General features: G+C 39.4%; 1 long non-coding RNA gene and 2 gene segments (V, D, J or C); all 3 read right to left on the reverse strand.

Annotated features, from left to right (window-relative positions):
- Positions 1-22,150: 22,150 nt before the first annotated feature.
- On the reverse strand, positions 22,151-22,576 carry LOC109684469 (uncharacterized). Its single transcript, XR_012443516.1, has 2 exons — positions 22,365-22,576; positions 22,151-22,250 (listed from the first exon to the last, which is right to left on the reverse strand). It is a non-coding gene; the product is annotated as an uncharacterized lncRNA (long non-coding RNA).
- Positions 22,577-55,924: 33,348 nt separating this feature from the next.
- LOC141418854 (immunoglobulin lambda variable 3-21-like) lies at positions 55,925-56,648 on the reverse strand. The segment is given in 2 exon segments: positions 55,925-56,328; positions 56,562-56,648. Coding segments are annotated over 2 exon segments (378 nt in total).
- Positions 56,649-71,302: 14,654 nt separating this feature from the next.
- LOC109679304 (immunoglobulin lambda variable 3-9-like) lies at positions 71,303-71,790 on the reverse strand. The segment is given in 2 exon segments: positions 71,303-71,688; positions 71,736-71,790. Coding segments are annotated over 2 exon segments (441 nt in total).
- Positions 71,791-72,089: the final 299 nt, after the last annotated feature.

The following is a 72,089-nucleotide window of genomic DNA, read 5'->3' on the forward strand; positions in this document are numbered from 1 at the left end:
AGGAATAACGTATACAAAACACCTTGTAGAGATGGGAAATTAAAGACAATTCAGTTATGGAAAATATTTCTGTGTTTTACCATGTATCTCGGTACATTTGGTAAATAAAACCATTTTGAAATATTACTTAAATTTTGTACTTTTATAACACATATTCAACATAATTTGGAAACTCTTATATAAATACATTATTTTCTTTTAACATTTAGTGTTTGATTATTTCTTTTTATTATTTCTTTTGTTCACATTTCCCTCTAATAATGTTTTAAGTTTTCACTGATGTAGGGATGTATGATGAGAAAAAGATAGGTCCCTAACCAAGTGTCCATTAAAACTTTAAAGATTTTGTGAGGAGTTGCAACGCTGTGTCCTTGGTGTGAGCTCATATTACAAACCACAGTTTATGTGCCTTTTTTGCTTAGCTAGTCTGTGAAGGTCCCATAGGACAACATCACACACTTACACATCACAGGGAGTGATCTCAATGGAAAAGAAGCCCCTGGACATCTTCCAGTTTAACAGGGAAAACATAAAAAGCCCAGACCTAAGACACACAGACACAGAAGAATATGTATAACAATGTCAATGACAACACAGTGGGAAAATGCCAGCTGTTCCTCCAGGTCTCAGGTGGTGGTCACAAGCCCTTACTGTATAGTATTTTCTCCCTGATATCAAGGACTACCATATCCCATGATGACTTTATCAGGGTACTTTCCTGAACGCTGGTGGCCACTCCCTTCTGACTACTGGAGCCTTCACGTCTTTCTTAATCTGGGAGCAGATTTAAAACCTCTATTAAGTCTGATATTTCTTGCCTTGTACATGGGAGTATTGCTCTTCTCTGTGTGTTCCCTGTCTGTATGCAGGACAAGCAAGAAGAGATCAAGGCACAGAAAAAGAAAAATACCTAGAGAAGAAGGTCTAGGGGGAAACCTAACATCCTTGCAGCTTTCTCTGGGGTATTCTTCTGTCATAAACATGGTCTCAGAATCAGCACTGGGAGACCCAAAACTCTGAGCCTGGCTCTCACTAGTGTCAGCTGCTGGGCAAAGTGGCTATATAACCAATGCCACAGACAGGCCATCCACACCAACAGCTAATCAAATATGTTCTGGTCTGTACCGAGGATTTCAGGATGTATAAGCAGTCCATGCCCCCAGGAATGTCCCCCTTTTTGGGTTGGGGCATGAACTTAGACTCACTTTTCAGCCTCAGAAGACAGGCTCAAAAGTGGCCCTGATCATTAACCTGTCTCGTTCTTGAAAATCAAGGCAGTTTTCCTAGGTACCAAGAGTCCAGGATTGACGATGAAGTCCAGCCCCGTTTCATGGGGTGAAGTTCTCAGTATATTACAGTTCTTCTCAGGGCACTTCTTCATTTGAGAAGGAACAAGCGTAATAGTTTTGATAGCATTTTCTATCTTAAATGTGGGTGTGATGATTGGAACTGCAGCAGACATCATGAAATCTTATGACAGCTGGAAAGAAAGTAGAACTCAGATAGTAAGGATGGTGTAAAGAAATAAAAATTTCTCTTTTTCACTACAGAAAAACTTTCTATACATGCTCAGTTTATTTTTCATATGTCATGAAGATATTTGTGTGCATGAAATGCTACACAAAGTATGATCTCAGATAGAAAGTATTCTGGTGAATCGATGGGTGAAGCACTGTGTGGGTATCAATCATCATCCTTCATAATTCCTAACTCCATCCCACATCCACTTCATGCAGTGCCTACTCAGAAGACAGGGAGGAAATGGCAGCCTAGGGTTTTAATGTGAGCAAGCAGGGCCACATTTGCTCATAAATTTGTCTCCACTTCACCTGGGATGGGGAAAGCATTTGAAAGGTATTGAAAGATTTTTGCTCTTGCTTCAACACTTTATGTAAATATGAGATTTATTACTGCAGTCTGTCACCTGACAGTAAAACCACAGTCTTAGACACATTCCCACTGATTTCCAAGGTGGTCATGTTCCCTGATTTAGACCCAGAGAACTGGTCAGGGATGCCAGAGGACAAGATGTTATCACTGTATGTGACCAGCACAGGGTTCTGACCCAGCTTCCGCTGATACCAAAGCACAGCATTTTTCACTACCAAGGTTCTCGCCAGAGCATGTGTTCATGGCCTTTTGTCTCAGGGCCACTGCCACTGAGGGTGTCTGTGTCAGTTCATAGGAGTCCACAGTGGCTGCATTAAAGGAGAAGAAAGGCAGCTTGTGGATAATGGATCTATTCGCATGGGTCACCTTAAGACTGTGCTCAGGACGAACTCACAGTCTGAGGCAGGCCCAGCTCCAAGTCCTGTCAACAGGGCTGGAATGATCACTTGTGCAAAGATAGAGGAGGAGGAGCAGCAGGAGAGGGGATGAGGCAATAGGAGAGGTGCTCAAGAACATCCACAGCACAGCTGGGATTGCAGGCTGCTCTGTTTCCCTCCCAGTTCCTAAAGGGCAGTATGGTCTAGATGTTTATGCAAATTTATACCTTCCCTAGATGTCCTCATTATGGACAAGTGGGGAAAATTCTTTTCTTTCAATTGAATTTCATATTTGAAATTGTATACATTAATAATGTTATAGATTAATTGTTACAATTGTATATATGGCAGTAGAATACTTTGAACAAATTCATACCTTTCACTATTTTCCCATTCTACCCCTCCTTTTTCAAACAGTGTTTGCTAATTACATTATGTATTGATGCCCTGTTCAATCTTCTACCATCCTTTTCACCCCTGAGTAATATTTCCTTTTCCCCTCTCTATCTCCCACTTATCCCCTGCAGACACTCCCCCTTTTACATTCATGTACATTGTTATCACCATTGTGATCATTATCATACTAAGTCTGTGTTCCATAAAGTAGTGAGAACAGTTTTGACCTTTTAGATTGGCTTATATCACTCAAGTTGATGATTTCCAGTTCCATGCATTGTCTTGTAAATGACATAATTTCATTTTGCTTTATGGCTGAGTCACATTTCATGATGTATTTCATGCTTTCTATAAGCATTCACAGCTATCGGTAACCCTTTTCTGCTTCAACAGTTTAATGACTGGTGGTGGTGGTGGCAGTGGCAAAGTAGAGAATATGGGCTTCTCTGGAAGTGCCCCAAGTGAGAGGGTTGCCCAGAACCACGATTTACAGTTAATGACCGTGGGCTAAAGGCCCAGGAAGCTGTCCTGAGTGAAGAACACAGGCTCTGGGAGCTCTGACCTCTCACAATGAGCTCCCTCCTAAAGCACATAGACCTCAATGTCATCTCCAACAATGACTTACAACACTATGGGAGTTACCCAGGTTGACATCTGTGACCAGGCTCCTCCAGGGCATTTCTCTAGGGAGAACTTCATTCTACCCAGGGTCTTGCTAGGTTCCTGTAGAAATATTCAACAAGCTTGACCCTCATAGTTAAGTGACTAAATCCAAAATACATAGGATTAATTTTTTTATCTTCCTGCTTGTATACTAAGCTTGGAAATCTGTTGATGCCAAGGGCTGGCCTCCATCTTGGGATGTCCCTGGGCAGCACCAGACACTCTCCTGGGTGCTTCTGGCTGCAGCTCTTCTCTCCATGCTAGTGGATGGGACTCAAAGTAGGATCTCCTTTCCTCCAGACAATCCCAAAGTCCATGTCACCGTGAAGATATTGGTAGAATCCCAGTCAAACTCCTGGCCTCTTTGAGGCAATGCTCCCACTGGGTGTATGGTTCAAAGAACCAGTTGACCCCACACCACATCTCCTTTGAGTGTGTTGACAGCCTTGGAGGAGGGGTTGTACCCATAGCCTCACTGGTGGCAATGGTAGATTTTGTTGAGGCACTGCCTACTAAAATACATCAACATGTAGAATCTGTCTTAGCATGGACAAAAAAGATGAGGTGATGAAGGAAAGAGGATCTCTTTTGTTCTTCAGCAGGTGCCCAAACATGGGACAAAGAGTGGTTTTAGTGCAAAATGTATGATGCAAACACAGAGCAGGGCAGTGGGCCCTGAGTATAGGTGCACTGGTGGGGACTGGTCCTGGCAGGATGCTTCTGCAATGTGCTGCATTGCAGCCTGGGGAAAGGAGAAAGCTCATAATGGAGCCTGCAGGAGGTATGCAAATGACAGTACAGAAGCTGTTTTGGTGTCCATATCAATGACCTCAGGATCTCACAATGGCTTCAGGACAGGTGTGCAGACTGGGGTGCCAGAAAATAAGGTAGAGTTGGTAAAAGAGAAGTCAGGGTTCAGAAGTTGACATTGGGTCCCTGTGCATCAACAGGACACAAAACTCTGAGTAGGAAAACAAGTGCTAATAAGCCTATTCAGAAAGGCATAGAAGGAAGCTACAGCCCAATAATTAAAAAAAACTCATGCATCCTGTGTTTGGAAGAAGCTGGTTTACTGGAGACCAGTGCTCAATGATAAAAGGACTTTTGTGGAACCATGAACACCTGATGAGTTAGTCAGGACATCCACTTGCTAGTTGACACATTGTTATTTGAAGTTCAATGAGGGAGGTGAGTGGGGCTGAATTTTAAGCAAGAAATGAATTTTGAGGACATGTGGCATGAAAACCCCTCTGCACAGGGATGAGAAAGCAAATTCAGAACAAGTAGTCAGCTGTGAGCTCAGGGCAGGTTTTGGTTGAACTTCCCCATGAACTCTCACTACTGTGTAAAGTGCTACTTCCTGCATATGATGCACAGTAATAATCAGCCTCAGCCTCAGGCTGGAGCCCTGAGATGGTCAGGGAGGCTGTGTTGCCAGACTTGGAGCCAGAGAAACGATCAGAAATGCCTGAGGGACAACTATTCACATAATAAATCAGGAGTTTATGGTTTGTTCCTGGTTGCTTTTGGTACCAAGATACAATATTATACTTCCCAATATCATTGCTGGTTCCAGTACAGGAAATAGTAACTGTCTGGCCAAGAGATCCAGAAGCTGAGGGAGGCTGAGTGAGGGCTGACTGAGCCCATGAACCTGAAAAGAGGGAGAAACACCATAGTGAGTCAGTACTGGGACCATGTGCTCTGGAGGAGAGAAAGCATCAGCCCAGATTTCCCAATGGTCCCTTCCCTGAGGTCTCACTATACCTTGACAGAGGAGCGTGAGGAAGATAAGAGGCCAAGCCATGTTGGAGACACCAAGGAGAACTGACTCTTAAGACCCATGCACTGAGTCTGGTTCCCCCAGACCTCTCTTATCCCTTTTCCTGCCTGAAAGGAAGGAGGGGCCTCCATGCAAATCTCTTCTGCACCTGTCTCTCCTCACCCCCCTGTGACGTGCCATGGACTATAGACATTAATGTGTCTTTGCACAGCAGGGCTCTTAGGAAGGTTTCAAAAAGAACAGTTCTTGGACACACTACAGTTCCTGGAAACCACAGCAATGACTCTCTCCAAGTCCAGCTGCTGCCCCCTGGTGGCCTTGCTTAGAGGCCTCCAAGCCCCAGGAAGTGCAATAAAGTGAGAGCTGGACCTCTCTGCTCTGCTCCTGCTCCCTGCACAGCTTCTTTCTCAGAGCAGACCAGTTGTTCCTTCTCATTCCCTGCAGATTGCTCCCCCCTTGTCCTCTGACTTCTTCCAGGATGCAATGTGTGTGTCTCTTACCACACCAGATGCCCAGAGCCACCCTCTCAGGACTTTTTGTTGTCACAGAGCAGCCTCTCACAGGGTGAATGTATGAACATAAGTCATCTCTTATCTGGAGACTGAAATACTGTTACAGCTTAAGTAAACCTACCCCAGGGGGAAAGTGGATGAGAAAAATGTGTCTAGGGGAAGATTTTAAGTTTTTTTAAAATGGCTTAACGAATAATATTGCATTAAGAACAGAAGACTCAATAAGGATTTGAAAAGCCCTACAGGAAACCAAGATGGTAAATGCAGTCTTTGAGGATATGGGAGAAGAGTCTGGGGTGAGGATGGCTCTAAGGCATCAAGCTCAAGAGACCTCTCAACCGTCTGTCTGAGTGTCTCCAGGGAAAGAGGTGCTTCTTTCATTTACCCCTTTCCACTCTTGGAGACACTTCCAGACAGTACCAAGCATGTTCCTGAGTATTACAGTCCTGTATCGTCTCCTCCATCTACAAAATGTCACTTGATCTAATAGATTTTCTAATGTCACTAGTAGTTCTCCATATATATTTGTAAATAATTCACAATTAATCCATACAACTCACAATGGAAATTACAACTGCCATTTTAAATTATGATATTTTCTTACTATGTCAGAAACCATCAATTTGTTAACATTCATATTGCACTAGTACTTCATATAGATTGTCACTTACTTTAACAGAACTGTTTAGAATATGTAATATAGGTCAAGAATGATGGATTCACTGCCTGTGGCCTAAAGAGTCACATTGTACCAAGGAGAGAGTATTCAGTATAACCCTGGAGAGTTTCTTTAATTTGCTTTCACTGCCAATTTATGACTACCCAGAAAAAATCTCTTATTGCTATCCTTCTTTATCATACATTAAAAGGTAAAATGGAAGGTGTGATGAAACTCATTAGACCACAATCACCAAGCTCCTTCTTAAGCAATGAGTGCCACCCCAAATAAATTATAAATTTCTTAAAGACAGTAGTATATTTTTAGATCTTTTTCTCTCCCATACCTAACAATATTGATTGATCCTTTGAGCATTTATTTATTTATTCTAAATATCCTAAGCATGTGCCTACTCCCATTTCTCTTTGGGAATTGAAGCTAAATTTCAGTCTCGTGAAAATCAATACCCTTGTATTTAATTGAACCAGAGGGTCCCCAAATAATTGGCATTTCTCTCTACGTATTGTACCACACTCTAAGATGGTCTTACCAACTATGGTCAGTAACAATCTCGAAATAGAAAAACATAATAAGCCACAGCAGGAAACTGCTTATCAAAAGAATGTTTTCCATTAAAGAATTTTTTTCATCAGACTTTAGATCAAAACATCAAATTTATATTCACTTAAAATAGCAAAGTATTGCTTGCTTTTATTATCTTTCCACTTACAGTTTCAGTTGTCCATCTTGTTTTTCTGGGATTTCACTGAACTTATCAGCATTTTTATAATAGTCCAATCATAATAAGAACTGTCTTCCAATTCAATCAAAAGACAAATGAGTCAGACCATAAAAAGTGTTTTAGACAAGCTGACAATGTGTATTTTGTTCATTTTTCTTTTTGAACAAAGTTTCACTGCATTCACCCTGATTTGTGTAACAGACTGAAAACATACAACAATCAACCTATAGGGATGAAAAAGAAAAGACAAGTTGGTTCTAGAAAACTCTTCTGTCTTATACCAAGTATCTCAGGGCATCTGACAAAAAAAATATTAAACATTTCTAAAAATTTTATTTTTTATAGTTATGTGATCAAAATAATTTCAAAGCTGTTATAGAAATACACTATTTTAACACATCATTCTCAAGTGTTTGCATTTAATTTTTTTTTCTTCCCATTACCCTCAAATAATGTTTTACATACTTCCTCCTGCCTACCTTCAGATTCCCTACACTCATGCCCTAACACAGGATTTGGGACAGAGTGCCAGAATTTGTTTGGGTTTTTTTGGCTATATAATGCACTTTTTAAATCTCAGTATTTGAAAGTGTGTTTTAAAAGTAATCCTGGTTTGAATGCATGCAGCATTGATTTATAAAATGCAATTCAGATAGGTCAAAATAGATGTCCTAAAACGATGAGGCCACAATGGTGAATCTAGTTTACATGAACAACTGAAAAGCAGTCAGGTAGGGAATTTATCATAATCAAAAATCAGACATGGAGATCCAAGATGGCGAGTGGGACACAGCCACAGACCTTCTGACCTCCGTGATCCAGGGACCTTGATAAGAAGCTGGAGACCTGCTTGATCGAGGTAAAATGCCAGGGAGAGCTGAAACATCAGTACTCTAAACCCCTATCTCGTGGAAGGCCTCTCCACGCCAAAATATACTAAAAGAATAGCAGGTGCCGCAAGCTTAGCCCAGGCCCATAGGCTCGCAGAAACACTGCTCCATACACTGTGGGATCTCCTGTCCTCCGGCCATTCTCCTTGTCCCGCCAGTGCTGTGCTACGCCAAACTCCCACCCCTCAGAATAGCAAGATCTCCGTGGGACAAGTCCTTAAGCCAGGGATACACAGATACCTATGATCTCTGCAGGCCATGTCCCCCAAGGCCTATACAACCCTGCATGATCTCTGCTAGGCCATGCACCCAAGACCTGCACAGCCCCTCAGGAGCTCCCTTTCACTGGTCTGTGCCCCCGCCACTCCCCACCCCACCCCACCCCCGCCATGCAAATCTCTGGCCTCAAAGCCTGCACAGGCCTGCAAGATCTCTGCTCTGTTGGGCCACACCCCAAGGCCAGCCATGCCTGAGATACAAACACACATGATTTCCATTTGGATGGGCCATGTCCACAAGGCCTACAATTGGGGAGACCTCCTCTTCTGTCACTCTTCCTAGTAGACAAGATTCACTATCTCAACTAAAAACTCAAATTCTTCTCCCCCAGGCAGCTATTTCTGCTGCCCCCTCCATCAGGAACAAATAGATTCCACAATGTGGACAGATGAGATGAGTGTAGGGTGGGCCAGGATGGCCCTCCCTTTTCAAATAAAACTCAAAAACCCTTCACAGTTTCCACACTCAAAACAATATGCCCTCAAGCCTGAGGGATGATGAGGCCTTAAGCCTATCATAAATTCCTTAAAACAACAAGGACTATTAATTAGTTGCTCCAGTCCCTATAATAAATTTAAAATTCTTATAAAAGTTAATTTTAAAATACAAGTTACAATGTAAACAACTGGAAAGGATATAGATAGGTAGTGAATGTATTTTTTGAGAAGATAAAGGAAAAAGGAATGTTTTTGGATGAGAAAGGATTTTGTAAAGAAGGGTTTCCCTAAAGATTGTTTCAAACAGCAGGGATAAAGAGACGCCATCAATGGGTTTAGTATGTTACATAAAGGTCTGAGTAAGTTTTAAAAGTGTACAATACAAAGCTTCAATATGTAATAAAGTTAAAGTTGAGTATAATCTAAGAGTTGCCTAAAGATTTTTAGGGTTATATAAAACTAAAATCCAATTCTCTATGTCTACAAAATAACAAGGTTATCTTAATATTGTTCTGCTCTGAGTAACATCTACAAAAAACAGTTACAGGGAAAGATTTAACCAAAGAAATTATTTGTGTTTTCTGCTGATCTTGTCAAGCTTTAAGTACTACTAAATCAGAGTTCATTTACATATTTGCTTATGTGTCTTAAATGACCATCTCGTAACAGGATAGTGTCTATACTTTTTCTAAATACAAAATATTTAAATACTGGTACAAACATTTGCAAAGTTATGTACAAAATGAGCTAGAGATCTCTTGTATCCAAAAGTGTTACATTTAACCTAAATCCTGACAGCCCCTGCCTTCCACAGGTTACCTACTTAGGTGTGGCCTTAAAGGGACAGACTCACTCCATGAGTCATGAGTGCATCAACCATTCTTCCCTTTCCCTCACCCATACCTTAAGGTAGCTTAGTGCATTCTTGGGAGTTATAGGAATTTGCAGAATTTAGATCCCTAGGTATACAGTCCCTTTGCAGACACCTTTTTATTCTCCTCCTAATATTCCTATTTGTGTCTTTTATAAATACGGCCACCCATTTCTCTTAGAAAACTTGCCTCCAACAGACTCTTCTCCTCTGGCTGACTACCTGCCTTATCTTAACCATCTCAGGGTACTTCTCAGAGAGCATGCAGACCAGATCCTGACCCACCCTATAACAATATCTGTTAAACCAGGGGATCTTGTTCTCTTAAAGGATCTTCTACTCTCTCCATTGGGACTTTGGTGGACCAGCCATCATTTGGTCATACTCAGGACACCCACTGCTGTGAAGTGCAAAAGGATCCCCCAGTGAGAACACCTCTCAAGGAACAGTTTAAAAAAATGGAGAAGGGAACTGGAGGACCCTTGAAATTGTCTATAGAACAACATTTCACAGTGGATCTCCTGGCTAACGTCCATCCTAATGCCTATGTTTCCTGCTGTCCTATTCTTAAGCTTCGTCCCTTGTATCATACTCCATGTCTGCTATTGCTAATCAAAAGTTTAACCAAGTTTACCTGCAGGGATACCAACCTCTCCAAAATCTTCCAGGGACTGCTATGAGGGCCCCCACCGGGACACAGTAGTCTGAGAATCTTGCTCCATCCAGCACCCTTTGCCAGCAGGAAGTAGCTAAGAGACCAACATTTCAACCAAATTCCCTATTCTCAGCCCCTACACTCACCATTATTAAAGAAAAAATGGGGGAATGATAGAACAATAAGGTCACTTGAGAAACTTCCAGGACAGCCACAACCTAAACAGAAATTCCTATGCTCTAAGACAGCCGCACCCCTACCAAAGACTACTGTGCATTTGCTAACTTCCTTAACCTGCCCCTTCAATAAAAGCTACACCTGGCACAGAATTGCTGCTGTGCCATCTTTCCTCCAGCCATTCTGGCTGTTTGGGACTGCCATTAAACTTTGCTTTATGGATGTGAGACTTTTCTCATGAGTTTTCTTTGTGAGTGGTGTTTTTCCTAATGGCTGAGAAGGAAGAAGTACAGGTCATGGTGGATTCAAGCCAAAGCTAAGACTGATTGACTCAGGCTGGACTGTCTTCCTGGCCTCTCATGTCCACTTACCATAGAGAACACTCCCTTACCCAAATCAGCCTCAGCCAAGTGATGCTGCTAGAATTGCTTTGTAGTGTCCAGAGCAGGGGCTAATCCAGAAGAAGACATAAGAAGCCATCCCTGCAGACGCAATATGCTGATCCACTAGTGTGGGTCCATAGTCATCTCTGTCCCAGACTGTCCTTGTCTAGCTCCTGTGCTCACCAGCCATGCAGAACTCAGCATGGGTTCTTCTACATCATCTGTACTCAGAGTACAGAAGAAAGTGTCCATGCAAGATATGTGATGCTGACCCATATCACTGCTTTTGGAATGTATGGTGAAAATAAAATAAGTCCCTGGCCAGGTGTCCATAAGCATTTCAAAGCTTTTGTGAGGAATTGTTAGTCTGTGTCCTTGGTGTGAGTTCATTTTACAAATCATGTTTATGTACCTCTTATGTTCAGCTAATCCTGGAAAGGTCACATACTACAGGCTACACAACATCAGAAACTTATCCATCACAATGGGTGGTCTAGATAGGAAAATAACTCCTGGACCTCTGCCAGTTTAACAGGGAAAATCTACAAAGGCCAGACCTAAGACACACAGACACCGAAGAATATGTGTATCAATGTCAATGGCAACACAGTGAGAAAATGCCAGCTTTTCCTTCAGGTCTCAGGTGGTGGTCACAAAACCTTCCTGTGTGTCATTATCTCTCTGATATCCAGTCCCATCCTATCCCATAGTGACTTTATCACCTGGATTGTGCCCACCTCTGGTGGCCACTCCATACTGGCTACTGGAGGCTCTGAGTTAACGTTCTTTTTCCAGGTACAGATTGGTAACTTGCTAGTCAGGTCTGAGTTTTCTTTCCTTGAAATGAGAGGATTGTTCTTCTCTGTGCAGCCTCTGTCTGTGCAGGACAGTCAAGAGGGGCTCAAGGCACAGAAATGGAAAAATACCACTATTTACAGAAAGGTCTACGGGAAAACCTGACATCCTTGCCCTTCTCTGCGTGGTTGTTTTGTCTTAATCATAATTTGAATTTAGCACCAGCACTGGGACACCCAATGCTAAACTCTAGCTGTCATTGGTGTTGGATGTTGGGGCAATGGTGGCTGTATATCCAAAGTCACAGACAGGAGGCCATCCACACCAACATTTATTCGGGTTCACTCTGGTCTGTACTTGGGATTTCAGGAAGTATATGCAGTGCATGCTCTCAGGAATGCCTCCCCTCTGGGTTGGGCCATGGATTAGACTCTAATCTGTCCAAGAACAATGTCCCACCAAGTGTACCTCCTCATTATCCTCTCTAGTTCTTGAAAATCAAGAAAGTTTTCCTAGGTACCAAGAATTCAGGATTGACTATGAAGTTCAGCCCAATTTCATGGGATGAATTTCTCCATGTATTGGTGTTCTTCTCAGGGCACTTTTGAGAAGGAAAGATCTATACCTGTTTTTGTATCAATGTGAGTGTGATGGTTGTAACTGCAGAAGATATCCTGAAGTGTTAAGTCAACAGGGAAGAAAGTAGAGATCAGTAAGGATAGGGGAGAGAAGATGAAAATGACCCCAAGGCTCAAGTTTAATTGGAAAGAGCTGAAAAGAAGCAATTTGGCCTCATTACTAAAAAAGAAAAGAAGGCTCTGTCTGCTCCTTACTCTGCTTTTCATGCATGTGTCCTTGCATTAAGGAAAGATTCTATCCAGCTGGGCACCTGAGGCTCCTGGCTAAATTTTTAGCTACTTGGGACTCTTAGATAAGATGTATCACAGCTCAAGGCCAGAATGGGCAAAGAGTTCACAAGTGCCCATTACCAAAATAACTACAGGAAAATGGACTGAGGATGTCGCTCAAGGGATAGAGTGCCTGAGGCAAGAACAAAGCCCAGAGTTCAAACTGCTGTCACATCAAAAAAAAAATCCTGACCCATTGGGAAAATAAAAAACAAAAATAATTGTATTATAAAAATAATGTTAGTTTAAGAACCATGTAGGGAAAGTGTTATATCAGTAATTAATAGTGTGTTTAGACAAATATCCACAGACAGTTTTGATGAAAACATCAGAACTGGACTTTCATGGAGTAGCTTTAAAAACTGCAGTAAATACATGGCACAAAACTGTTCATATCATTTATCTGGGTTGAGCTTAATAGGTTTCTGGTGGGAGAGTTCGGGTATGTGAATATATGATAGTACTGTGAGAAATTGGGAGAAACAGCAAAGGTGGTATTTTTCTCCTAAGTGAAGAATTTCCATGGGAGGAAACATGTGTAGTCTGACCAAATAATGGGGAATTTCTAGGTAATAAACTTGGTTCTCTGGTAGCTGCTTTACACATCTAGGATCCTCCAGGTATTGCTAGGCAAGTACAGATGAAGTAGACATGGGATCAGACCAACCTCTTGCCTCTCCCCTGTTTAACTGGCATGAATAAATTCAGCTGGTATTTACTAGTTCCTTCCCTCTACCTTGTACAAATCATGCACTGGATGGGAGACCAAGGCTGTGTTTTGCACATCCTCTCCTGGGTCAGGTATCTAGTGTTTTTTGTGGTGATCAATGACTTCTTTCCATGAAGTAACATACATTCTCTGACATTGGAGCAAAGAATTTGAGGATTGTACTTCACAGGTAAGGGAAGGGGCATGGAGAAGGAGCAAAACTAACAAGCACTCAGGGAGGAAGGGAGAAATGTAGGATCAGGGAGATCCAAATCCAGTAATAATAGGCTCCTCTTAGTGTGCTGCAAACAGAGTGGGCTGAGGTGTGGTGTGGTGTGTGAGAAAATCCTAGTATATATGGTTATATATACTAGGATGTTAGGACTTCCAGGGCACTGTGTTGGTTGTTGTGCACTTTTTCAGGCTCTTAAGTTGAAGACAACCTCCCTGAACAATTTGCAGCTGATAAGAATCACAAAGAACAAAATAACCCAGATTACAAAAACCTAAAGTAGTTATTTAAACACTTTCACGGTAGAAAATTTCTTGAATTGTGCATAAAATATCATCTATTGACAGCTTAGTGGCCAGTAGTATGAAATGAAATTTCCCCATCTAGCATGCAATCATAGTTGTCAAAGTTGGTTTTTGTAATAAACTGTTCGTATTTTATTTTTCACATCCTCACAAAGGAGATGCCATGTGTCATGCATGTCTTTAGAGTTTATGGTGAGGTTTCTAGCATTTCTGTTTAAAAAATTCTTCACATGACATCTTTATATGATTTCAGTTTCTAAAAAGTTTCTAAAACAATATGTCCCTAGCTCTAGGAAAAATGCTATCTGGAATATAACACTAGTTAGCCTTTGGGAATATAGCTCCTTATGAAAGAAAAATTACCTTACAAAGCCCATGACCAACATACTGGTTTTGTGGTTTCCGTCATGAACATGGGTTATGGATTGGATATGAAGTGTCCCCCAAAATCTCTTTGATGCCTCAGTCCCCAGCTCGTGGTTTGATTGGGAGGAATTAGATTGGATGACATGGAACATGTAAGGACAGAATCAAACGGGTGTGCATGAACATGAAAGACACCTCCTAGGAAATTCTGCCCTCCCTAGTTTGGAAGAACCATAGGGACGAACAAACCTGATGCCTCTCCTTGCAGGTGTAGTCCTCCAGTGTCTCACAAGTCAGTGAACACAACAAACCCACCCCGCAGAATGTTTCCGGATGTTCTCTTCACACATGCAGGGCCGTGCTGAGCTCAAAGTCAGAGCCAGGCTGGTGATGGACAGGTGGGTGTAGACTTGTGAAACACCTGTGCAGTGAGCAAAAATGCTTAGGAGGTGGGTGGTACAGGCCATGGTGGTGTCAGCCCAGATGCAACTTCCTAAGTCCCAGTCTGGATTGGCTTCTTCCCAAACTTCTCTTATTCCTTTGCCTGAGAGACCTGCCTCTTATGCAAATCAGCTTGAACCTAGAGTTGCCACTGGAAGAAGTTTGTGGTGTAAAGGCCAAAGCCCAGCACTGAAGACATAGAAAGAAGATGGATGGTCTTAAAAACCTGTCCTCAGACCGCTGGGCTGCTCCTTCTCTTGTAGTCTCATACCCTGTGCCAACTTCTGCATACCACTCTGAGTACTCATGAATAACTGTCGTGAGGGCAACAGAAAAAGGGGATGAGGAACAAGTGTAAAGATCAGTTAGAGATGACTCAACCTAGGTTTTAGCACTTTTGTACATGAAAGCAATGCTAGGAATCCCTCTGTATAGCTGTCCTTATCTCAACTAGTAAAAATGCCATGTCTTTCTTATTATGCTTATTTCTAATCTCCAGTGGAACTGGAAAAAAGCACAGGACAGGTTTTGCCTAGAAGTGAGAGGTGTGGGGGAGAGAGGGTGGAGGAGGGAAGCAAGGGAGAGAAATGACCCAAACAATGTATATGCATGCAAATGAATGAATAAAAAAATAACCCTGTCCTCAGAAAGATCTGGAGTATATTTTGTTCAGCAAATGATTAGAAAATCTGTACCTATGTGGACACCTGACTCATTTAGTGGATCTGAAGCCTGGTGTGAATAGGAAGAGGATCTTATAGAAATGGACTCTTGATAGTAATAGAGAAGACATTGTTACAAATAATGGGGCGTGCATTTTGCATAAACATTAGAATACAGGTTAATACATTTAAAGGACAATTCTAAGTGACAGTAAGGAGTTGACCTATGCAAAGAAATAGAGATGTGTCCACATCCTTGAATCAGTGGTTAGGCAGCCATAGAAGGTCATGATGGTGCTAAACCAGCAGAAGTGAAGAAGGATCCTTGAGTGATGTTGCCCAATACAAAACTCAACTTCGCTTTCTACAATGGAGTCAAATTCTTCACCTAGAGGCCACCACGTGATGACATCCCAAGGAATGTTCCTGGCTCAATAGGGCACTGCACAAGTCAGAGTCAGCAGACTGTGGCTGTTGCCTTTGTTTTAAATTTAATTGTGTTCAACCAGGCCCGTTCTTTATGTCGTCAGTGGTGCTTTCAGGCTGCAAGGGCACAGTCCAGTGTTTGTACCACAGCATGTAGAACTTTGAAACAATAAACAATTCCCTACCTGACCTACAGCAGATGACAAATTTTCCTCTTCCATAATCTCTGCTCCATCAATGTAAGTAAGTCAAAAGTACTACACTTTGGAATGGGGAATTGTGTATACTACTGCCACATTTAAATTTCTGAAGGACTTGTAGTTGAAATTGCTTCGTAAGTGAATGAAATTCATGAATCTAGAACTTATATCAGTTCAATGAATCCTGGAAAGTAGAAGCCGATTTCAATGTATCCAGATGGGAAGTTGCCTCAATGTCTATTCTGTACCACCTGTGGAATGTCATCTAGGAGAATAACATGGCTGCAGGTACCAGTATACACCAATGATGTGGAAGCTCTAGGACACTCAGAAACTGTGCATTTATGTGGAACAGAAAACAGAGTGCAAGTACATTTTATCCTCCAGCTATGTTAACTCTCTTCACTGTCACAAAGTAATTCATTGGAGTTTGGCCCATCTGAACATGCAAGAGAACATTTCAGGGCTGCAACTTGTCATTGTCATTGTATCAGATGTGAATTGAGTGGAAATTATACTGAATGCTATGGAGGAAATACGTATTCTAGGGATTGAGAAAGAAATCATAAGAAGTTTCATTCCTCCCCATAAGCTCCAATACTTATGATTTTCTTTTATTGGAGCAATCTGAGCCATCTTCTGCCAAATAACAAATATAATAATTTCTTAAAAGTCCTACCATGAAGAAAGAAGCTAAAAGCTTATAAGGGCCACTCTGTTTTAGTAGACATCCTGCTTCAATGTTGTGGATAATGCACAATTCAAATGTTAGTAAATTTTACCTCAGGTGTGGATTCCAGAGAAGTCTGTCTGTGCAACATGTAACATAGGTGTGCCAGTCACCCTGCTGTGTAGAAACTCATGTCTGTGGACACAATGATAATAGGGGAATTGTCCATGTGAGGAGAATCCTTGTGTATCCACCCTCAAATAGAATCTCAACTGATCGTGGGACTTTGGTATAAATCTGTGTCCCCAGCAGTAAAGAATCACAAACCTTTTGAAAACAAGTTCATTCCCAGGTCCTACTAGATATAGATATCATAGGATACCAAGGGAATTCATATTCACAGCTGTGATCCACAGATAATGAGATCAGGCAGGCGCACAGATATCACTGTTAGGTTATGTCTATTTGGGGGCAGGAACAGGCCTGAGACTCAGTAACCCATATTGTCAGGTGGTCTACACCCCATGTTGACATCTCATCTCCTCATGTGGGAAGAAACACCAGGGTTTGAACTCATTGCCACACACTTAATATACAGTCACTCTACTACTTAAAGCCCTTTTTGCTTTAGTTATCTTTCAGACACAGTCCTGTATTTTTTGCCTGGATCTATGCTGGGCAATGATCCTCCTTCCTATGACTTCTGTATAGCTGAGATTACAGGTGTATACTCCCATGCACAGATTGTTTACTGAGAAGGGGAATTACTAACTTTTTGCCCAGGCTAGCATTGATCATGCTTGTTTTCTGGTTCAGTCAAATGCCAGTTAATGTCTGAGCACCACAGTAATCTAGCACTCAGTAGCACTCAACTTTGTCCTCAGGGAAGGACTTTGAGAGAGTCAGGGCAGCTTTGGCCATGAGTAGAGAGACTAGGAACATAACTAATGTTCATGAGTGTCTGTTATTTGTGTTAACATTGGTGAACTGAGTGCTTGGTTAGGCTTCTGCTGTAACCAGCATTCAAAGTAACCACTGGTGACTTCTATAAACAGCAGCCACAGATATGACTGACTGTGTACAGGGTCAGTGAAAACAAGAGGGTCACCACAGCCTGAGAACTTGACTGGGGAAAGAAACAAGCACTTTGGGAATGAGGAAAGAGGACAGGAGATCACTGCAAATTATGGTTTCTGAAATCTTCATGAACCAGAGCAGATACTGAGGCATGAAGAAGGTTGGGGAAGTGTCTAGGTCTTGGTGTGGACGTTCCAAAGATTAACTGGCCTCACAACTGCACCTGGACTGTAGCATGGTCCTTTTTCCTCCTCCTTAGTTTCTTGGTAGAAGATATGTCATTATTTTGTAGACTCTTATCTAACACCAATAGAACCAATGGATTTGGGGTTCTTGGTCTGAGGAGCAGCTCCACCATCAGGGAAGCCGGGTTGTTTTGAGCTCTGAGTTTCCCCATGGGAGGAAGCACCTGCCTAACCCATTATGTCAGGCCAGTTCATGTGTGAGCCATGAGATTCTGGTTCAGGCCCTGCAAACACTGAGAAAAACCACAGCACCCTCTGCTATGCTTTGATATCTATTTGTACTTCCTGGTGTTAAATATCTGCTCTAAAGGTATTCAAATTCACTGAAAAATTTTGTTTCCTTCTCCAGAAATTTGTTTAAATTTCATTATTTTTCCATTCTGTGATTACCATTTGCTTATTTTTGTGGTTTCTAATTTTTGACATTTGTATTAGTATGAATAATTATAAAACTTTAAAAATCATTGTGATAATGTCATACACGCCTATAAGGGACTTTGAAAAAACTAAGCCCTCTAAGCTGTTATTGATCACCTCCCAATTCTCTCCATCTTTAGTTTGTTTCATTGTTATTATTATAATTTTTAGTAGTACTAGTAGTAGTAGTTTGGATTCTACATATAGAAAATCATGTGCTATTAATTTTTTATGAGCTTGGCTTATATAACTCATTATTAATATCCAGTTCCTCCATTTTAGTGCAAATGATATAATTTCATTTTCTTTATGGCAGAGAACTATTCCATTCTGTGTATGTACCATGTTTCCTTTATTCATTCACCACTTAGAGGCACCTAGACTGATTCCATTGCTTGGCTACTGTGAACAGTGCTGCAATAAACATGGCTATTCAGTTGTCTTGACTGTTAATTACCTTACAATCCTTCAGATATATTCTGAAGAGTGGTATAGCAATATCATAGAGTAGTTGCATGTTTAGTTTCTTGAGGAAACTTCATACTGATATCCTTAGTGGCTGCTCTATTTATTTTCCTGCCAACAAAGTGTAAGTGTCCCTATTTCCCTGCATCTGTGCCACCATTTGTGGTTGTTAGCTTTCTTGATGGTAGACATTCTGACTAGGATTAAATGGACTCTCAGTGTCATTTTGACTTATGTTTATGATGTTGAACATTTCTTCGTATAGTTATTAAAGTTTGTACTTTATCTTCGGAGAACTGTCTGTACATTTCATTTGTCTGTTATTGATTAAATTACTCATTCTTTTGGCATTTAATTTTTGAGCACTTCATATATTCTAAATTTTTTCCTTTGCCAATGGATAACTTGCAAACATTTTCTCCCAATGTGTGGCATGTATCTTCTTTTTAGTCATTGTTTCTCTGATGTTCAAAGGCTTTTTAATATGATGTAATCACATCTGTCAGTTCTTGCTCTTTTTTTCCTGAGTAACTGAGGGCCTATTCATAGTCATTGTGTCTACCTATACCTCAAGTGTTTTTCTAATGTTCTCCTATAGCAGTTTCAAAAATTTGGGTCTTACATTAAAGTATTTGATGCATATTGAATTGACTTTTGTACAGAATGAGCGATGGGGTCTAGTTTCATTTTTTATGTGAATATACATTTTTCACTTAGACATATATTATAAAGGCTATCTTATAAACCATGTTTTTGGTTTCTTTGTCACAAAATCAGATGTCTGTAACTATATGAGTTTATTTGTGAGGCTTCCCTTGAATCACCCTATTTTCAAGAGTAACTAAAATAGCTCATCAATTAGATTGGTATTTCAAAAATTTCTGTCTCATAATTTCTGTCTCTGGATTTTCTTTCCTCTTTCTTGATTTTGTTATATTTAAAATTGTCATGAAATGGGTGAACTTCTTCAAAATACACTGAATGCTTTTGTGGATTTTGTATAATGGAACAACCTCATATTATCAATACACAATTATTGGAAATAAAATTTTGAAAAAGTTAAATTACATGCTGAGTATTTTGTACATTGTATTATGAGACACTCTAGGAATTGATTAATATATTTATAATAGTAGCTATTTGTGCTTCCTTGGTTTTCTGTACTGAATTTTATTTTGTCACTCTCAGGAAAATATGGTGCACATTTCTCTTGGGAAATAGTTAGTTTCAGATTTTACCAGCAGTCAAATCCTTGTATATATGAGGCATCTGTATGCCTTTTCCATCCACGAAATGTTTTCAGAGCCTCACATCTTTGGCTATTCCAGGTTTTTAAGAGATTCCCTCTTAATTTTAGGGGTGTTATTTAAATTTCTATGAAATATGTCATTGGAATTTTCATAGGGCTTACATTGAATGTGTAGGCCAGGTTTAGGAATATAGTTATCTTCACAATATTAATTTCACCAATTCATGATTAAGTCTTTGACTCTCATAGAATTTTCATCAATTTCATTCTTGAATTTTTATACTTTTCATTGTACAGGTCTTTCACTTAATTGTTTTGGTTTTTCCAACATATTTTTGTAGATACTGTAAATTGGAAAGTTGATTTGTTTCTCTGCAGGCTCACTATTGCCATTTACAAAGAGAGTGCCTTGTTATTTATGGGAGTTTAGCATTCTGTTGCTTCGATGAAAGTACTTAAGAATTCAGAGAGTTTTCTGGTATGTTATTTAGGGTCTCTTAACAGAGATTCATAACATCTGCAAATAAGGATATTTTTAGTTTTGTATTTGTATTTCTTTATTTCATCATCTTGCTTAGTGCTCTATCTAGGAATTGCAATACTATACAAAATTAGAGTGGAGACAATAGACACATTTTTCTCAATCTTGATTTTAAAGAAGTGCTTTCAAAATTTGTCTCAATTCTTCATTTTGTTATTGATATTTTTGTCATTTATTGCCTTTATTATGTTGAGGTATGATCTTTCTATTCCTAGTTTCTTCAGACATTTTATCATGAACAATTTTATATCCCCACATGGCTAAAAGCCTATACCATAGGTGCAATGACACAAACTGAAACATCTTCCCTCTAGATCTACTCTGTGCAATATGACCACCAAGAGTCACAGGTAGCTGCTGAGCCCTTGGTTTTTGTGGCTCAGATAAAGGTGTGCTGTTGGAGTGAAGTACACACTATATACCAAAGACTTCATATAAAAGTAATATATTTAGTTACAGTTTTAAATATGGACTACATTATTGGATTGATTATGTTACAGAACATTGAATGAAATATAATTTATTATGTAACTTAATTCTATCATTTTCACTTAAACATGGTTAGATGACAATTTGAGATGCCAAATTCACTTTCAATTACATTTATATTGGACTCTGCAGAGTTTGATACTTCTGTTACTACAAGAGTGTCATAATCAGTCACCTACTTTCGTAAAAAGTAAGAGAACTTTTTGGAGCCATGAACTCAAGTTGTAGTACCAGTCTTGAAAGCTCAGTGGGAGGCCACAGGATGGTGGAGACGCCCTGGGGAATGAGCCCTGGGAGTCCTGCCTTTCACACTGAGCTCCCATCTAGAGCACCAGGACCTCAGAATAGTCTCCCCATGGACTCAAAGCCCATCAGGAGATGTGCAGACTGATACCTATATCCAGGATCCCCATGAATTTTTCAGGTAGATTCACAGAGAGTTCATATTCTTGTTATTGTCCTGAGGGAACATGGTTTAATGTGACCCTCAGTCAGGGGCCACTACAGCCCAGGTCATTGTGGACTGAGGTTGTTTTCAGTGTAAAAATTGACACTTGGATGTCTGTTGACCCTCAATACTGGACTCCTTTAGTGTCTCTTCTGCCCACCCTCAGCCTGTCTACTGGCTGTTCCAACTGCATATCTACACCCCCTATGATGTTGGAGGAGACTGAGAGCAAGAACATTCTGACTCCAAGTGACCAGATAATCTGCATCACCTAAGGGGGTATGGATAGTGAACACGCTCTTGCTTTTACAGCTGTGCCCACACTGACCTCCCCAGCACAGCACAGAGACATGGCATTGTTAGGAAACAGAGGCTGAGCTGGTGTAGTTCCTGTAGCAATGTGCTTTGGTTTTGTTATGTGAGCATCCAACTCATGTGCAGCCTTTCTTCAGAGACATGAATTTCGAAGTCACATGCCATAAGACCACTCTGCACAGGCTGAGATAGCAAGTTTAGAGCAGGAAGGAAGCTGTGAGTTCACAGCAGGTTTTGGGTTAACTTCCCCATGAACTTTCACTACTGTGTAAATTGTTACTTCCTGCATATGAAGCACAGTAATAATCAGCCTCATCCTCAGGCTGGAGCCCTGAGATGGTCAGGGAGGCTGTGTTGCCAGACTTGGAGCCAGAGAAACGATCAGAAATCCCTGAGGGATGACTAGTCACATCATAAATCAGAAGCTTATGGTTTGTTCCTGGTTGCTTTTGGTACCAAGATACATCATTATACCTCCCAATATCATTGCTGGTTCCAGTACAGGAAATGGTAGCTGTCTGGCCAAGAGATCCAGAAGTTGAGGGAGGCTGAGTGAGGGTTGACTGAGCCCATGAGCCTGAAAAGAGGGAGAAACACTCTGGTGAGTCATTGCTGAGCCCATGTGAAACAAAGGAGGCGTAGACAAAGTGTCAGCCTAGATATTACAATGCTCCCTTCCCTGAAGTCTCACCTTGACTGAGGATAGTGAGGAAAACCAGAGGCCAAGCCATGCTGGAGACACCCAAAGAGCACTGCATCCTGAGACCTATGAACTGACTCTGACTCCCCCATACCACTCTTATCCCCTACCCTACCTGAAAGGAAGTAGGGGCCTTCATGCAAATCTCTTTCCTAAAACTGTCTTTCCTCACCCCACTCTGACCTGCCATGAACTGTAGACATTTTGGCATCTTTACACAGCAGATCTTACCTGAGGGGATTACAATTTATGAATGACTTTTCTGAGTCAGTGAACAGTGAACCCATGACAGTTCCCAGAAAATTTAACCAACCCAGACATGTGTCAGCCTTTCCTTTTGTGTCATTCATGGTGGTTCCATACTATGATGTTCAAATACTAACCCTTCCTTGATTGTGGTGTGAGATTAGAGATAGGATCCTAGAATGATATGGAGGACCAACCACTCCTCCTTACAGACATCAAAAGCAGAGCAGGACTTCACTTCTCCATCATATCCTCTAGTCCCTTAATTAGGGTGGCTTACTTGCACTATGCTGTCACCAGGTCCCTACAGCCACAATTAGTCAGGGGCTTGAGGTTGAGACCTGCGTACATTTGTTGGACTTTGCAGAAAAGGATATTTTGGAATACAACAGATTTTTGACACTCCCTAACATCATAGAAGAGTTTCAGGAAAAAGCAGGTATGGGAGATCATAAAGTCCCTGGAAACCATAGCAATGATCTTCCCCAAATCTAGCTCTGTGCTGCCCCCTGGTGGCCTAATTCAGAGTCTCCCATGTAGTTAAGTGAGAGCTGAACCTGCCTACTCTCTTCTGCTTTCCCCGGTTCCTCACTCCTATCCCAGGTCAGGCCCCTGGTTCCTTATACTCCTCATTTGACCCCCTTCCCTTTGTCTTCTTGCTTCCTCCAGGATGGAATGTGTCGTTTACCACACCATGTACTCAGATCCAACACCTCTGGATTTTTTGATTGTCAAAGAAAGGCTGTCACAGGGTGAGTGGATAGACACTCACCTCTTCAGATTAGAGACAGTCACCCCGTATCTGAATATAGAAATATTGTACAGCATAAATAGTCAAACAGGAGGAGGATGACTAGATGAGAAATATGAGATTAAGGAAAGGATTTAATCATTTCAAAATGGTTTAATGAATAATAGTGAATTAAAAATAGAAGAGTCAACCAGGATTTAAAATGGTCTACAGGAAAAAAAGAAGGTAACTGCAGTGTTTGAGGATGTGGGAGAAGAGGCTAAGGAACCCATTTCCAGGAATATCTCAACAGAGCCTGTCTGAGTGTCTCCAGGGACAGAAATTCTTCTTAATTTTAATCCTTTATACATTGGGAGAAACCTTTATACACTATCAACCATGAGCCCTGGATCATCTCCTCAATCTTCAGTCATATGACCTAGTGGGTTTTTTTGTATCTCTAGTAGTTCCCCATATATATTTGTGAATAATTCTCATTTAATGCAAAAAACATGCAAGAGGAAATAAAACTGTCATTTTAAATTGTGATATTTTCTTAATATCTCAGAAACCATCAGTGTTGTTAATATTCATGTTCACTAATACTTCACATAAATTCTCACTCACGTTAATAAAGGTATTTAGAATGCATAATATGAGCCCAGGATGATGGACTCACAGCTTATGTGCTAAAGAGAGCTGGAGCACCAGGGTGATAGTATTTAGTCAAACCCTAGAGATTCTTTTCTTAATTTTCACTACCAATTAATAACTACCAAGAAGAAATCTCTTTTTGCTATTTTGTTTTATTGTACATTTAAAGATAAATGGAGGGTGTGATGAACCTCATGGGCTACATTCATCAATCTCATTCTTAAGGCAGTGAATGCCACCCCCCCACATAAATTGTAAACGTCCTACCAACAGCACTGTATTTTTAGTTCTTTTTTCTCCCATATCAACAAATGTTCACAACTCCCTGGGTATGTATTTATTTGTTCTAAATAACGCAAGCATCTGAATATTCCCATTTGTTTTTAGGAAATAAGGCTAAATTACACAGCCTTGAAAACAATAAATGTCTTTGTATTTAATTAAACTTCAAGGTCCCCAAATAATTGGTATGTCTCTCATTGTATTGTACCACCCTCTAAGATGGCCCTATCAAATATGGTCAATTATTATCTATAAATTCAAAGACATAATGCATTAAAAGCAGAAAACTGTTTATGAAAAGAACTTCTTTCATCAAAGAAGTCTTTTCCTCAGACTAAAATTGAGGGCATAAAATTGAAATTGACCTCAATTATCAAGGTATTCATTGCTTTTATCATATTTCCACTTATACTTTCAGGTGTCCATATGGTTCTTTCTGGGATTTCACTGAAGTTATCAACATTTCTATAAAAGTCAAATCATAATAAGAACTGTCTTGCAATGCCAACACAAAAAATGAGTCAGGACATTTGAAATGTTATTGACAAGTTGGCACGTGTATTTTTGTCTTTTTGAGGAAAATTCCATTTCATTCTCTCTAATATGTGTGAGATATGGAGTAATGTATAGAAAACTCTTTGTACTGATGAAAAATAATAGACAAGTTGGTTATGGAAAATATTTCTGTATTTTACCATATATCTCAGTGCATTTGGTAAATAAAAGCATTTTGAAATATTACTTAAATTTTTGTACTTTTATAGCAATATATTCAATGTAATTTGGAAACTGTTAGATAAATACATTAATTTCTTTTAACATTTAGTGCTTGAGTATTTCGTTTTATTTTCTCTTTTGCTCCCATTGCCCTCTAATAATGTTTTATGTTTTCTTCCACCTGTCTACAAACTCCACATGCCCTAACACATTTTTTGGGACAGAATACAATGAAATTGTTTGGATTTATTTGGCTACATTGTACTGTTTTATAAATTTGAAAGTGTTTTATAGGAGTAATCCTATTTTGAACCAGGGGTGTATTGATTATAAAATGCATATGTCAATGCAAATGCATTAAATGGTGAGGGAACACTGCTGGAGCCAGTTTGCATGAACAACTGAAAAGGAGCCAGAAGGAGAAATTATCAAAATCAGGAGTCAGACATAAAAGGTCAGCGGAACAGAGTACAGATCCTATAGAACCACACATAGAGGGACAAGTGATATATAAGAAAGGTGCAAAGGAGTATGGAGGTTATTTGGGAAATATTCTGGATGCGTGTAGTATACGCATAGGTGCACACAGAGCCATGCAAAAGACTTGAACTAAAATCCCTAAAACGTACCACATAAAATTTAACTTAAGGACAAAAGTGCAAAATAGAAAACTAAGAAATTTCTACGGGACAAATGTCTTTGCACTTGGATTCAGCAAAGATAACATACCTTACACACATCATGAACAAGATCCAAAAAAGAAAAGTAATAAATCATGTTTCATAAATATTAAAAACTTCCACCTAATGAAAGATTTTGTTTTGAGAATGAAATGGTAAGGCACATATTTGGGTAAAAATATTTGTGATTCTATATCTGAATGAAACTCTTTCTATACTACATAAAAACTGTTAAGTTAATTGTTTTAGAAAAATCATAAACATAGGAAAACAATTTGAATAGATTCATGAAGGAAGACCTATATACCTCAGCTTAGTACATGAAAAGTTGCCCATTATAATGAATCATCAGATAAAAGAAAATTCAGAACCCAAGGGATTAGCACTGCCTTTCTGTTCATGAGTTAAAATTTAAAAGTCTGACCACACTAACTGTGGGAAAAGTGTAGAACTCTTCTGCATTGCTTGTGATAAAATTTCAGAAAACAGTTTGGCATTTTATTTAAAAGTTAAACATATACTTAGAATATGATCCACCACTTTTATTCCTTTGAAAGTTCATACAAAGTTTCATACAAGAATATTTAATGCAGCTTTATTTTCAGTAAATGAAAATTATAGTACAAATACCTATCAAGTGAATGAAAAATTTTGGTACACATATATAAAGGAGTACTACTCAGCAAAACATATCAAAGTACTGACACACGCAAAAATATGAGTTACTCTCAAAATAATTATTCTTGAAAAAAGAACATAGACAAAAGGCAACATTGTATACACCCATTTTTTTTATCTTTTCAGAAAGGACAGCATACCTACAGTAACAGAGAGCAGATCAGCACTGCTCTGGGAAGGTGGATGGGTAAAAAGAGTAGGGGGTGGAAAAGTATGAAATGGTGGGAGGAAATTTGTAAGCAGATAATATGTCCATTTTCTTAATAACCTAAGCAAGATTTGGGAAATGTGAATATATTGAAATTCATCAATATGTGCCCTCTAATCATGGGTAGTTCATTGTATGTCAATTCTTGTTTTATTTGACTATTAAAACAGTCAGGCAAAGAAGTGTGTTCCAAGAAAAGTACATAAGTTGAGAATTCAAAGTCTAGACTATGGTGTCTGTTACTTGAATTTTCCTGCAGTTTATTTCCCCAAGCTCTCATAAAGGTTACTTCTTCATATCCTATTACCTGGGTAAGAGAAAAATTGCATAAATTCTGTCTCAGTACATCAACAGTCCACCATGTGATTTCTTCCTCTTATTTGAGTCAAACACCAAAGAAGACTCATGAACAAAAGCAGATTAACATGAACCAGGTTTTAAATATATAACTGGAAGAAGACAGGTGCTGTTGTGGCAAACAGTGGAGTGAAAAGGGAGTGCTTGTATCCAAGACATTGTCATCCTGATACAACCAGGGTTAAAGGAATCTGGCCCAGCGTTGGGTCAGCCCAGTGAGCAGTCAAGTGAGGGAGGGTGGCTGGTGATCCAGGCAGCCCACTTCTATAGCCCATTAGAGCCTCTTGGTATAACAAGAATTCTGTGTCTTACATGTCTACAGATTTTCTGTTCAAAAGAAGGAACAGGAGTGGTACTGACTATGACCTTCAGTCCTCCTATGAAGTTCCACTTTCAGAACTTGAACTGGGGACTCAGGTGAAAGCACCAATTCAGAGGATCTCTTTACTTGATGAAACTTCAGCTTCCATGAGCACCAATGGGCCAGGAATGATAAGGGAAAACAATGAGTTAATAATCCTGGTGGCAAGTGTGAATCCAGACTTGTTAAAACACTTCCTGCTTTTGTGTACCCATCATAACTTCTATCACATTCCACATGTGTTTTTTACTACATTCTATTAACTTATGATTGCACACATTGGAGTAACTACTACAATCAGGAAATCCATGATTTTTTAGTGGCAATTGTGTTTTATATAATCTTATAAAAACAGGCAGAAATCAGACCTGGCTGACCAATGCATATTGTTCCCAGAGTCTCTTTGTAGGCCCCCAGGAGTCAGGGGTGAATATGGCTCATGTCTTGAAGAAGGACAATCAGGAGACCCTCCACTCAAGAGGGTTCTGAAACAAGATCACCCCATGGTCAGAGCTATTACTTGAAGTGGATAAGAATCTACATCACTCTGTAGAGTCTCCAAAAGGAAGCTGTGAATGCTCCATCTAGTACAAAGTCCTGAGTGTTCCCCTCTATCTCCTGAAACTCCACCTGAGTACAGTAACTGAAGCCTACGGGCAAATATGCTGCCACGTGTGAGGAGAGACAAGGGAGCAGGAGTAGATATTTCTGTATATGTAAGCAGAGGATGTCATCCAAGAACACTGATAAAGTGAGCACTGGTGTCCTGAGGGTGAACAGGAGGACCACGTTGCATTCAAAGTTGAAAGACACAGGCCTTGGGAAACCCAACCTCTTACAGTGAGCCCCATCTACATCTAGACCTAGACCTGGACCTGTAATGCCCAGCCCTGTGTTTGTTGCCAGGGATGACACCTGGGACCAGAATTCTGACAAACCTTTTCCAGGTAAGATCTTAGCTATGTTGAGCTCCTGCCAGTACCACGGAGTTTTTATGTGTAAGTCTCACCCAAGAATGTGGTCACTATAGTTGGCATGGGGCGGACTGTACTGTTTCCAGTGTGAGGTCAGATGCCTGTTGATCCTTGGGTCAAGCTTTCATCTTGAGATCATCTTGGGAAGCCTCAGCCTCTCTCCTGGGTTCTCCTAGCTTCAACTCTGCTGCCGCCTGCTGGTGGGGACACTCAGAGCTGGAGCTTCTATTCAAATGAAGGCAAACATTACTCACCTGAAAGGATGAACAGGAAGTCCAGCCTAAGTCTTGTGTCTGCTGAGCTCATTCTGCCCTTCGAAGGGACTCAAAAAGAGGTGTCCTTCATGATATGAGGGAAGGGAGCTGGTGCAGCTCTGGTAAGTGAGTCTGAGAACTTAATTGGCCTCTGGCTTATGCTGTGAAAGTAGAATGAAAAGTTAATTTCAAAAAACAATTGCACTTTTGTAAAGGGACAACAAATGTTTCTGTAAGCATCCTTTGCTGTGTGCTTTCATCACCAGCATCATTTTCATCATTTACATCTGCATCACCACCATCACTGTCATTATTACTATGAACTCTATATTTATTTTCTTTTACTTCATCACCCACCTTTGAAATAAGCAGAAGAAGCTTCTGCATCAGCCTCATGTACACTACCAGTGAAACAGAAATGTCTCCTATTCTTTGATGAGGAAGCATTGAAAGTGAGTCCCCCAGGGAACTCCTGTGCAGTAAGTGAAGAAGCTATAAAGGAGGAAGTACAGATCCTGGTGGTCAAGCAAACACTAAGTCCTGTGGGCCCAGGCTGGACTGTCTTCCTCCTTACCTCTCTTATCTCCTTATGATAGAGAACTGTCTCTTGTGCAAATCAGCCTCAGCTAAATTCCACTGGTGGAAGAACATTGTGGTGTCCAGAGCAGGGTTTGCCCCAGAGGACAGACAGAAGAAAGGCAGCCCTGAAGACACAAAGTGCAGATCCAGTAGTATGGGACCACAGTCATCTTTGCCCCAGCGTGTCCTTCTCTTGCTCCTTACTGACCTGGCCATGCAGAGCTCAGAGTGGGTCCTTCTACATTTTCTGAATTCAGAGTACAAATGAAAGAGCCAGGTATGGGATGCTGACCCATGTCACTGATCTTGGAATGTATGATGAGAATAAGATAGGTCCCTAACCAAGTGTCCATTAAAACTTTAAAGATTTTCTGAGGAGTTGTAACTCTGTGTCCTTGGTGTGAGCTCATATTACAAATCATAGTTTATGTGCCTTTTGTGCTCAGCTAGTTCTGGGAAGGTCCCATAGGACAACATCAGAAACTTACACATCACAGGGAGTGATCTCAATGGAAAAGAAACCCCTGGACATCTTCCAGTTTCACAGGGAAAATATAAAAAGCCCAGACCTAAGACACACAGACACAGAAGAATATGTATAACAATGTCAATGACAACACAGTGGGAAAATGCCAGCTGTTCCTCCAGGCCTCAGGTGGTGGTCACAAGCCCTTACTATGTATTATTGTCTCCCTGATATCAAGGACTACTACATCCCATGATGACTTTATCAGGGTACTCTCTTGAACGCTGATGGCCACTCCCATCTGGCTAATGGAACCTCCAAGTCTTTCTTAGTCTGGGAACAGATTTAAAACCTCTATTAAGTCTGATATTTCTAGTCTTGTACTTGGGAGTATTGCTCTTCTCTGTGTGTTCCCTGTCTGTATGCATGACAAGCATGAAGGGATCAAGTCACAGAAATAGAAAAATACCTAGAGAAGAAGGTCTAGGGGGAAACCTAACATCCTTGCAGCTTTCTCTGGGGTATTCTTCTGTCATAAACATGGTCTCAGAATCAGCACTGGGAGACCCAAAACTCTGAGCCTGGCTCTCACTAGTGTCAGCTGCTGGGCAAAGTGGCTATATAACCAATGCCACAGACAGGCCATCCACACCAACAGTTAATCAAATATGTTCTGGTCTGTACCGAGGATTTCAGGATGTATAAGCAGTCCATGCCCCCAGGAATGTCCCCCTTTTTGGGTTGGGGCATGAACTTAGACTCACTTTTCAGCCTCAGAAGACAGGCTCAAAAGTGGCCCTGATCATTAACCTGTCTCGTTCTTGAAAATCAAGGCAGTTTTCCTAGGTACCAAGAGTCCAGGATTGACGATGAAGTCCAGCCCCGTTTCATGGGGTGAAGTTCTCAGTATATTACAGTTCTTCTCAGGGCACTTCTTCATTTGAGAAGGAACAAGCGTAATAGTTTTGATAGCATTTTCTATCTTAAATGCGGGTGTGATGATTGTAACTGCAGCAGACATCATGAAATCTTATGACAGCTGGAAAGAAAGTAGAACTCAGATAGTACAGATCGTGTAAAGAAATTTAAAATTACTCCAGGTATCACAGGGAATTGGTGAGTGCAAGAAAATAGCAATATTGGTGTCATTTTGAAGAAGGAAATTAGCTCTGTCTTCTTGTGACTGACTCTGCTTTTTCTGCATATATCCTTGCATTAAAGAAAGATTCTACCCAGCTGGGCATAAGTGGTTCCTGACTATGATACTCACTACTTGGGAAATTGAGATCTTGTGAATCACAGTTTGAGGCCAGAGTGAACAAAGAGTGTGGACTTCCATGCACAGCTGGTTTTTCCAAGGCTAGCACTGAAAATGATCCTCCCAGTCTCCAATTTCCTAAAGCTGGGATTACAGGTTTATGCCATAATGCCTGACTTTTTCAATAATGTAATTTATATAACCCAATATAACCCAGTAATGTTATTTACACATGAAATTTCAAAAACTGATTTATATATTTTATACATTTTCTCAACCATGTCCTGGATATATGATATTTATTTTCATATTCTACAGAATACAGCAAGGACACAAGATTTTCTCAAGAATATGTTTCTATTTAGATTTCATTAAGTTTATACATCATAAAGTATAATTTCATACCCAGATGACATAAGCATGTTGAAAATTTCCAATAACTAAACAGAATATAAAAGTATCATTTTCCTTTTCATATTTGCAGCCCTACTGCCAAGGCAATTCATATTTTCTAAGACAGATTTGACTCTGAAGCATCTCAGTTTCTAAAGTGCTCTGTTTGAACATAATTGAAGTAATATAGGTTTTAGCATTTCTAAATCTAAAAAGCTTTACCATTTCTCTTTTTCAGTAGAAAAAAACTTTCTATCAAATGCTCAGTTTATTTTTCATACATCATTAAGATATTTGTGTGCATGGAATGCTACCTGAAGAAAGATCTCAGATGGAAAGTATTGTGGTGAATCGATGTGTGATGCCTTGCTCTGTGGGTATCAATCATCATCCTTCATAATCCCTAACTCCATCCCACATCCACTTCATGCAGTGCCTACTCAGAAGACAGGGAGGAAAGGGCAGCCTAGGGCTTTAATCTGAGTGAGCTGGGACTATTTGCTTATGAATTTTTCTCCAGTTCACCTGGGCTGGGGAAAGAATTTGAAAGGTATTTGGAAAGAGTTTTGCTCTCGCTTCAACCCTTTATGTAAATGTGAGATTTATTACTGCAGTCTGTCACCTGAAAATAATAACCTCAGCCTCAGACTCATTTCCACTGATTTCCAGGGTGGTCAAGTTCCCTGATTTAGATCCAGAGAACAAGTCAGGGATCCCAGAGGACAGGATATTATCACTGCAGGTGACCAGCACAGGGTTCTGACCCAGCTTCTGCCTGTACAAAAGCACAGCATTTTTCACTACCAAGGTTCTCTCCAGAGCATGTGTTCATGGCCCTTTTTCTCAGGGCCACTGCCACTGAGGGTGTCTGTGTCAGTTCATTGAAGTCCACAGTGGCTGCATTAAAGGAGAAGAAAGGCAGCTTGTGGATGATGGATCCATTCGCATGGATCACCTTAAGACAGTGCTCAGGCTGAACTCACAGTCTGAGGCAGGCCCAGCTCCAAGTCCTGTCAACAGGGCTGGGAAGATCACTTGTACAGAGATAGAGGAAGAGGAGCAGGAGAGGGGAAGAGGCCATAGGAGAAGTGCTCCAGAACATCCACAGCACAGCTGGGCTCACAGGCCACTCTTTTTCCCTCCCAGTTCCTAAAGGGCAGTGTGGTCTAGGTGTTTATGCAAATTTACACCTTCCCTTGGGCTCCTCATTATGGAGAAGTGGGGAAAATTCTTTTCTTTCAATTGAATTTCATATTTGAAATAGCATACCTTCCTTAATAATATGATAGATTAATTATTCAAATTGCATATATGGCAGTAGTGTACTTTGAACAAATCCATACCTTTCATTATTTTCCCATTCTATCCCCTCCCTTTTCAAACAGTGTTTGGTAGGTTTCATTATGCATTGATGCTGTGTTCAATCCTCTTCAATCCTCTTCATCCTTAGGTAATATTTCCTTTCCCCCTACTCCCTCCCACTTATCCCCTGCAGATACTCCCCCTTTTAATTCATGTCCCATTGTTATCATCATTGTAATCAGTATCATATTAGGTCTAGGTTCCATAAATTAGTGAGAAAAACTGACCTTTTGAACTTTGCTTATCTCACTCAATTTGATGCTCTCCATTTCCATGCATTCTCTTGTAAATGACATGATTTCATTTTTCTTTATGGCTGAGTAATATTTCATAATATATATCATGTTTTCTGTAATCATTCACCAGCTATTGGTAACCCTGTCTGGTTCAACAATTTAATGGCTGGAGGTGGTGGGAATGACAAAGTAGAGAATATGGGATTCTCTGGTAGTGCATCAGGTGAGAGGGTTGCCCAGGACCATTGATTCAAAGTTAATGAATGTGGGCTCAAGGCCCAGAAAGCAGTCCCCATGAAGAACACAGGCTCTGGGAGCTCTGACCTCTCACACTGAGCTGCCCCTAGAGCTCATAGACCTCAATGTCATCTCTCCCAATGACTTTAAACACTGTGGGAGTTATACAGATTGAAATCTGTGATCAGGATCCTTCAGTGCATTTCTGTGATGGGAACCTAATTCAACCCAGGGTCTTGCTAGGTTCCTGTGGTAATACTCTGTGTGCTGGACCCTCATAGTTAAGTGACTAAAACCCAAATACATAAGATGAATTTTTTAATCTTCTTGCTTGTGCATTGATCTGTGCATATCTGTTGATCCCAAGGGCTGGCTTCCATCTGGGGCTGTCCCTGGGCAGCACCAAACACTCTCCTGGCTGCTTCTGATTGCAGCTATTGTGTCTTTGCTAGTGGATTGGACTCAGAGTAAGTTCTTCCTTCCTGTACACAATACTAATGTCCAAGCAACCATAAAGTATTGACAGACATTTCAGGCACACTCATAGCCTCTTTGAAGCAACGCTGCTACTGGAGGAAGGTTCCTAGAACAAGTTGATACCATACCACACCTCCTTTGTGATGGTAGAAGAGTGGAAGTTGACAGCCTTGTAGGAGAGGTTGTATCCATAGCTTCATGGGTGGCAATGTCAGGTTTGGTTGATGGTATTGCAGAGGCACTGCTTATTAGAATACTTCAATATGTAGAATCTGTCTTAGCATGGACAAAAAGATGAGGTGACCAAGGAAAGAGGATCTCTTTTGTTGTTCACCTGGCTCCCAAATATGGGACAAAGAGTGGTTTTGGTGCAAAATGTATGATAAAAACATGGAATAGGGCAGTGGGCCCTGAGCATAGGCGGGCTAGGGGGAAATGGTTCTTCGCAGGATGCTTCTGCAATGTGCTGCAAGGAACCTGGGGAAAGGAGAAAGCTCAATATCGAGCCTGCAAGAGATGTGAAAATGACAGTCACAGAAGTCATTTTTGTGTCCATATCAATGACCTCAGGATCTAACATAGCTTCCTGGACAGGTGTGCAAGTACACTGGCTGCTACTGTAGAAAAGACAGTGGGAGAAGTGATGAGTGTGAGTGACAGTGCTAAAAGGATTACTGGTGGAGGGACTAGAGAAGGGCTAGGAAAGAAAAGACTAGGAAGAGGATCTATCCATGTTTGTGATTCCAGCTGAAGGATGGGGGATTAAAGTGGAAATGAACAGGAAGAGGAGGTATATAGGGTGAGAAATGGGAGGTTCTGCAGTTCTTTCCATTATGGCCCTGGCATTCCAGAGAATCAATAAATTTTGACTTGAACTGAAGACAGGATGGGGTCAGTTGGGCTAGGCAAAGGAGGAGCATTGAGAGTTGTGTGGATAATTTCCACAAGAATATTTTGGTGGGGCAAGGTAGAGTGATAGACCAAAGCAGAGGCCAACAACCTGGTCTTCCAAGTCAGTGGTGACAGGAAAAGATTGTATCCGTAAAACGTAAGAGGAAAGGTGCAGAGTGACTGCAGTCCCTGCAGCAGCTATGTGGAAACTAAGGGCAGGCTGAGGGTCAATGCTGTCTGCTGCTAATTCTTTATTACCCTCTGTGGTTCCCATTTCATCCTCTGAGCTCTTACTACTGGAACTGATTGTTCATCTCTGAGTTAGCCGGGTATTTGAATGAGCATAACACACGTAGGGTGCCTCTGAGTCAAACTGAGCAGGATGTGGTCATCCTGGCTGGCAAAAGCACAGTGTAGGTCTTTGCCATTCAGTATGAAAGTCACTGCACACATATGACCACACATTAAATCACTTTACCAAGTAAATATAAACATTCAGAAGCTTATCATACTAGCCACTCTTCAAGTTCCCAGTATAGCTGCGTTTGTAATGTAGAGAGAAAATTCAATCCTCTTGTGGGAATCAGCTCTAAGCCTGCCCTTGTGTCTGTCATTGATATCCGCTACCTCCATGGGTGCATCTCAGTTAGTTTCAGATTGACCCAGTGGAAGGTAAGAAGGATTGTGGACCATTGGAAGTAATAATTCCTCATGTACAGGTTTCAAGTAATTGCATGATAGTAATGTCCTGCTGAAGGCCTTCAAATCCACAGGGATCCAGAGTGTCTGAGAACCCAGAGAAATGATCAGGGAGATGTGGTGTGGATCAGAATGGCCACAACTGGTGTAGGGAAGAAAGGAGCTATACTCCATAAAAACACATTGTTTGTGCTTGCATTTCTAAATACTGTGTCATGCAGATGTTTGAAGAGTCCACAAATGAAGATAAAAACCTCCAAGGAAGGCAAAATATACCAGGTTTTGCCCAATGGGATCTTGTTTTTGGAACTATTTGGTTACACATGCTGCTTAGGAGGATTAGGAAAGAAAAGAGACCACAGGAAAGGACAGAGACTACAAATGGAAAGGAATGCAAAAGAAAGCAAAGGCAAAGAAGAAAAGAGAATGATTTCTGATTTATTCTCTCATGTTAATAATAATATTTGGAGGATTTATGATCAGAGTGCTGTTGGTGCAAGTATGTTTTCTTTGATATATAAAGTATTGGGTGTACTTCAAATAGTATTGCTTCCTGAGCTCATATTGTCCTGACTTGCTCCAGATCCTCGTATCCACCAGCCAGATAGAGCACACTGTCAGATCCACCAGGCATGAGGTCAGGAAGGCCCAGCAGTTGTCATTGTAAGGTAGATGCTATGCATCTAGGATGAATCATGAGCAAGGATGAGGCACCTCCTGGGCAGGTGACCCCACCCCATATCTCCATCTGTTCTGCACCAGTGCTTCTCTTTCTGAGTTCACACATGTGTCCTATTCGGTACACAACTTCCTGCACTAGGTGAATCCAGGGGTCCAGTCCAGCACTGTCCAATATTAATACAGTGCATGCTTCATATGCATTCTAATAATCTATTAGCCATATTAAAAATAAAAAGGAAGAGTAAGGTAATTTCAAATTATATTTTACATAACTCAATATATCAATATTTTTATTATTTTCATAGAGCACTAATGAACCGGTATAAAATGTGTATATAAACTTTTCTCATGCTCTGTCTTCTAAGTATGCCATATACAAAATTTTTACACAACATCACCATTGGACTCTAAAGTTTTCTCAGAAATAATTGATCTTTGTTTAGATATTAAATTGAAAGTTGATTGGGTAAAACCAAGCTGTCCCAAGCATACTTAGAAACCACCAAGTCTGATTCAAATGTAAAAGCATCATTTTTTAATTTTATATTAGCAACTACATTGGCCAACTTGGTAATGTTTTCAAAATTGTGTTTACTTTGAAGGGAAATCATATTAGGTACAAATTGCTGTATTTGACCAAAGGCACTATCAGAACTCCACAAATGATAAAATTCATTTTTTAGTATTTATAAATCTAAAAGGCATGTTTTCATGCAATAATTCAAACATTATTTTTAACTTTAAATTTACAATCTCAGATGCTAATGAAACATCATTTACATTAATGTTCTTAAAAATAAAATCCTGAGTTTAGTTGGTTGGTTTGCCCTTAAAACCCTAGGAAATAAGTGTCTTATGAAACTCCCTTTGTGCTTGGAAAAGTTATGAAGATATCTGTGTCCTATATAATGCTCATCAAGGAGTGACCTCAGAAGGAAAGGGTAGTAATGATCAGGCAACCATGCTCCTTACATGGGCACCAGTCATTGTCCTGTGCAAGCCACACACATCATTGCCAATAGGTTCCTGAAAAAGTTCTCTATGTTTGTAGGGTGGAGGTTATTCACAAGGCTGTTGGCAAGAATTTTACTTCCAGTGGTGACCTGGGTATAATCTCTTGTCTCATGAGTCAATTGATCCCAGGACATTCTTAACCAGAAGGATGAGGGTGTATAAGTCACCAAGTCATTTAGGTTCAGGACATTTTCTGCTAACCAATTGTTCAGATAAACTGTTGGAGGCAATGAAGAAATGGTTCTTATCTGGACAAACAGGTAACATAGCAAATAAAAGTAATATGAGCATGATCTACAGCCTGGCCCCTCCTCAAACTGATTTATTTACTTTTGATTTAAGGACAGTCTACATAAAGCAGGATACTCTCCAATAAAGACCTGGGATTGAAATTAATGTTAATCAACACAACCATCCAGTCTGGGTGCTAATGAACATGAGGTGTTCATTATGAACATGGGAGTTAATGAAAATGAGGTTTTTGTCATCCCACAGGCATGACTAGCTAAGAATTGAACACTAGCTAAGACATTTGTTGATGGCAATAGGAAAAGTAGCTGGGAGCCAATGGCTGCTTATCCTAGCTACTTTGGAGGTTGAGATCAAGATCATCATTCAAAGTGTGCCTGGGGAAATAGTTTGAAAGATCCCACCTCTAAAACAACCAGAGAAAACTGCATTGGAGATGTTGATTCAAGTTGTAGAGTGTCCTGCTTTGAAAGTATGAAGCCCTGAGATCAAAATTCAGTCCCTCCAAAATAAATGCATGAACAAGGAAAATGAAATATGGAATGAAGAAAGTAATAGTTGTAGAAAAGGAATCTGTTTGAATGGGTACTAATCAAATGTTTTTATTTCCTTTTCTCTAGTTCTAGTGTCACCATTCACAAGACAGTTTGATAGCCATCAATTTTATTTGTCATATTTATGTTATACTGTCAAAGATGAAGAGAAAAGAACATATTGAATGACAAAAAGTTACTTTTATTCTTTGTAGGGAGTAAAAGTAATCTTAGAATGATTTCAATTTTGTGAGATAATATAATGGTATTGTGTGGGGAAACACTACTGTCTTCATTTAGACATGGTGTAGCTCATGTAAATGAAAAGAGTTTTCTTTTGAAATGTGAGGGCTATAGTAACTTTTTCAGTTGATAGGCTGAACTGTATTTCCCTAGAATTAATCATATCTAGTTTTCAGCTTAGATGGGTGAAAGGAATGACTTTGTGTAGAAGAGATGTAGATTAGAAATTAAAGTGATTCCATTTTGTAATCATTGTGTATCTGCTAGATTACTGTGTAGACAAAAGGAAACTGGACCTCCAGTGTCTGGATTCACTTTCTTAATAAATCTGATTCTCCAACTCTCTCATAATGCTGATTAACTACTTTTTCCAGCTCTTTTTCACTTTATAAAAATGCAAGAAATAGTGTAAATCTGATGCTACATTTAGACCTATCCACTGTCTCCTGAGAGGGTGTAGAAAGGAGTCCAGCATCCAATCTAAGCTAGCTATACCCATGATACCATGCAAAGCATAGAAAGGTAGCATTCACTGGAGATGGAGGAGGTTAGGTCCAGTTCCTGAAACTGTTTGCTTTGATTCTTCTTGAAGAGGATCCACAGCATATTCAGCCTTTATCCAAAATGGAGCAATTCAGATAAATCTGACACCCTATGGAGCTCAGGCTTCCTAAGTGTTTAGGAAAACTGAGAAATGTATTCCACTTAACGTAGTTGCCAATCATGATGCAATCCTGTCATTTCAATATTAGATTTCTATGTGTCTTATATTTTTGCTCTTGTTCTTTTTCCTCTCCTCTTCCTTACTGGCTCAAAGTGTGGTTCCTTGGTATTTTTTCCAGAATATCATTTTGGTTTCCCTTCATATCCCTTTAAATGTATTTCAAAATTATTTTCAGAGGGATTACTATGTACAAAATAGTAACATCTTACCTTATTACCATTGTAGATTGGATTGATAACAACTTAATTTCAATAGAAAATAACATTGCTATAACTTTTGTTCCCATTTGCTTTGATTTTCAATGTTTTTTATATAGGCCTTTTAATTCATATTGCAAAGTGTTAGATAAGAAACTTAGGATAATACCAAAGTATGAGTTTTTGTATTTACCTGTGCAGTTATCTTTACCTGGATTGTTCATACATCCAAAAACAACATCTCTTGTCCCCACATAGCCTTAAGAACATCCTTTTGTGTAACTTCCTGGATAGGTCTTCCAGAACACTCAATTTTTTTATCTTTGATTATCATCATTTACACCATCCTGCCTACATATTTAAAGGACATCAACTGAAAGACCAAAGGTGATTAAAAGTTCAAACCAGGGTTTGGCCTCACATGCAAAAATCCCAGTGCAGAAATGTAAGAAACAATGAAAAAATAAGGCATCATAACTCTTTGAAATCTCATCAACTCCACAGTAACAAGTGCTAAAGATAATGAAGTGGATGAAATCTCAGATAAACATTTTTTTAATGATTATATGAATGACCAACAAAATCATAAGGTGTAAAAAAATGTGAATGAATACTGAAGAATTCAAGTAAGGGTGAATAAAATAAAGAAGAAATGTAGCACATGAAAGAGAAATTCAATAAAGATACAGAAATTCTTAAAAAAATAAAATAGAAATTCTGTAAATGAAAAGCTTAATAAGCAAAATGGAAAACAAAAAATTTCATCATTGGACTGGATAAAATTGAGGATAGAAATTTAGTGTTTGAAGACAAGGTACAGGTACTAGAACATTCACATGGAGATAAAGAAAAGCAAATCAAGAACTTTGAATGTAACATGCAAGTTCTCTGAGATAACAATAACAGAACAAAGCTCCAAGTAATGGGTGTAGAAGAAGGAGAAGAGTGCAAGATAAAAATCTACAAAACATATTCAAAAAAGTAATAGCAGAAAACTTTCAAAATCTTGAGAAAGAGATGATAATCTATACGTAGGAACATTTTGGTTCCAAACATACAAGACCAGAAAAGAAACTCTCCCAGATATGTTACAGATAAAACAGTAGATATATAGAAGAAGAAAAGGGTATTGAAAACTGCAAGACAGAAGCATCAACTCACATGTAAAGACAGTAACAGTAGATGTCTCAATAGGAACTTTAAAAGCAAAGAGGGAATAGGATGATACATGTCAAACCCTAAAAGAAAACAACTGCTAACATATATTACTGTGTCCAGGAAAGCAATTGAAGGAGAAGTAAAAATCTTCCATGATGAGCAAACCTAAAGCAATCATGACCACTAAACCAGCACTGCAAAAGATACTTAAAGGGACCCCACTCTCAGAAGGGGAAGATAAATGTAACCATCAAAACATGAAAGGTAATACCTCTCATCAGATGAGTAGGTAAACAAATGAATAGTAGGGAAAAAATAAAACACTACAAAAAAGAAGCAAATGGAGAAAATAATTCCATACCTTTGACTTAAGTCAGAATGCTAATGTTCTTCATTGTCCAGTCAAAAGATGTAGACTGGTAGATTGGCTTAAAAAACAGGACTCACTCATTTTTTTGTCTACAACAAATGTAGCTCACTGACAAAAACAATTAAAGGCTTAAAGTAAAGGATGGGATTAGATTTTCCAAGCAGAGTTGGCTGAGTAGATCAAGCTTGTTAGATGGGCATCTAACAAGCATGAGGCCCTAAGTTGGAACCCCAGTGCCAATCTCCCCCACACCCCACAAAAGATTTTGCAAACAAATGGAGACTGAAAGTAAGAAGGACTAATGATACTCATACTAATGAAACCTCTAACCAAAATGGGTCAAAAGGAACAAGGAAATTCACTTCATATTGATAAACAAACAATCCAGCAGGAGGATATAACAATTCAAAAATATAGGCACTGAATATGGAAATACTGTACTTATAAAACAAATAGTACTAGACATAAAAGCACAGGTGAATCTTGACCTTATATTAGTGGGTGACTTTAAAACCCCACCCTCTTCAATAGATATGTGTCATCCAGACAACAAATTAAAGAAATTTCAGAATTAAGTGGCGAGAGATCAAATGGACTTAACAGACATCTGAGAATATTCCAGCAAATATCAGTAGAAGAAACATGATTTTAAGTAGCCCACAGAACTTTCTCAAAATTAGGTCCTATTATAGGACATAAAACAATTCATAATTAATACAAGAAAATTGAAATACCACCCTGGATTTTAGCAGAATAAACCTAGCTATTAACAACAATAGAAAAGTACAGAAAATATTCAAACACAAGGAAACCAAGCAATTCATTTTTCAATGACCAGTGGGTCACTGAAAACATGAGATGTAAAATAAAAATTTTCCTAGAATCAAAAGAGACTAGAAACATAACATACCAGGACATTTGAGACACAACAAAGGCAGTGCTAAAGAAAATTGTTGTTATTGTTGTTTTGCTTTACTTCTTTTTTGCATGAAGTCTCATGAATTTTTTGCACGAGAGGTCTTAGACCATTTCACACACATCCCACAAATTATTAATATATGCCACCACATCCAGCTGATTTCTTGAGATGGGATCTTGCTAAGTTTCTGCCTTATAAGTTTCTGACTTATGGTCTCAAACCACACTGTTCCCACTCTCTTCTTCCTGAGTACCTAGAATCTTAGGTAAGAGCCACTGCTCTCAGCCTCTAGAGGAAAGTATATAGCTATGAATGCCTATATTTGAAAATGTCATAGATATCTCAAATAAAAACCTAGTGGTGAACCTCAATCTCATAGAGAAACAAATAAATCAAAACCAACAGTAGAATGAAAATAAATTATAAAGGCCACAACATAAATTAGCAAACTGGAGACAATACAAAAATAATACAAAGCATCAATGAAATAGATTTGGTTCTTTGAAAATATAAACAAGATCAACAAACAAAAGAAGGAGGGAGAAGACCCAAATTAACAAAATTAGAGTTGATAAAAGTTATATCAAAACAAATACCAATGAAACTCAGAAAATGGTTAGAAAACACTTTCAAAACTTATATTCTTACTAGAAAGCAAAGAAGAAACGCACAAGTAATGGATAAATTTTTAGATCCACATGGTCTAGCAAAGTTGAACAAAGAGTATACAAAGCTCTAAACAGAACTATAACAAGCAATGAAATTCTTTCTTTTTTTTCTTTATCTCACTAAAAAGAAAAGACCAGAAGTAGATGTTTACTGCTAAACATTTCCAAACTTTTTAAGAACTAACACCAATGCTCCACAAACTATTTCATGAAACAGAAAGGGAAAGAACACTACCAAATTTATCCTATGAAATCTACTTTAACCTGATACCAAAACTTTGCAAGGACACAACAAAATAGAAATTTACAAACCAATTTCTTTGATGAATATAAACACTAAAATTCTCAATAAAATACTTGGTAAATGAATTCAACAACACACTGAAAATACCACACAACATGATCAAGTTGGTTTTATTGCAGGCATGCAAGAATGATTCAACATTGGAAATCAATAAATTTAATACAGTATATAAGGAAAATGAAGACCAAAAGTCACATGGTCATCTGTACATATGCAAAAATATTTTACAAAATTTAATATCCCTTTGTGGTAAAAGACCTGAGGAAAATGGGAATAGAAGGAATATACCTTTCAACGTAATAAAGGTTAGATGCAATAAACCTATACCAAGACTGGAGTAAAGGGTGAAAAATTGTAACCATTTCCTATAAAAATAGGAAAATGACATGGGTGTCTGCTCTCTTCAACCTTAGTCAATATAGTGCTTGAATTCTTAGCTAAAGTAATATGGCAAGAGAAAGAAAGAAAAGTGATACAAACAAGAAAGAAATGAGTCAAATCATTCCTATCTGCAGATGACATGAAGCGATACTTGCAGACTCTAAAAAAATCCCCCAATAAAATTATTATAACTGATATGAACTTAACCAAATAGCAGAATATAAAACTAATATACAAAAATATGTAACTTCTCAATACACCAGTAACTAGTCTGAGAACACTCACTATAGCCTTAAAAATTAAATTCCTAGGAATGAATCAAACTAACATGTTGAATGACTTCTACAATGAAAATTATAAAGCCTTGAAGAAAGTTTCTGAGGAAGACACTATAAAGTGGGAAGACCCCTGTGTTCATGGATCAAAATTAGTTATATAAAAATGACTGCATAGCTGAAAACAATCAAGGATTCAGTGCAATCTCCATAAAAATTCCAATGTTGTTTTTCATAGAAATGGTGAAAACAATACTAAAATTTATATGGAAGCATGAAAGACTACAAATAGCCAAAGTAATCCTGAGCAAATAGATCAAACCGGGAAATATCATAATATATGACTTGGAATGTTACTACTGAACCATTATCACAAAAACAACATGAAACTAACACAAAAACAGACACATAGACCAATAGATGAGAGTTCAATATTTGGAACAGATTATCCAGAATGTCCACATATATATAGCCATGCGATTTTTGACAAAGTGACTAAAAATGCACATTACATAAAGGAGCTTCTTCAATGAAGTGTTTTGGAAATCTGGTTATTCACATGTAGCAGTCTGAAACTAGATCTCTGTCTCTTATTGTGTATAAAAATCAATTCAAAATGAATCAGATACCTTAATATAAGACCTGAAATGTTGAAACTATTATAGAAACACATGAAGAAAACACTTGACAATATAAGAATAGACAAAGATATTCTGAATAGACTCCAATTGCTCAAGAAATAAGAGCAAGAATTGACAAATGAGATCACAGCAAATTAAAAAGCTTCTCTACAGCAAAGGAAACAATTACCAGAGTTAAGAGACAGCCTACAGAATAGAGATGGTTTCCAGCTATTCATTGGATAAAAATTAATATTCAGAATATATAAAGAGCTCAAAATATTAAGCAAGAAAAGAACAAATAATTCAATTAATCAACAGGCAAACAAATTAACCAGTTTTCTCAAAAGAAGATCTAATGGCTGATAAATACATGAAGAAATGTTCATCATATCTATCTATAGAAGAAGTGCAAATCAATACATTGAGATTCCATCCCACCCTGTTCAGACTGACTATCAAATGAACAATGACAAATTTGAGGATGTGGAGGGGGAACGGATTCCTAATACACAGAGGGTAGGAATGTAAACTAGTGAAACCACTATGGAAATCACTGTAGAGTTTTCTCAAGAAACGAAAACTATGACTAACAAATGACCTTGTTTTACCACTCCTGGGCAAATATCCAAAGGAATATAAATTAACATACAATAGAAACATCTATATAAATATAAACCCATGTTTGTTAGCACCACTTGACAATGGCTAAACTGTGGAATCAGCCTAGTCGCCCAACAAATGATGAATGGATAAAAAAATGTTGTATGTATACACAATGGAGTTTTATTCAGCCATAAAGAAGAATGAAACCTATAATTGTAGGTACTCAGGAGGCAAAGATCAGGAAGATTGCAGTTTGAAAGCCAGCCCAGGTAACTCGACCCTATCTGGAAAAAATCACAAAAATGGGCTGGTGAGTGGCGCAAGGCCTAGGCCCTGAGTTCAAACCACAGCACGCCAAAATAAATGAAGTTGAGAAGTTAAAGTGTTGGCCTGGTTACTGGAGGCACACAGCCCAGCAATTGCCCCATTATTGAAAGGACAGACACCTCTCCTCTCATTTGAACCTAATCCAGGAGCCTACACTAAAACAGCAAGCTGATTTTGGAGTCACTCCTTCTGCATACAGTACAAGATTTTCTTTCTTTCCTGTATATGCTCAAAAATAAGGTAGAGTTGGTAAAAAGAAGCCAACAGTAAGAAATTGACATTGGATCCCAGTCCATCAGTAGGACACATACCTCTGAGTAGGAAAAGAAGTGCTAATAAGCCTATTCACAAAGCCATAGAAAGAAGCAATGGCCCAAGAATTTTTTTAAAAATCTATGCATCCTTTATTAGGAAGAAGCCAGTCTACTGGAGACAAGGACAGATGTGGAAACATAGCCACCTGGTGAGTTAGACAGGACATCCACTTGCTAGTTGACACATTATTATTTGAGGTTCAATGAGGGAGGTGAGTATGGCTGAATTTTAAGCAAAAATGAATTCTGAGGTCACATGGCATGAAAACCAGTCTGCACAGGCTGAGGAAGCAAATTTATAGCAAGAAGGAAGCTGTGAGCTCAGGGCAGATTTTGGTTGAACTTCCCCATGAACTTTCACTACTGTGTAAAGTGCTACTTCCTGCATATGAAGCACAGTAATAATCAGCCTCATCCTCAGGCTGGAGCCCTGAGATGGTCAGGGAGGCTGTGTTGCCAGACTTGGAGCCAGAGAAATGATCAGAAATCCCTGAGGGACGACCATTCACATTGTAAATCAGGAGTTTATGGTTTGCCCCTGGTTGCTTTTGGTACCAAGATACATCATTATAGCTCCCAATATCATTGCTGCTTCCAGTATAGGAAATGGTAGGTGTCTGGCCAAGAGATCCAGAAGCTGAGGGAGGCTGAGTGAGGGCAGACTGAGCCCATGAACCTGAAAAGAGGGAGAAAAACCCTAGTGAGTCAGTGCTGGGCCCATGTGAGCCTGATCTGGAGTAGACAAAGCATCAGCCCAGATATCCCAATGCTCCCTTCCCTGAAGTCTCACCTTGACTGAGGACTGTGAGAAAAACCAGAGGCCAAGCCATGAAGGAGACACCCAGAGAGCACTGCATCCTGAGACCTATGAACTGACTCTGACTCCCCCATACTGCTCTTATCCCCTTCCCTGCCTGAAAGGAAGGAGGGGTCTCCATGCAAATCTTTTCTGCACCTGTCTCTCCTCAACCCCCTGTGACATGCCATGGACTCTAGACATTAATGTGTCCTTGCACAGCAGGGCTCTTAGGAGGGTTTCAAATAAAAGCAGTTCCTAGACATCTTAATGTCCCAGGAAACCACAGCAATGACTGTCCCCAAGTCTAGCTCTATGCTGCCTCCTGCTGGTCTTGCTTAGAGGCTTCCAAGCCCCAGGAAGTACAATAAAGTGAGAGCTGGACCTCTCTGCTCTGCTCTGCTCCCTGCACAACTTCTTTCTCAGAGAAGGCCCTGTGGTTCCTTCTCATTTCCTCCAGACTGCTCCCCACCTGGTCCTCTGACTTCTTCCAGGATGGAATATGTCTCTTACCACATCAGGTGCCCAAACTCATCCTCTCAGGACTTTTTGTTTGTCACAGAGCAGCCTCTCACAGGGTGAGTGTATGAAGAAGTCATCTCTTATCTGGAGACAGAAATACTGTTGCAGCTTAAATAAACCAATGCCAGGGGGAAACTGGATGAGGAAAATTTGTCTAGGGGAAGATTTAAGTTTTTTAAATGGCTTAATGAATAATATTGCATTAAGAAGCCTCAACAAGTATTTGAAAAAGACCTACAGGAAACCAAGATGGTAACTATAGTCTTTGAGGATGTGAGAGAAGATACTAGGATGAGGATGGCTCTAAGGCATACAGCTCAAGAGACCTCTCAACAGACTGTCTGAGTGTCTACAGGGAAAGTGGTGCTTCTTTCATTCACCCCTTTACACTATTGGAGACACTTCCAGACACTACCAAGCATTTAATCCATAAAAATCACAATGGAAATTAAAACTGACATTTTATTTATGACATTTTCCTACTATCTCAGAAACCATCGACTTATTAATATTCTTATTGCACTAGTACTTCATATAGATTCTCACTTACTTTAACAGAACTGTTTAGAATATGTCATATAAGTCAAGAACGATAGATTCGCTGCCTGTGAGCTAAAGAGTCGTGTTGTACCAAGGTAAGAGTATTCCATCAAACCCTGGAGTGACTATTTAATTTGTATTCGCTTCCAATTAATGACTACCAAGAAGAAATCTCTTATTGCTATCATGCTTTATCATACATTAAAAGGTAAAATGGAGGATGTGAAGCAACTCATTAGAACACATCCACCAAGTTCCTTCTTAAGCAGTAAGTGACACCCCAAATAAATTATAAACTTCCTACAGACAGGACTATATTTTTAGGTCTTTTCCTCTTCCATACTTAATAATATTGATCGATCCTTGAAGCATGTGTTTATTTATTCTAAATATCCTAAGCATGTGCCTTTTCCCATTTCTCTTTGGGAAATGAGGATAAATTCCACAGTCTTGCTAAAATCAGTGTCCTTGTATTTAATTGAACCTAAGGGTCTGCAAATAATTGGCATGTCTCTCTACATATTGTACCATAATTTAAGATGGTCTTATCAAAGAATGGTCAGTAATTATCTCTAAATGGAAAGACATAATGAGCCATGGAAGGAAGTTTATTCATGAAAGAAATCTTTTCATTAGACCATAGATCAAAACATCAAATTAATATTCACTTGAAATAGCAAAGTATTGTTTGCTTTTATCATCTTTCTACTTGCAGTTTGAGTAGTTCATATTGGTTTTGTGGGATTTCACTGAAGTTATCAAAAGTTTTATAATAGTCAAATCATAATAAGAAGTGTCTTACAACTCAGTCACAAAGACAAATGAGTCAGGACATGAAAAATGGTTTAGACAAGTTGACAATGTGTATTTTGTTCATTTGTATTTTTGAACAAAGTTTCATTGCATTCACCCTGATTTGTGTAACAGACTGAATAACAGACAGCAATCAAACTATATGGATGAAAAATAAAAGACAAGATGATCTAAAAAACTCTTCTGTAGGATAGCAAGTATCTCAGAGCATTTGGAAAAAAAACTATTTAAGTATTTCTTAAATTTTTATTTTTTATAGTTGTGTGTTCAAAATAATTTTGAAACTGTTTTAAAAATATGCTGTTTTTAGCATTTCATTCTCAAATATTTGTATCTATTTTCTTTATTCTTCCCATTACCCTCAAATAATGTTTTAAGTTTACATCCTCCTGCCTACCTACTATTCCCCACACTACATGCCCTAACACAAGATATGGGACAGAGTGCCATGAATTTTTTGGGGTTTTTTTGGCTATACAATACAGTTTTTATATCTCAATATTTGAAAGTGTGTTTTGAAAGTCATCCTTGTTTGAACTCGTGGTGCATTGTTTTATAAAATGCAATTCAAATATGTCAAAATAGATGTCCTAAAACGATGAGGCCACAATGCTGGAGCCAGTTTACACGAACAACTGAAAAGCAGCCAAGTAGAGAATTTTTCACAACCAAAAGCCAGACAGAAAAGGCCCGTGGAGCAGGGTAAGTATCCCACGGAGCCACACATAGAGGGACAACTGATATCGAAGAAAGTTGCGATGGAGAAAGGATGCTCTCTTGACAAATGATTCTTGATATATGTATTATATGGACATGGTGTGTAGAGAGCCATACAACAGATCTGAACTTTAATCTCTACTATATACCATGTAAAATTCAACTAAAAAAGAAAGACAAAAGTGTCAAATATAAAATGATGAAACCTATGGTACAAAATCTTTGTGTTTTTGTGTTAGGCAAAGATTTCTTACCAGCATTGTAAGCAAGATCCACAAAGGAAAAAGGATAAATAATACTTCATCAATATTAAAGCTTCTACCATATGAAAGATGTTTTGAGTCCTTTATATTCAACTTGATGAAACCACAGATCAGGTGTGCAAGAACTGGCAACGTTGGTTTTTTTTTATATATCCTTTTTGTGGTACAGGAATTTGTACTCAGGATCTCATGCCTGCTAGGCAGGCATTATACCACTTGAGCCACTCAGAGAGCTCCCTTTGAAAGATTTTTGTTATGAGAATGAAAGGGCAAGGCATATATTTTGGAAAAAAATATTTGCAACTATATGTCTGAATAAATTTCTTTCTTTAGCATATAAAGTACTCTAAATTAAATTTTTTAGAAAAATTATAAGCATTAGCTAAATAATTTGAAGAGATTTCTCCACATATAGAAATCAATTTAGTACATGAAAAGTTGCTTATTAATGAATCATCAGCTACAGGAAAACTCAAAACACCAGGGTTAATTCCTTCATTCTTGTTGAAGAGTTAATATTAACAAGTCTGACCTGTCAGTGTTAAAATCCCTTCAGAGAAAAGTTTGCCAATTCATTTAAATGTTAAACATATACCTAGAATATGACCTACCCCGAATATTCTGTTTTTAAAACTATATTTAGTATTTGAATTATCACTCATTAATAATATAATAAATTTCATTATAATTCCATACATGCCCACTCTATTCTTTGAACAAATTCACTCCCTTTTTTATTTTCCCATTCTGTCCCCTCCTTTGTCAAACAGTGTTTAGTAGGTTCATTTTGCCCTGACCCTGTGTTCAATCCTCCATCCTATTCACCCCTCAGTAATCTTTTGTTTTCCCCTAAACCCTCCAACTTATCCCCTGCAGGCAGTCCTCCTTTTACATTTATGACCCATTGTCATCATAATCATAAGGATATTAGGTTTAGGTTCCATAAATGAGTGAGATCATGAGCTTGGCTTATCTCACTCAACATTGTGCTCTCCAGTCCAATATATATACATATATGGACTCACATTTTCTATAACAATTCATCAGCTGTTGTTAACCCTGTCTGGTTCAACAACTATTGCTAAGAAGAGTGCATAAACATGGGGGTGCAGGCATCTTTCTTGTATATTGATTTAACTTTTCTGGATTTATGCTCAACTGTGGTATAGTGGAGTCATAAAAAAGCAGGGAATATTTTTTATCCCTTCCTGTAGGAAAGTATACCAGAGTACAAGAGCTGGAATTTGAGGGCAGCTTTGCCTGGAGGTGGTGGAAGTGGCAAGGTAGGAGACTATTTCCTTCTCTGGAAGTGCACAGGTAAGAGGGTTGCCAGGACCCCTGTCTGGCAGTTAATGACAGTGAACTGACAGTGGGCAGAAGGCCCAGGCAGCTGTCCTGGGTGAGGAACACAGTCTTCGAGAATCCCGACCTCTCACTGTGTTTCCTGGTATAGCACTTGGATCTCACTGTTATCTCCCCAGTGACTTCCAACCCTTTGGGAGTTACCCAGGCTGACACCTGTGACCTGGATTATCCAGAGCATTTCACCGGTGAGAAACTCATTCTACCCAGGCTCTTGCCAGGCTCCTGTGATAACTCTGCGTGAGCCTGACCTTCAAAGTCAAGTTGCTAAATCTCAATAGGATGCATGTTTTAATTCTTCCTTCTTGACTAATGATCCTTGCATACATGCTGACCCTCAGGGCTGGTCTCCCTTTTGGGCTGTCTCTGGGCAGCACCTACCGGTCTCCTGATGGCTTCTAGCTGAAACATTTTGCTCCTGCTGGTGGATGGGAATCTGAGTAGTATCTTCCTTCCTACAAGTGACCCCCAATTCCATGCCACCTGACAAATTGTAGACAGGAATTCCAGCCACACTCTCTACTCCTTTGCCCACAACCCCACAAATGGTGACATTTGTGGTGAATAGGGAGACACAACAGGTACACATCTTATAAGCATGAGAATTGTATTGTTAGAAGAGAAATCACAAAATCTAAAGGGTTCAGAGAACACTGAATAACATCTTGTCAGCACCCAGGTTTCCTATGTATTTACAAACCAAGTCAGATGCCTTTCATTTGGGGCTATACTAATAATGGAGGAATTCTGTCATTTTCCTGTTAGTTTTCTCTGCACCGTTTATTTTTTATAATCTCTGCTTTTCCCCACATCATGTGGTCATGCTTTTTTCCCGGTTCAGTCAAAGGCCTGTTAATGTCTGAGCACCACAGTAATCTAGCACTCAGTAGCACTCAACTTTGTTCTCAGAGTAGACATCTGAGAGAGTCAGGGCAGCTTCATCTCTCAGCATGGAGACTGGGAACGTTAGTGTCCATGAGTGTCTGTTGTTTGTGTTAAACTGGTGAATAGGTGTTTGGTTAGGCTGGTAATAGTATTCAAAGTAACCACTGGAGAATTCTAGAGAGAGCAACTGCAGATGTGTGTGGGTCAGTGAGAACCTGAGGGTCACCACAGCCTGAGAACTTGACTGTGGAAAGAAAACAAGCACACTTGGAATGAGGAAAGAGGACCGGGGAGCACTGCAAATTATGGTTTCTGAAATCATGAAGCAAGGCAGATACTGAGGCATGAAGAAGATTGTTCCAAGGTCTTTGTGTGGACATTCCAAAGATTACCTGGCCTCATAACTGCACCTGGACTGTAGCATGGTCCTTTTTCCTCCTCCTCAGTTTCTTGGTAGAAGACATGTGGTTATTTTGTAGACCCTTATCTAACACCACCAGAACCAATGGATTTGGGGTTCTTGGTCTGAGGATCAGCTCCACCAACAGGGAAGCTGGGTTGTTTTGAACTGTGAGTTTCCTCATGGGAGGAAGCACCTGCCTAACCCATTATGTCAGGCCAGTTCATGCGTGAGCCATGGGATTCTGGTTCAGGCCCTGCAAACACTGAGAAGAACCACAGCACCCCCTGCTGTGCTTTTATATCTCTTTGTACTTCTGGTGTTAAATACCTGCTCTAAAGGTATTCAAATCCACTGAGAGATTTTGTTTCCTTCTCCAGAAATTTGTTTTAAATTTCATCATTTTTTCCATTCTGTGATTGCCATTTGCTTCTTTTTTATGATCTCTATTGTTTGACATTTGTATTAGCATTAGTAATTGTAAAATTGTAAAAAAAATGATAATTTCAAACAAGCCTATAAGAGACTTTGAAAAGACTAAACCCTCTAAACTGATTTTATCACCTCCAAATTCTCTCCACTTTTTAGTGTGTGTCATTGTTATTATTATTTTTTGGTAGTACTACTTGGAGTAGTAGTCTAACTTCCACATATAAGAAAACTGTGTACTATTAATTTTTCTGAGCTTGGGTTATAATAACTCAACACCATTATATCCAGTTCCTCCATTTTAGTGCAAATGAAATAATTTCATTTTTCTTTATGTCAGAGAACTACTCCATTGTGCATATGTACCATGTTTCCTTTATTCATTCAGCAGTTAGAGGCACCTAGACTGATTCCATTGCTTGGCTATTGTGAGTATGCTGCAATAAACATGGCTATTCAGGTGTCTTGACTGTTAATTACCTTACAATCCTTCAGATATATTCTGAAGAGTGGTATAACAATATCATAGAGTAATTGCATGTTTAGTTTCTTGAGGAAACTTCACACTGATTTCCTTAGTGGGTGCTCTATTTATTTTCCTGCCAACAAAGTGTAAGTGTCCCTATTTCCCTGCATCTGTGCCACCATTTGTGGTTGTTAGCTTTCTTGATGATAGCCATTCTGACTAGGATTAAATGGAATCTCAGTGTCATTTTGATTTACATTTACAATGTTGAACATTTCTTCTTATAGTTATTAAACTTTATACTTTATCTTCTGAGAACTGTCTGTATACTTCATTTGTCTCTTATTTATTAAATTATTCATTCTTTTGGCATTTACTTTCTGAGCACTTCATATAGTCTGAATTTTTTTCCTTTGCCAATGTATACCTTGCAAACATTTTCTCCCAATCTGTGGCATGTATCTTCTTTGTAGTGATTGTTTCTCTGATGTTCAAAGACTTTTTAATATGGTGTAATCACATTTGTCAGTTCTTGCTCTTTTTTTCTGAGCAATTGAGGGCCTATTCATAGTCATGGTTCTACCTATACCTTCAAGTGTTTTTCTAATGTTCTTCTATAGCAGTTTCAAAAATTTGGATCTTACATTAAAGTATTTGATGCATATAAAATATGAATTGGCTTTTGTACAGAGTGAGAGATGGGGTCTAGTTTCATTTTTTAATGTGAATACAAATTCTCACTCACTTTAATAAAGGTATTTAGAATGCATAATATGAGCCCAGGATGATGGACTCACAGCCTATGTTCTAAAGAGAGATGGAGCACCAGAGTGATAGTATTTAATCAAACCCTGGAGATTCTTTTCTTAATTTTCACTACCAATTAATAACTACCAAGAGGAAATCTCTTTTTGCTGTTCTGTTTTATTGTACATTTAAAGATAAATGGAAGATGTGGTGTAACTCATGGGGCCACATTCATTAATGTCCTTCTTAAGGCAGTGAGTGCTCCCCCACAAAATAAATTGTAAACTTCCCATGAACAGCACTACATTTTTAGTTCTTTTTTCTTCCATATTTAACAATGTTCACGACTTCCTGGGTATGTATTTATTTGTTCTAAATAACCAAAGCATGTGCATATTCCCATTTGTCTTTAGGAAATAAGGCTAAAATATACAGCCTTGAAAACAGTGTCTTTGTTTAATTAATCCTCAAGGTCCCCAAAAAATTGGTATGTCTCCTATTGTATGGTACCACCTTCTAAGATGGCCCTATCAAATATGAATAATAATTATCTATAAATTGAGAGACATAATGCATTAAAAGCAGAAAAAATTTTATACAAAGAACTTCTTTCATCAAAAGAGTCTTTTCCTCTGACTAAAGTTCAAGACATCAGATTGATATTGACCTGAAATACCAAGGTATTAATTGTTTTTATCATATTTCCATGGATACTTTCAGTTGTCCATATGGTCTTTCTGTGACTTCACTGAAGTTATCAACATTTCTATAAAAGTCAAATCATAATAAGAACTGTTTTGCAATGCCAACACAAAAAAATGAGTCAGGACATTTAAAATGTTTTAGACAAGTTGGCAACATGTATTTTGTTCATTTGTCTCTTTGAGGAAAATTCCATTTTATTCACCCTGATATGTGTGAGACATGGAGTAATGTAAAGAAAACTCCTTGTATGGATGAAAAATAAAAGACAAGTCAGATATGGAAAATATTTCTGTATTTTACCGTGTATCTCAGTGCATTTGGTAAATAAAAGCATTTTGAAATATTACTTAAATTTTTGTACTTTTATAGCAATATATTCAATGTAATTTGAAAACTGTTAGATAAATACATTTTTTTTTAACATTTAGTGCTTGAGTATTTCGTTTCATTTTCTCTTTTGCTCCCATTGCCCTCTAATAATGTTTTCTGTTTTCTTCCACCTGTCTACACACTCCACATGTCATAACATGTTTTTTAGGACAGAATACAATGAAATTGTTTGGACTTATTTGGCTACATAGTACTCTTTTATAAATTTGAAAGTGATTTTTGGGAATAATCATATTTTGAACCCAGGGTGCATAGATTTATACAATGCATATGTCAATGCAGGTGCATTAAAATGGTGAGGGAACACTGCGGGAGACAGTTTGCATGAGCAACTGAAAAGCAGCAAGGAGAATGTATTGAAATCAGGAGTCAGACATAATAGGTCAGTGGAACAGAGTACAGATCCTACAGAGCCACACATAGACAGACAACTGATATCTAAGAAAGATTCAAAGGAGAAAGGAGGTTATTTTGCAAATAATTCTGGATGCATGTAGTATATGCATAGGTGCACACAGAGCCATACAAAAGACTTGAACTAAAATCCCTAAAACGTACCACATAAAATTTAACTCAAGGACAAAAGTGTAAAATATAAAACTAAGAAATTTCTATGGGACAAATGTCTTTGCACTTGAATTCAAAAGATACCTTACACATATCTCAAATAAGATCCAAAAAGTAAAAGTAATCAATCATGTTTCGTCAATATTAAAAACTTCCACCCTTTGGAAGATTTTAATATGAGAATGAAATGGTAAGGCACATTTTTGGGTAAAAATATTTGCTATTCTGTATCTAAATAAAATTCTTTCTATACTACATAAAAACTATAAGTTAATTTTTTAGAAAAATATAAACATAGGAAAACAATTAGAGTAGATTTCATGAAGAAAGACCTATAGACCTCAGCTATTACATGAAAAGTTGCTTATTATAATGATTCATTAGCTAAAAGAAAATTCAAAACACAAGGGATTAGCACTACCTTTCTGTTCACGAGTTAAAATTTAAAAGTCTGACCACACTAACTGTGAGAAAAGTGGAGAACTCTTCTGCATTGCTTGTGGAAAAATACTTCAGAAAACAGTTTGGCACTTTATTTAAAATTTAAACATATACTTAGAATATGATCCACCACTTTTATTCCTATGAAATTTCATACAATGTTTCATACAAGAATATTTAATGCAGCTTTATTTTCAGTAAATGAAAATTATAGTACAAATACCTATCAAGTGAATGAAAAATTTTGGTACACCTTTACAAAGGAGTACTACTCAGCAAAATTTATCAAAGTACTGACACACGCAAAAATATGAGTTACTCTCAAAATAATTATTCTTGAAAAAAGAACATAGACAAAAGGCAACATTGTATACACCCATTTTTTTTATCTTTTCAGAAAGGACAGCATACCTACAGTAACAGAGAGCAGATCAGCACTGCTCTGGGAAGTTGGATGGGTAAAAAGAGTAGGGGGTGGAAAAGTATGAAATGGTGGGAGGAAATTTGTAAGCAGATAATATGTCCATTTTCTTAATAACCTAAGCAAGATTTGGGAAATGTGAATATATTGAAATTCATCAATGTGTGCCCTCTAATCATGGGTAGTTCATTGTATGTCAATTCAGACTTTGATTTGGCTATTAAAACAGTCAGGCAAATAAGCGTGTTCCAAGAAAATATATAAGTTGAGAATTAAAAAGTCTAGACCAGCATGGTACCAGTTACTTGAATTTTCCTGCAGTTTATTTCCCCAAGCTCTCATAAAGGTAACTTCTTCAAATCCTATTGCCTGGGTCAGAGAAAAATTGCATAAATTCTAGCTCAGTACATCAACAGTCAAACATGTGATTTCTTCCTCTTATTTGAGTCAAACACCAAAGAACATGAAACAAAGGCAGATTAACATGAACCAGGTTTTTAAATACATAACTGGAAGAAGACAGGTGCTGTTGGGGCCAACAGTAGAGGGAAAAGGCAGCACTTGTATCCAAGACATTGTCATCCTGATACAACCAGGGTTAGAGGAATCTGGCCCAGTGTTTGACTCAGCCCAGTGAGCAGTCAAGTGTGGGAGGGTGGCTGGTGATCCATGCAGCCCACTTCTACAGCCCATCGGGGCCTCTTGGTGTAACAAGAATTCTGTGTCTACATGTCTACAGATTTTCACTTGAGATATCAACTCCATGTGGCAGGCAGGTTACTGTCAGTGTGAACACACTAAGGAGGGGCTGTGAGAGCCAGGCTGGTGGCAGTTTTTTGTCTCACTTCCTCATCTGTCTGTGTCACTGTGCACATCACTGCTGCTGTCCCGCACCTGGCAGTAATAATCGGCCTCATCCTCAGCCTGGGCCCTGCTGATGGTCAGGGTGGCTGTGTTTCCTGAGTTGGAGCCAGAGAATCTGTCAGGAATGCCTGAGGGCTGGCTACTATCATCATAGATGACCAGCACTGGGGCCTGTCCTGGCTTCTGCTGGTTCCACTGCACACTTTTACTTCCGATGCTGTTTCCTCCACAGGTGATCCTGGCCGTCTGTCCCAGTGCCACCAACTCTGAGGATGGCTGAGTCAGCACATAAGAGGCTACAGAGCCTGCAAGGAGAGAAAAGGAGAGATTGAATATTAAGTAACTCTCTAATAAATGACCATCCCCCAACTAAACTGTATGAGGTACAGGAATTCTATGGCACCACAGTCCCCATTCTTAGCAGGTTCTGAGTATCCTGTTCATGCAAAGGACCTGCTGAGCTCAGAGGCCTGGCCTGGCAAATCCCATAGCCCTGAGTTGGGATGTTGGCTTGGAGGGGTTTGGGAAAAACCTGTACAGTGAAGCAGGAGGCTGAAGAAGAGCAAGTTCCAGGCCATACTGAGAGAGGTCCTCATGCTGCTCCCTGAGGCCCTAGCTGGCTGCCTTCCTCCCAGGCCTCTCTTATCCCCTTGCAGGGGGAGCTACCTTTTATGCAAATCCTTCTGAACTCATCACTACTGAGGAGGAACTCTGTTGAGGTGAATGTAGAGCTCAAGCAGGAGGACTGAGGGAAGGGTGAACCTGCAGACACACACTCAGCCAGGAAGAGCCCAGTCAACTGCAGGGCCCATAATTTAGGCAATATCTCAAACACAATCTTCCCTGGACTAGTTGCCAGGCTCGTGAGGCCTTGCAGTATCATAGACTGCCACCCTGGATCACAAACAATGGAATGCATAGTGGAAATAAAATATCCATGAAAAATTTCAAGACCCCATTTGTGCTATAAATCAGTATCCTTACCGTGAGGTTTTATGTAATCCATACCTATGGTTTGATCTGCCTATGTTTTCAGTTCGCTCAGGGAAGGCCTCACAACCTATAATCAAACACCATATGACATGATAGACCTACAGCATAAGTAGTGGTCTATGGTGAAATGAATCCCCAGCAGGTTTGCAAGATTAAGGGAGAAATTTTACAAATTTGGCATACATGAGATATTCAGAGACCAAGAATTTGTACTTTCATTTCTAATACAAGTTAAAAAATACTAGCATTCTTTCAGGCCTCTTCTTGGACACTAACCTACTATATAATAGGTTCCCCTAATGCTCAGTTCCAATTCTTCCCCAGTTGGCCTTCCCAGGTTGTCTCTGCTGCCCCCTCGTGGCCATTCCACACTGGTTACTGAAAACACAGGAGCCCCCTTGGTTCAGGTGGTGATTTAGAACTGCCGCTCAGGCCTGGGATTCTTTTATGCTTCAATTGATGTCCCCAGGGAAGAAATTAAGCTTCTTTGTGTTCCTGGATGGTATCATCCCCAAGCTGAAGGTGTTGATTTTTACAGAAAATATTAATGATATTTTGGTAGAGGCATTTGCCTGCCATGCCCTGCCTTGGACAGCAATCATGGAAATGGCCCCACCTTAAACTGCAGGAAAATATTCTACAACACACAAAGCTATAGTCTTGTCTACCCCCGCTACAACCACGTTTTATATTAAATAATTTCTATTGCTATGTAAAAAGATGACTTGTTCTTTTCACTTATCATGTCTATTCAATTGTCAATCATCGGTGTATTTTACTATATATGTTATGAATCTCATCTCCCCCAGGGTTTTTCACATTGTTAAAAATTCCCATATTGTATCCTTCAATTCTACATGCTAAACGTGGATTCCTTTTGGTCACCCACCATATTTTGTTTATCATTTCTCTGTCTCTTAAACAAATGGAATGTTGTTATACTACCTTTATTATACCCATCCCTGTTCCACTGTCTACAAATCCTGACTTGGGGTCTAGGAGGAAAGGGTTGCTTGGGGTCTCAAATATGACAGAGCACATTGCTGTTTGGTCTTCAGTCCTCCTAGGGTGGGGGAAGTCTATGATACAGAAAGGGAAGGGGTTTGTGTTTCAATTCCCCATGTACCCATGTCCATGAGATCTGTACCAATGTTGTCAAAACTCACCCATTGCCTGTGCTACATGGCTGGTCAAGTTGACTGTGTTCCTAGTGCTGGACCTTGAAAATCAGTCAGGAATCACTGAGGACCAGACATCAGATTCATAGATGTCCAGCACAAGGGAATGGACTGGCTTCGGCTGATATCACTGAATACACTGATCTAAGTGTTTATCTTCAGAGCAGGTGTTCATAGCCATATGACCTAGTGTTACTGACAATGAGGGAATGTGTGTAAGTGCATAGGAGCCAAGGAAACTATGAAGAAGCAAGTATGAGTGTCTGAATGTAAAGGTGAGATTCCCAGGACCCACCCAACCTCAGTTGGGTGAGGACACCCAACTCAGTGTCTAATGTACAAACTCTCTTTACATCGAGTGATGAGACAGCCCTCATGAACACTCTTTTCTCTCAGATAGTAGAAAGTGGGTCACAATTCCATATAGAGGCATCACCTCCAGAACTCTCTTAGATTTACAGGCCACTTCTGACAACTTGTCTGTGGGTCCTGATTCAACACTGGTTCAAATTCCTTACGACCATCCTTTAGTGAATTGATTTTCAAAAACATACTAGATGCTTGTGGGGAGAAAATATATCTCAGGGTAAAGAATGTCAGTTCTCTAAAGGTCCATCAATAAATGTCCTCATGATCAGTCCTCTTTCTCTTATTTCTATGTACATAAAATAAACTTACTAGTTCTCAAAAGTATTTTTTATTTTATAAATTTTTTATTATGCCATATTCATTTTACAGGGGGCATTCATAGTGATGACTTCAATTAGTTTGATATTATTCATTTGTTACAGTGCCCCCAGCACCTATCTGCCTCAGCACCCTCTCTGCCTCACTTAAAGCAATTACAAGAGGTTCCTTTGTTCTATTACCTATAAGTATATGAAGTTCATCAACCATATACCCTCAACTAATCTCCTTCATTCAACCTCCCCCCTCTCACTAGTAGCCATCCCACACACTGTACCTATTTTACAGTCCTGCCTGAGGGGTATCTCAATAGGTTTTGTGGAGGGTTCTTCCAACAGGAATGGAAACACTGAAGCCGGTGACCTAAGATAATTTACATAAACTGTTACCATTCATTCCACTGAGCAGTAGTAAAATACACTTCGTGGCTTAGATTCCTAGTTCAAACTGTGGATAATGTCTTTGAAAAGGAAAGAATCATGGCCCACATATTTTAATCATTCATTTGATATTTATCTCACTGTTGCTTTTCTCTGGTGTGAGCTGAAGGCAAAGCAGCCATTCTTGCTTTGTGAGGCTCTTAGGGTATGATATTCTATGCCGCCCCCCCTGGCTAGGATCATATACTACAGATGTGATTACTCCAATATAACCTATTCTCTCTACACCTGATCTGACCAATATAGCCATCAAGAGACACAGGTAGCTGCTGAGCCCATAATGTCCATGACACAGGTAGAGATGTACTGTACGTATGAAATACACACAGGATGTCAAAGACTTAGTAGAAGAATAATGAAAAATAGTCCCATTCTAAATATGGATTACATAGTGAAATAATAATGTTATAGAACATCAAATAAAATTACATGTATAATTAAACTTAATTCTTCCTGTTATTTTCACTTAAAGATGATTAATCATAAATGTGAAGTGACATATGAGGTTTGACTTGTATTTCTATTTTACTATAAAGAGCTGGAGATGTGACATAGCAATGTATTGTCACAGTAAGAATCATTTGCTTTTTCTAAAGAGAGACAATCTCTGGAGCCTTGAGAAGAGGCCAGGGTCCCAGACTTGAAAGTTCAGTGAGAAACATCAGGAAGGTGAGCTGCCCTGGTGAAGAACACAGGTCCTGGGACACCTGAACCCCTGCACTGTGCTCCCATCAAGAGCATCTGAAACTCAGAGTAGTTTTCCACAAGAATCAATGCCCTTCAGTAATTGCATAGACTGACACCCAGGCCCAGGATCACCAGTACATTTTTCAAGTAAGGCCCTCTATGTGCCCATATTCTTGTGAGTGTCCTGGAGGGTCTGGCTCTCAGATAGAGGTCACTGGAGCCCAGGGCAGCATAGACTGTTGTTTCTTCCAGTGATGGGAATGAGACTTCAGTCCCTCTTCACCATCAGCCTGGCCTCTTTTTTTGCCCCTCCTTCCCAGCCATAGTCTCTCTCCTTGCTGTCCCTGGCTGCATTTCTGATGGCCACTAATTGTGAAGCTCTCACCTGATAGATTATACAAGAAAAAGAAACCCAGCTGTACTCAATGCTAGATTTGCCCTCCATGGCTTGTCCAGTCCAGCACAGAAAGGGGCACAGCCCTGCAGATGTGGCAAGAGGGCCAGTGTAGTTCCTGTAACCGTGAGATTTGTTTCTGTCGCAGGAGAGTCCAACTCATTTATAGCTTTTCTTCAGAGACTCAACAGTCCAAAGAAACCTGTGAGAGAGCCACGAGGACCCAGGATTTCTATTTATTTAAGAACCTAGATTGTTTGTTCTGTTTAAAGTACATACTGATCATAAAGTGATTCTGCAATTTTGCTCTTAATGTTCTACCTGTCCTTTACAGGTCTTTGTTCCTTGGTGTCCAATAGGAGGTTTCTTTCCTCATTTTTATTCAGTGTATCTTTTGTATTCCATTTTATATCCTTTGTGGCATTTTTAACTTCCCTTTTATAATATTTATAACAATTCCTATCTTCATTTCAATTAATAGTTCATGATAACAGTTTGATTGGACAACACCTTAGTTCCTGTCTCACATATTAACTCTAACACTTCCCGGATCTTTTCAAAGGCCATTTATGAAATTATTGTCACAAATAATAATATTATGCTTTCTGCCCATTTGTACTGATTTCTCATAAGGTAATGAAGGTGAAAAAGTGTCACTGGCCAATGATTTCATACTAACATAATAGGATACAATGCATTACTCACGAGTTTGTGATGATGATGGAGCAAACACAGTACTGCTATGCCAGTCACATAAAAGTACAGCAAACACAAGCATTTTAGTACATATTAATGCTGATAATAATGCACTATTATTTGTAAATATATTTTCTATACTATGCTCAATATTTATATTTATGTAGCCCTAATCTTTTAAAGAAAATTTTCCTATAAAACGGTACACTTTTATGCTTGCAGGGACGCCAGAGTTTTCATGGTGGCAAGTGTATTGATTTCATTATCTTCTATTTTCCTTTTTAATTTTCTTATTAGTTCATGGCCCAAGGAGCAATGGTCTATGCATACTGTATACTATAAATACATATACCAAATATATGTTTGAATATAAATATATCTTATGTGTTAGGAGTTTAGTGGCTTATACCACCTATGTTTGGGAGAGCACTGAATATTAGATTCGTAAAAACAGAATTATCTGACATTGTATTTATCAGAATGTATCCTTGTTATGAAGCAATGCATAGGTCTATGTACATATAAACAGCCATCACTCAGTACCTAAAGTGTCAACATCTGTGGATGAACAGAAAAGTGAAAAAATTTTTAAATGTTTTAACTTATCTTTATTATCTGAATTGTCTCTCAAACATGGCTTTTCAATGCTATGTAACTTGTTAGAGTATTATTTCCTTAGGGCTTCCTAAGATAACACTCAGGTCTGAACTCCCTGAGCATCCAGCTTCTGTGCTGCTGCTCATGACAGCATCTCTGCTGCATCCTGCTGGTAGAAGAGACTCAACCAAAGCTTCTTTCTTCCAAGTTACACAAAGCTTCAGTCATATGAGATAGTGTGGACAGGCTAGCCTCACACTATCATTGTGTCTTCTTGGCCCAGACCACAGAGCTCAGAAATGTTGCCTAAGTGGAGCACTGGGAAATAGTACAGTTCCAGGTGTGAAAACAGTCCCAGGGCTAAAACACACTATTCTGCCCTTGTCTATGTTTGTGTTGAAATAAATGAGAGTGCTGAATTAAATGCAACTCTTTTACAAGAACCAAAGATCTCAGAAAATGTGCTGTGTGGTTTAGGTCACAGACTCCTCATATGTTCAGGAGCCAAGTCTTATGCTCCCCGTCTCTGAGTAAAAGTTGCTGTGATATTAGTGATACTGGACTTCAAATTGCACTTAGATAATTTCAGTCATCATCACTATTTATGTGTCTGTTTGTCAGTGGAAATGCCACACATTCTTCCTTCAATCAGGACCTCTTTCATCATGCAATTAGCTTTGTTTGTGCTGAAGGATGAAATGACTTATGTAAGGTTCACAATAGGAACCAGGGCACTCCTTCCAAAGAGAATGAACGTGTGAATAGTAACCAAGTACCTCTTTCCTTATGGATGTTCCTGAAAACCAATTATACAGATAAACTTTTCCAGCACCAATTTCTCACCTGAAGAAAGAAGTAGAATATAAAAACATTATTAATATAAAGCATTTTGAGAAATTTGTTTTTTGTTCCCCTATTTCTACACTATTGTAATACTAATGTGGCATAATTCTACTCAGTTTCTTCCTAAAAGACCTGCCTAAGTCAACACATGTACATCCTCAAAACCTACACCTATCCACTTACCTGCCACTTCTATACCAAAAGTGAATCACTGCCACAACAGAATTCCACTTCATATCAAGAGCAGTGTGATAGACAAGGATTCTGTGGTTTCTAGAGAAGGGATCTCAGGTCAACAAGCATGAACAAATCAGGTTACAAGGGACCTACCAAAGTCCAGAAAACATCCTTTCTGACTCAAGAATATGAGGGCAGGTTCAAAACTAGAAACTTCTACTCCATGTGGCAGGGAGGGACTCTGAGAGCCAGGCTGTTGTCAGATTTTTGTCTCATTCCCCATGTGCCTGTGTCACTGTGAGTACTTACATAAATGGTTCTTTGATAGTAATAGAGATGGCAGTACTGCAAAATACTGGGGCAAGTGTTTTTTAAACTATTAGAATCCAGGAGAATATATTTAAAAGTAGAATTTCAGTGACATTAATAAGGTTTGACAGCTACAGAGTAATCATGTGTTCAGCATCCTTCAATCCAGTGGAAAGGAAGCAAAACAAGTTCAGATGATTCTAAAACCACAAAAGTGATTAGGGGAGCTGCCCAATGCAAACCTCAACTCTATTTTCCAAAGAGGAGCCAATTGCCTAACCTAAAAGATACCACAGATGAGACCCCAATGAATGTTCCCAGCACAATGGGGCACTATAAAAGTCAGTGCCCCATTGCAGTAGTCTATAGTAGTCTATAGTAGACTATAGCTATTGCATATATTTGAAATTTCCCTTGTATCATCCAGGACCATTCTTTTGTATCTGTCACTGGTGACTTCAGGATGCAAGAGCAGAGTCCTGTAGTCCTGTGTTTGACCCTGAACCATTGAACTTGGAAATACTAAACAATTTCCTTCCTGACCTAGAGCACATGATCAAATTAGCATCTTCCAAAATCTCTGCTCCATTAAGATTTGTAAATCATACATATAATATCTTGGGGAAGCAAATTGCATACAGTAGTGCCACCTTTACATACCTAAAGGACTTGTTGTTAACGTTATTTTGAAAAATGGCTAAAATTTATTAGTCTTCCCCTCTGTTTTATCACTTGTATGAAACCTGGAAGGTAAAAATAGAGTCTACACATCCAGATGGGAAAATACCCCATTTTCTATTTCTGCACCAGCTGTGGTGTGTGCTCAAGCAGAAAGAAGTGGTGCAGTGCCCAGTATGCAGCAGTGATGTGGAAGCTGAGCTTCTCCCTATTCCTCTAAGAAAGTGATATCACAAACAGTTGCATGTGTGTGCAACAGACAACAGTGTGTGTGTACATTTTATTCTTAAGCTGCATTAACTCTCTTCAGCATCACAACATATTACATGGTTGTTCAGACCATCTGGAAACCAAAGAGAACCTTTGAGGCTTTAACATGTCATTGTAATTGCATCCCATGTGCACTGAGTAGAAAATATACAGAACATTTTAGGAAACATTTATTCCAGATTGTGTCAATTAAACCATAAGAAACTTCAATCCTCTACATTATCTCCAATTATCCAGATGTACTTGTACAGAGCAACCTAAACCATTGCTCCACAATTAATAAATAAGTAAGTTTATCTACAATTCCCACCAGAAAGAATGTAGCTAAAGTTTATTAAGGCCACTCTGGATTTGCAGTCCAGCTGCTCCAAAGGTGGGAAAAATGCACCAACTCATATGTTAGTGTAGCTGACATTGAGAGTGCATTTGCAGAGGACAGGTGTGTAGTATGTCACACAGGTGTTCCAGTCACCCAGCTGTGAAGATAGTCCTACCCTGTGAACTCAATGATGAAATTGGGTGCACTGATATTTGGTGCATATAGGATGATTATTATTATTTCCATTGATGTATTTCCACTTTTAGTATTATGAACCGTTCTTCTTTATCTCATTTGATGTAAGTTTGAAGTCTATTTTGTCTGAGATAAGTATTGCTATTCCTGCCTGCTTTGGATATCATTGGCTTGGTAAGTCATTTGCCAGCCTTCACCATAAGCCAGAATTTGTTTCTGTCAATGAGATGAGTCTCTTGTAAACAACAGATTGTTGAATCTTCCTTTTTAATCTAATTTGTCAAACCATGTCTTTTGATGGGGAATTTGAGTCCTTGGACTTTCATGTTAATATTGATAGGTATGTGGTGATTCCTTTCATTTAATTGTTTTTGTTGTTTAAGGGTTTGATTGTGTGCAGATGAATCAATGCTACTCTCTAATTCCTTGACTTTTCTTCTCCTGTGCTTTGGTACTGCCTGTCTTCTCATCATTTTGTTTGCTTTCATTTCATTTCATCACCTTATTAACCAAACTTCTTTGATGTAAAAATGGTTTTATTTTCATGTTGGTGTAGTACACATTACACAATGAATTGAGCAATGACCACCTTCTTGGAATACAATGCAATTCAGGTATATTAGAGAACATCTTAACATGTTCTTCTACCCCTCAGCTTGTGTACTCCTTACTATATAACTTCTTGTATATTCAGTATAATCACAATATATTTCGTCAGTTATACCTTGAATAGTCAATGATTTATTATAGTTAATGACATCGTCCAGGATTTTCTCTACCTATCCATATGGTCACATTTCTGGATCTTTTCATTTCCTTATGTGAATTCATGTCTCCACATGGTGTCAATTCCTTCTACAAGGGGCACTTTACTCTTCTTTGGACGAGGGGTGTCTGTAAGTGACTAATTCAATAAATATTTATTTATTTATAAAAGTCTTATTTTATCTTCATTTTTGAAGATGTAATCACTGGATAAGCAATTCCAGATGGACAGATTTTTCCTTTTATGTTTTACAGAAACACTACACTATCTTTTCCTATCTTGCTTCTGAAAGAAAATCTGTTTTTATTTTTATGATCTCAATAATCCCGTCAACACTCTCCAACACTGCTTTTATGAATGTGATGTAACTTGTGGTAGTTTTCTTTTCTTAGAGCTTCCTAAACTTGAGTATTGTTCAATTTCTTATGCATGTTGATTTCTGGTTTTCCCCAAATGCAGAACATATTAGGCCATGGAATCTCCAAATACTACATAAAGGATGAGAGCCACACCGTGTCTTCTCTGGTCCACCCTTGAACATTTTATTTTTTTCCACTTTTATCAGGATATATTTGGTGTACACGGGGGTTCATTGTGACAATCAAATACCCTTACACTGCACATTGGTTAGATCTCACCCACTATATACCCCACCACGAACCCCTCCATGCCCTACTCCATGAACACTTTATACTGCAGAAAGATTTCATGCTATGCTTTTTCCCTCCCCTGCCCCAACTGTGTTTTATCTGTAATGGTTTCTACTGCTATGAATGGAAATCATGTATTTTTCCCTTCAACATGTCTAATCTATGTGAATCACCCAGTGTACTTGTTTTGAATCTTATCCATGCAGAATATTTTACATTTTTTAATACTATCCTATAAGATATATCTCAATTCTACAAGTTCAATTTGGCCATCTATTGGTCATCCATGATGTTTTGTTTATCATTTATCTCTTGAACAAATGAAATATATTTATTCTACTTGCTTTCGTATCTACCCCTGACTTATCCTCTAAAAGACTGACTGGTAGCTAGGAGGGAAGGACCACCTGGAGTCTCATATGTGATATGTGAGACAAAGCCACAAAGAATGTTAATGGTCAACATCCTTCCCAACAGTGAGGATAGAACAGGAGCCTAAGTAGGAGAGGTGGAACTCAACTTCCTCCACTTGTTCCCTTGGAGAGAAAATCAGCCTAGTGTTCTGGGCCCCTAATCATAGTCACCTTCCAAAATTGAACTCTGGCTCAAAATTCCTTGGCTGCAGTAAATTCTTACCTTAGCTTATCTGGTTGAAGACCTTCCAGGAGCCTCTCAACCAAGGGTGAAAAAGCCATGCTGAGAACCCATTGATGACAACTGACTCAGCAGGTAGTGGGCCATATGCCCCTTCTCACCCTCCATTTTTCCTCCCTGACTCCGTCTGATGAACTTTTGCCCTATCCTTTTCATTTTAGAAGAATTTAGTCCTGTGTCACTAGGATTTTGTGAAATCATTTCATTTTCTTTTTAAAAATTCTTTATTGTTTATTCATTTGTTAACATTGTTTGGACCATCCCTCCCTCCTGCCCACCCTTGTCCCATTCCCCCTCCCTGATAACTCCCCTTGCTTACAGGCAGAACAGGTTCTGCCCTCTTCTCCAAATTTATTGAAGAGAAAACAGAAGAGATAATAAGAAAGACATAGAATTTTTGTTAGTTTGTGATAAAAATAGCTATAAGGAGAGATTCCTAGCATTGGTTCCATACACATGTGTATTACAACCTGAATAGGTTCATCTGCACCTGACCTCTTTACTACTTACCAGGCTCATTAACCATAGTGGCCTCTGCCAGTTTAAGATTACTTTATTAGCTCCTATACAGTGGGCACATCAAACACTTTCAAGTTTTTGGTGTCCTTCCCTTTTCCTGTTCCTACTGTATGCATTCTCCCCTTCATGTGTGACCCATGTCCAACAATATTACTTCATTTGTTTTAGGTCTGTATTGCACATATGAGGCAGAACATAGGATTTTTGGCCTTTGGTGCCTGGCTAACTTCACTTAAAATGAATTTCTTCATTGAGAATGACAAAATTTCACTCTTCTTTGTGGCTAAGTAGAATTCCATTGTGTATAAATACCACATTTTCTTAATCCATTCATCAGTAGTGGGGCATCTTGAAATTATTTCATTTTCAACACCATCTGCTTGGTGGATTCATCATAATTTCTGATATCATTTAGTAGAGGGATCGGTTTCCTTCTGTGACATCTCCCTTCCACAACAGATTAGCAACTGACATCAGATATTCATTCATTTTTGCATCAGTGCTTAATGTAATCTTGTTGCAAATGTCAGGAAAGAAACCTGCCTGAGAAAGGAGCTTCAGACCCCCTCATGTCTGTGGCACTCCTCTGGGTCACAGTTACACTAGATTGAGATCTGGAAGTTAGAAGTTTAAGAATCCATGTAAGCAGGAAAATCCTGTCACTAAATCAACTGCAACCCCATCATCAAAGCTGTGAGTTGAGACAGATGAGAGGTCAAGTCACTCTGCAGAGTGTTTTCAAGGAGGCTGTAGATGTTGCATCCAGGGCTGAAGCCTGAGTTCACCTTCTCCCACTTTTAGCCATATTTCACACGAGCTGTAGCCTGAGAGTAGATCTACCTACAGGTTGGAGGAGAGTCCAGGGAGGAGACCACAGGCATCTCTGAAAATGCCCAGAAAGGTCAGCCAGGAACCACTGCTGAACAGTGAGAGAGGGTGCTGTGTGTTGGGCAGGAAGCCCAGGAAACCATCTTGGTGAAGAGCACAGGTTCTGGAGCACCAGCCTTTCATACTGAGTTTGTTCCAAGAGCAACAGGTTCATGAGGTGGTCTGCCTTGCCTTGTAGCACTGTGAGAGCTGCCCAGGTTGTCACTGGTTACCAGGATCCTCTGGTGAATTCTGAAGTTTATTTCCAGGCTTCTGCCAGTGTCTCAGATTGACACTCTGTGAGTCGAACATCAGATTATGCCCATTGCAGCCTCAGGATGTAGTATGATTAACTGTCCTGGGTTCTCAACTGAGAACTGTCCCCTGGATACTTGTTAACCCTAGGTCTGACTTCCCTATTGGCTACCACTGAACTGCCCAGTTTCTCTCCTGGGATCCTGATTGCAGCTCTGCTGCACTCTGCTTGTTGTGGGTACTCAGCTTCAGCTTCCATCTTCCAAGTGAGAACCTGAGATAGTGTGAAGAGGGTCCAGCCTCACACCCTCATTGTGCCCATTGGCCCTGCCCACACCACACACAAATGTAGCCCAGGCATACAATGGGTGTAGGACACTTCCAGGACTATAAACCCATTGTAGAGTTAAAACACAGTATTCTGGTTTTTTGTTAGTGTGTTTTTGTTAAAAGAAGTAAGAGTGCAGGATAAAATGTAACATTCCTATGAGAACCATTGATGTTCAGAGACCTGTATGGTGTGCTTCGGTTCTAGTATCCTCATATGTTCAGGAACCCACTCTTCTGCTCTGCCCATGAGAGCAATGGCTGCTGTGATGTGAGAGGTGGTGCCTGATTTTGTGTCACAGAAGCTCAGATGGGATTTAGATTCCCTCAGTCATCATTGCTTACGTTACTATTATCTTTATTTGTGTATTTATTTATTTATTGTTTTGATGGGGGTACATTGTGGCATTTACTAAACTTCTTACAATATATAAAATAAATCATAGCAGAATTTGCCCCCACCATCATTCTCCTTTTTCCCCTCTCCACCCATTTCTGCAAGAGTTACAATAGGACTCATTTTTCCATTTACATGCATGTGTATACATTATTTGAACCATATTTACCCTTCTACATTTTTCCCTTTCATCCATCCCCATCTGTCACAGGACCCCAGACTTGTTTCCAAGGACTCATGTCCATGAGCCCCAGGTTACAGCTTGAGCACCTCTAGGGTGATGGAAAGCTTCTTTGGTTGCACGACTGGCCTGCCTCTTTTTTGAACTGCTGTTGTTTCCTTTCCCCTAAACTGGTATGTGACAGGTTTATCTGGTAAACTGTCCTATAGAAAACTGAGATTTAAGAAAAGCCAGGTCCTGCAGGGACAGGAGGTTAGGAGATTAATCCTGCAGCATCTGGAAAAATAACCTCTGGGTCAAGGTCAGCTGTAGAACTCAGTGGAGGCAAACTTGGGTCAGGAAGTAAGCAGTTCCACTGTGCTGAAAATGAAGAAAGGAGTGTGAGAGGGGGCCAGGAGTTGTGTGCTGACCACAGTAGACTTTCCTAAGGGCCCCTCATCCTGATCACACACGTGGGCAGGGCTCTCTTCCTTGTTAAGGTGTCATGTAATTCAGACTCTATACTAATAGGGCTGTACAGAAGTAGTGCTATTGTCCATGGTCCCAGGGAAGCCTTCCTAGGCCTCCTTTTGAGCATCACTAATCCTGGAAAAGGCACAGTTTTATTGTGGCCATAGCAATAAGTGGTAGGATCAATTTTTGTATAAGAAATAAGGAACACATCAATCACAAATTCTCAAATGCTTTATGTACTAACAGAATTTCAAGTGGGTGAATCATTTCTTGTAATTTTAGGCTCTTTTGCAAGTATACAATAAAGAACTTGATGGGTAAATAATTCATTATATACAATTTTCTGTGTTAAAATATGTTTCAGAGATTTCAATTGGATTTTCAAATACCACAATCCCATGAGTAATGAGGACACCACTGCCATTACCAGCTGGGTTATTACTAAGGACCATATCCATATAGGAGGTTTGGACAAATAGAGTCGGGTGTGATCACATGGAGATACCCAAAATGACCTTCAAGTTTTAGCTGAGGCTGCGTTATAACCATCTTCTAAGCAGTCCAGATGTTTTCGAATCTGGGCATGTAAAAGGTCCACTGGAATCTTAAGGTAGTCTCTTTGTACCATCTAGCTGTGTATAAGGATGGTGTCCTTTGAGAGTACTTGCTGTGGTGCCCCATGACTCCCTGCACATAGAGTGGGGAGCAAAGCTAATGACTGAGATTCTGTACCTGGCCTTCTCTGCAGGGACTGTCATGGAGCAGGTGGTGGAGTCTATGTGTGCAGAATGGAATCCCTGTGACTGGAAATAAAGGGAGGGAAACCATAGAGATGAGGTGGCAGTAAGTGATGGATAAAAGGCACCCTGCTTAAAGACAGAAGAGCCTGGGGATGCTGCTTTAAGGAACTGGGACAGAAAGAGCCTAGGTTCCTTTCCTGCCAAAGTGTGACTCAACCAGGCAGGCGTGTACCTGCAGAGGTCCATTTCAAACATCTTCAATCATCTCCATCCCTTCCATAAAGAATCATTCTTGTGCATTTCTACCCAAGTTCTGAAACTGGACCATCTGACTCAACACTTCTCAGCACTACACATGGAACATGTGAGTCTGTTTCTCTCTAGAAATGCCACATGCTCTCCTTCTCATGGTCAGTGTCACCCTACAATGTTGCTTGTGCTGAAAGGTGAGGCCACATGTGTCAGCTTCACTATGGAACCACAGCACTCCTTCCAAAGATGAGGGTTTGAATTGTAACTAAGTCTCTTTTAGGTTTAGGATGTATTTGAAAACCATTTATATATGTGAAGTTTTTCATCCCCAAGAACCCAGTTCTTGCTGAGAGAATGAAGTACAGTATTAAAAAAAGTCTACTAATCCAAACCATTTCTAACACTTGCCTTTTTGTGACCCCCATTCCTAAACTACAGTCAGTTCCTTCCTGAAGGACCAGCTTTACTCCCAGTGTACATCCTCCAAACTTATAGTCATCCATCTAACCTTCCCTTTCTTTATTGTGAGTTTCAGTCTCAATAGAATTCTCCTTCATACTAATAATTATGTGATAAAGAGGGATTCTGTGCTTTCCCTTGTAGGGAGCTTAAGTCAAAAAAAATGAACAGCTCAGGTTACAATGGAAACAGCTGAACCTCCAAAACTCCAGGAACCACCCCTCTGCCATCTCTCAGGTACAGGAGTGCAAGTACAGGACTAGAAACTTCCACTCCATGTGGCAGGCAGGCTACCGTCAGTGTGAGCACACTAAGGAGGGGCTGTGGGAACCAGGCTGGTGGCAGGTTTTTGTCTCACTTCCCCATGTGTCTGTGTCACTGTGAGCATCACTGCTGCTGTCCCACACCTGGCAGTAATAATCAGTCTCATCCTCAGCCTGGGTACTGCTGATGGTCAGCGTGGCTGTGTTTCCGGAGTTGGAGCCAGAGAATCTGTCTGGGATGCCTGAGGGCCAGTTACTATCACGATAAATGCCCAGCACAGGGGCCTGGCCTGGCTTCTGCTGGTACCAGTTCACGGTTTTACTTCCAATGCCGTTTCCCCCACAGGTGATCCTGGCCATCTGTCCCAGTGTCACTGACGCTGAGGATGGCTGAGTCAGCACATAAGAGGCTACAGAACCTGCAAGGAGAGAAAAGGAGGACTTAAATATAAAGTATATTAAGTACCTTTCTGACGAGTCACACTCCCCCATATGACCTGCAGGAGCTGCAGAGATTCCATGGTCCATAGGGCAATCAATAGCAAGAACAGAAAAGGATGTTTTGAACATTAGGTAACTTAACCAAGAATGGCCATCCCCCAACTAAACTGTATGAGGTTCTCAGCTTCCAGGTCCTCACAGCCCCCATCTTCAGTAGGTTCTGAGCATCCTGTTCACACAAGGGCCCTGCTGAGCTCAGAGTCATGGCCTGGCTATTCTCATATCCCTGAGCTGAGTTGCTGTCTTGGTGAGGTATGGGGAAAGATCTGTATAGTGCAGGAGGAGGCTGAAGAGGAGGGGAGTCCAGGCCATAGTAGGA

The sequence above is a fragment of the Castor canadensis genome, chromosome 18, assembly GCF_047511655.1.
Source record: "Castor canadensis chromosome 18, mCasCan1.hap1v2, whole genome shotgun sequence".
Classification (NCBI taxonomy): Eukaryota; Metazoa; Chordata; class Mammalia; order Rodentia; family Castoridae; genus Castor; species Castor canadensis.